The 72089-nt window shown below is 47.0% G+C and overlaps 4 protein-coding genes across 4 annotated transcripts; 3 read left to right on the plus strand and 1 right to left on the minus strand.

Moving 5' to 3' along the window:
• Window positions 1-22949: 22949 nt before the first annotated feature.
• On the plus strand, window positions 22950-34279 carry LOC133900441 (dual specificity protein phosphatase PHS1-like). Its single transcript, XM_062341592.1, is given in 12 exon segments — window positions 22950-23316; window positions 24433-24468; window positions 24600-24778; window positions 30579-30789; window positions 31049-31222; window positions 31312-31472; window positions 31569-32601; window positions 32866-33012; window positions 33086-33313; window positions 33412-33569; window positions 33675-34018; window positions 34021-34279. Coding segments are annotated over 12 exon segments (2769 nt in total). The 5' UTR covers window positions 22950-23241; the 3' UTR covers window positions 34044-34279.
• Window positions 34280-35037: 758 nt separating this feature from the next.
• Window positions 35038-35740, plus strand: LOC133909887 (cell wall / vacuolar inhibitor of fructosidase 2-like). The gene is made up of 2 exons (XM_062352429.1): window positions 35038-35378; window positions 35509-35740. Exons 1-2 carry the CDS (start codon window positions 35038-35040, stop codon window positions 35738-35740), a joined length of 573 nt encoding a protein of 190 aa, XP_062208413.1.
• A 1733-nt stretch (window positions 35741-37473) lies between these two features.
• Window positions 37474-39764, minus strand: LOC133909889 (pectinesterase-like). The gene is made up of 2 exons (XM_062352430.1): window positions 38744-39764; window positions 37474-38379 (listed from the first exon to the last, which is right to left on the minus strand). Exons 1-2 carry the CDS (start codon window positions 39717-39719, stop codon window positions 37682-37684), a joined length of 1674 nt encoding a protein of 557 aa, XP_062208414.1. The 5' UTR covers window positions 39720-39764; the 3' UTR covers window positions 37474-37681.
• A 22113-nt stretch (window positions 39765-61877) lies between these two features.
• Window positions 61878-69651, plus strand: LOC133900449 (pectinesterase-like). The gene is made up of 2 exons (XM_062341603.1): window positions 61878-63032; window positions 68725-69651. Exons 1-2 carry the CDS (start codon window positions 61979-61981, stop codon window positions 69414-69416), a joined length of 1746 nt encoding a protein of 581 aa, XP_062197587.1. The 5' UTR covers window positions 61878-61978; the 3' UTR covers window positions 69417-69651.
• Window positions 69652-72089: the final 2438 nt, after the last annotated feature.

Here is a 72089-nt window from a genome sequence, read left to right on the forward strand (position 1 = left end):
ATCAAGGAGGTTGAAGCAAAAGCTTGTTCTGCAAGCTCAAGATGATGCCCCTTTGCAACTAGCTGAGTCGGGTGGCAGTGGCAATGGTGGTGGACAGGAGCGAGTTCGCAAGGTTGTTAGGAAGGTGAAGGAAACCCATGCTGGTAGTATTCAGATTGATGAGGCGGTCCAAACCGTCAATGTACCTCGTGGTGGTGCTTTGGCACCTTAAGGAGGAAGAGGAAGAGGAAGGGGAGCAGCAAGAGATAGAAGCAAAGGAAAAGCCGTGGCCTCCAGTTCTAGTACTCAAAGGCAAGAAGAGATTGAAGAAGAGGAAAGTCCCATGTTGGGTCCTTTGAAGCTTCACAGGCCTCTCAGGACAAATACGACAATGGATACGCCCAAAAAAATTGTGAACTACATGAAAAAGGCAAGCAAAGTGAAAACAGAGAGACATGAGAACCGTTTGAATATGTGAAAAATGTGGCTGATCATCGCTTTTGGAGTGATTTCCAAGCGGACTTTTATGAAACTATGATTCTCACCAAGAAGCTGATAACTCCAATGCAATAGATTGATTGAGATTACATGGAAAGGAAGGATGGTCCAATTTTCAATGAAGTTATTGCAGCTTGTGAGGAGAAAAGGATCAAATACCTTGTGGATTTGAAATGTGATTGGAGTGAGGAGGTGATCGCTCAATTTTATGCAACACTTTGGTATGACCATGAGAACAATCAAACCATGTTCTGGATTGGATGATCGAGGGAGAGCAATACAAGATTACGTATCGGGCTTTTGCTCATGTATTTAGATTTGATGTCTGGGATACACAAAAGACCAAGATTAACAATGAGAACCAACTCTCCGCCGAAGACATAGACTTTATGTATGAGGATCATGGAAAGGTGACCCATGGCATGATTATGGGCATGAGGCCTTTTTATAAATATGTCAACTCCTTGTTTCGTATCACATTGGCTCCAAAAAGTGGAGACTCTACAACGGTACAAGGTATCTCAAGAAACCTTCTCACTAGGATGTTTAATGAGGCCGCTTCTTTTAGTGTGGTGGATTTTATATTGGAAGAGATTCATACCGCATCACACTCTCCTACCCAAAGTTGTGCTTATGCGCCATACATCATGTACATACTTGAGAAGGTCGCCAAGAAGAACTTTTTCAAAGAAGTGAAGCATGAGCCCTACAAGATGAGGTTGGTGAGCACAAAATCCTCTACACCTCCACCTTCTCCTCCACCCGAGGCTCCAAGTGCACAAAGGGCGGCTCCGAAGCGTTGATCTTCCTCACATGGCTCTCCTTCTTTTATCAAGAATGCTCTCAAGGATATATTTAGTGTTTGCACTCATAATGCCACGAAGATCAAGGAACACAAAGAGAAGTCTAATGTAACGTTGAGGAAGATAGAGGAGAGAAAAAAAGCCACTAATGCTCATTTGGGGATTTAACCCCCTTGCTCTCCACTTGCCTCCAAGGAAGAGATTAGCGAGCCCGAGGCCTTTGACAATCCATGGGCTTGGTATAACGAGGCTCAAGCTGCTGCTGAGACTTCATATGCTCAAGAGGTTGATGATGAGGAGACCGAGGAGGAGGACGTAGGAGGAGCTGAGGTTAGTTCTCTGGATGATAATGATGATGATGATGATGATGATGATGATGATGACAACGGAGACGATGATGACGAGGATGAGGACTTTGAGGTAGGCAGCAAGTAGTTCTTCATCTTTGCTTCTCTTTCCTTTTTGGTGCTTGGTGCCAAAGGGGGAGAGAATGCCTAATTTGTTCTGCTCTAACCAGGAGTATCCGGGTTGACCCGGAGTCTCTAGGTTTTGGTCAATGTGTTCTCTCTTTTATGTTTTTGAATCTTTATCATTTCGTTGGACATGTAAGCCTATTGTAATAATTTGTGATGACTATGTGTGATGTGCTTGAAGTCGTACTTTTAATTTGTAAGGACTTTAGTCGTTAGTGTGAGATCATTGCTATGTGATGTGATGCTTGATGTAATGTTTGTTTTTATCTTTTGTTATGTGATATACCATGTTATAGACATTACGTTTGTCATATTCACTCACACTTGTTGCATCCCACAAATGCTAAGACATAGGGGGAGCTCTCACAAAAATTCCTTTAAATATGTGCATTTGATCTCAAATTCAAATTTCAATCAATTCACACATTTAGGGGGAGCTCACCATATATCTTAGAATTCAAAAATCTTTAATTAAATTATCTTTTGTAAGCTTTAATCGTGTTGTCATTAATCACTAAAAAGGGGGAGATTGAAAATGCATCTAGGCCTCTAATGTGAATTTTGGCTAATTGATGACAAACGATTAAGGGACTAACATGTTTATTGAGGTTATGAACATGTTTTAGTCCTGATGGAGAAGTTAAACGACGATGACGTCCCTAAAAAAAAAAGAAGCGGCATGTAGTTACTCAATAGGTTTTAATTCGCTTTATTTTTAAATTTGAGTTTAGGAATGTCGTTCTATCAAGAGGGACGCGTATTGATAGTTTTGATGGTGTCTCAGTGCTCAAGTATCCTTTTAGAACCAAAAATTGAGACACACAATAATCCACGGACACTGGAAAAGTGTTGTTTTTGTCTAAACCCAGAGTCTCCGCATTGGACAGGATACTCCGAATTCTGGACAGTAGCCCGGAGTCTTTGGGTAGAGCTCCGAGTCAGGCTCTCGGGATGAGTTTAATGTTTTAACCTGGAGTCTTTGGACTATACTCTTGTCGGAGGATGAACTCCTGTCGCAGGGATCCCGAGAGACCCCTTTTCAGAGATTCGGCCGGGGGGATGATCCTGAACGAGCTTGTCTGGAAAATAAATGGGAACGGAAATAAATGCAGTGGCTGGTGGGAGATGATCGTCCTAGTGCGAGAAAGATGGATGCACTGGGGTTTAGACAGGTTCGGGCCGCACGGAGGCGTAACACCCTACTCCTGTGTGAGTGCTATATCTATCCTTGAAGGGAATTCTTCAAGGATGTATCTGGTTACAGAGGTGAGCTGTCTACAGAGAGCTTGAAGCTCTCGTGTTCTAGCTTGGTTTGAGCTTGTTTGTGATGTTCTTCGTCTTTTGATCTGGGCTTCAGGTGCTTCTTGGGGGCTTCCGGATCTGAGGCGGAATTCTTCAAGGATGAGTCGTGAGCGTGTGTGTTGTCTGCTGTGAGCTGTGAGCGTTTCTTTTTATGTATTCTCCATCCTTTCCTTTTATAGGCGCGCCGAACTCGACCTATCCTGAATGGGAAAGAGGGGGCGCACGTGCCAAGGTGCCACGGAGAAAGGCGTCATCATTCCACTTCGGCGAAGTGACAGGGGCGGTGGAAGATTGCGGCGTATATCCGACCACCCGCCACTGTGGAGGTCCTCCGGTGCCATTAAGGGGGCCCACCGGGCAGCCGCAGAGGTGCCCGGTGCGCCCACCCTGTCTTGTTCTTCTGCCAGGGCAGGGTGGCAAGTGGAGCGCTTCGATTCTGGCAACATTATCCCGAGGCACCCGGGTGAAACGGGACGGGACCCGTGCATTAAATGGACCCACGCCCCCCTGCCAGAGTATGGCAGGGTCTGACACTAGGGCGTGGGCAGCTAAGAATGTCAGGATGTCAGGCCGCGCGTGCCTATTAAATACGGCATTCGTGTCTTTGACTGGCTGACACCCCGGCGAGGGGACCCTTTGGGTCGTCGAACGATCTTGTGCGAACCTTCGGGGAACCGAGTCCTCGGGGGCTGCCACATGCAGCCCCGAGCACTCTCTCCCGAGCACTGGGGGAAACCTTCGGGGAACCGAGTCCTCGGGGGCTGCCACGTGCAGCCCCGAGCACTCTCTCCCGAGCACGGGGGGAAACCTTCGGGGAACCGAGTCCTTGGGGGCTGCCACGTGCAGCCCCGAGCACTCTCTCCCGAGCACTGGGGGAAACCTTCGGGGAACCGAGTCCTCGGGGGCTGCCACGTGTAGCCCCGAGCACTCTCTCCCGAGCACTGGGGGAAACCTTCGGGGAACCGAGTCCTCGGGGGCTGCCACGTGTAGCCCCGAGCACTCTCTCCCGAGCACTTCCTTCCCGGTACTTGGACTCCGCGGATCATCGGGGAACTGGGGTGCTCGGGAACCAGAGGCGGCGGCCCCGAGCTCCTTCTCCCGGGACTTAGATTCTTCTTCTCTCGCAGGGCGGACCTCGCGGGATGGTGACGCGTGGCGAATGGCCGGTTCGGTCTCGGGACTCAGGGACCCTTGGTTCCTGATACACCGACAGTAGCCCCCGGGCCCATTGGCAGGCGACGGGATGGAGACGGCGGATGGGCCCTTCGTCGCGGCCGAGGCCGAGGCTGGTGCAGACGCCACGTGGCAGGCTTTCGAGAGGTGGTTTTTACGGACCCAGACCTCAAGTACCTCCCAACGGGAAAATGAATGGATGCGTGTCCACACAACTTCCGAAGGGTATGATGACCGTACGGACGGCACGTGCGGTTGCCGCGCGGATCGAGGAAAATACGCCTGGCAGCCGCCGATGTCGCGCGATCGGCAGGAGATTCGCCTGGTGGTTGCGCCGATCGAGGCGACGCTTCGCCGAGCGAGCCGTTTGGGCGGCAGTTTTTGAACTTTCGAGATAAAAGGGGGATATGATCGGTCCGTCCCCCTCTTTACGCTTTCTTGCTCTTGTGCTCTTGCCTTCTATGTGCTCCGAAGCCCTTAGGAAATTCTCAGGCGACCGGAGCACTCTTTCTTCTCCCTCTTTCCACCGCCAAAACACCTTTCATTCTTGTCGAGATGACGAGGGTTGGAGGAGGACGCCGGGACAAGGCTTCGGATAGCATCTTGCCAGAGTCTCGTCTGAGGAACGAGGAGGCGGCGGACAAGATCAGGAAACTGCTGGTGCCGGAAGGGCAAGAAGGGGCTGTGGTGGTGACGCCGGCGAGCCTGACGCCGATGACGACCGTCCCAGGGCGGATCGTCCTCTTCACCTCCTTTGTGGCGGCGGGGTTGGTGCCGCCGTTCTCCACCTTCTTCCTACAAGTGCTGGAGACGTACGGTATTCAATTGGTGCACCTAAGCCCCAACTCTGTGGTGGTGTTGGCGACCTTCGCGCATTTCTGCAAAATGTTCATGGGGGTGGCGCCGTCGGCGACGCTACTTCGCCATTTCTTCGTCCTCCGGCCGGTGGGGAAGAAGAGGGGGCACTCCACGGCGGACGTCGCGGGGTGCTGCAACCTTCAGCTTCGGGATGGCCTGGGGGATCATTACATTCCCCAGGTGCTGCGCAGCAAGTGGGAGGAGTGGCGACGGGACTGGTTCTTCATCGACGTCGACCCCCATGAGCGCCTCAAGCTGCCAGAGGCGGCGGCGGCACCTCGGCGATCGACGTGGGAGGCGCCACCGCCAGAAGACGCGAGGCTGAAGCCGGTGTTGGAGCGCATCCTGGAGCTGCGCGAGTCCGGGCTGACCTCCGTCATGGTGGTCGTGGACTTCCTGCGCCGTCGGCTGGCGCCTTTGCGAGAGCGGGCTCGGCCGAGCTGGTTCTATACCGGGCCGGAAGACATCACTAGGACCCAGATAGGCGCGAGCTGGGATTTGGGACTGGCGGAACTGCGGGGGATGACAAGGGTGATCACCGGAACGGAGGACATGGGCCGGACGGAACTCCCTTGGCCGGAGATGGCGCTCTGCGCCAACCCCAACCGGGTGGCCATTATGGCGGGGCTGCCGGAGTTCGACGCCCAGGGGCCTGTGGACCAGCCAAGAAGCCGGAGTCCCGAGGCCTCCGAACTCCCCGGGCTGGAGGAGCTACTTGGCGAGGAGGTCGCTGGCAGCTCGGCGCGGGCTGGCGAAGGGGTCGCCGCAGGCAGCGACCGCCGTGCCAGGGAGGAGGGCGCCGCTGCAATCGTCGAGGAGGTAGCGCCGGGAGATCGGGGAAAGCGTCCCTGGGCCCTGATCCTAGTGCCAGACTCTCCGCCGTCGCCAACGGCAGCGGCGGCATTCCCAGTGCTGGAGCCGCGGCTGGTGCGGATGGGGCCTGCGCCGGCGCCCGCGACCTGCATGGCAGAACCCGAGACCCGCGCAGCGGCACCCGAGGCCCGCGCAGCGGTTCAGCCGAGCCCCCAGTGGAAGAGGCGGCGGGAGGAGTCCGGACCGACGGCGCCGGACCCGGACATCAGGCTCCCAGCGGCCAAATGGCAGTATCGGTGAGTCTCCTTTCTTGCTTTTTCCTGGGCATTTCTGGCCCGAACTAAGCTTTGGCATTTTTCATCTGTCTCCCGTAGGCCGGCCGCAGGCGCCACTGCAACGGAGAAGGCGCGGGCGTCGAGACCAGAGCTGAGCCCGCCGGCTGCTCCGACGGAGGCGGGCACAGGAACGGCGGAGGCGCCAATTGTCGTGGCGGCCACCGGGAGAGAGGCGGAGGTGGCGGCCGAGAGGAGGACAGAGCAACCGTCCGGATCCTTGGCGCCGGAGGAACCTACCCCGGGCGCGGAGAGCCCGGGGCGGATGACGGTGGAGGTGGATGCTTTGCCGGGGCCTGCGGACAGGGCGGCCGATAAGGGAATGCGGCCGCCGTCCGAGTCTTCGGCGCCGGCGGAGCCTTCCCCGGGCAGGCAGAGCCCGGGGCGGATGGTGGTGCAGGGCCCTGCAGAGAGCTCGGACCCCCTGGAGGCACTCTGTGGAGAGGCCTGGGCCCCACCGGCGCCCGGCCAGCCCGCCGACCCTTTCCTGGCCGCCATTGAAGGCGTCCAAGTAGCGGTCGGGTGGCTGGGTGCAGCGGTGAATGCCAAGGAGGGGGAGCTCAAGGCCGAGCGTGTCCGCCTGGCATTGGAGAAGGCGCAGCTGGCGGGCGTCCAGGAGGAGGCCCGTGCGGCGGCCGCGCGGGAGCAGAAGCTCCTAGAAGATATCTGCGTGGAAGCCACGCGGGAACAAGAAAGTTTGAAGACCGCGCGGGCAGAAACCGCGCGGGAACGAGAAGATGCTGCCCGCCTGGCTGAGGCGTCGAAGCAGGATGCCGAGGCCCTCGCCAGGATGGGGCAGGCACAGGAGAGGGAGGTAGAAGTCGCAGCTCGAGAGCAGGCGGCGGAGGAGCGGCAAGCCGAGCTGACCCGCCGGGAGGGCGCGGCCGAGAAGACGCGCGCCGACCTCCAGCGCAGGGAAGACGACCTCCGGAAGATCAGGGAAGAGATCCGCTGCTGGGAGGAGGACGTTTCCCTGCGGGATGTGGACAACGAATTATCGGCGTCGGAGCTCGGTGTATGGGAGGATTCGGTGACCCAGCAGGAGGATGTGCTGGCCCGGTGGGAGGGCGAGCTGAGTCGCCGAGAAGGTGAACTGAGTCATCGAGAGGGCGAGGCTGCCGCAGCGGTAGCGGCCACGGTGACCTGGCGGAGCAGAACGCGAAGCACGAGGCGGAACTGACTGCCCGTGAACGCACCTTATCCGAGATGGTGGCCAAGACGAAGCAGGATGCCGCCCCTGCAGCCGTTGGCGGTTCTTCCAGTCCGGTCGGGGACCAGGGACTTGAGGCGCAGCTGAGGGCCGCCAAGGAGAAGCTCGAGACAGCTTTTGTCTCGCGGGTCAACCTGCAGCATATGCTGGAAGATATACTCCGGCGGATGCGGCAGGCCGTAGAGAAGGGTGGTCTTGGGCGGCTCGTTGAAGATAAGAAGAGCGACAGCCCCGCACGACAAGTGTTGGGGCTTCAGCAGGTCTGTGAGCGCCTTGAGGCCCTGCCTTGGGCAGTTCAGGAACTTGCCGCCCGGGAGGGACGTGGCTTGGCACATGCAGTGGCCGAGCACGTCCTGGCCTGCTACCGAAGCAGGGACCCAAACTTCCCGCTGGAGCCGGCGCGGGAGGGAGTGGTCGAGGCTGAGGGAGAGGCCGCCCGGGTAGCGGTCCGGAGTACCGCCGCTGTGGTGGCGGCCGGCTTCAGGTGAGAGGTGCCGCCGCCGCCAGCCCCCGGGGACGACTCAGAGGATTCAGCCGACGCCTCCGCCGCCGACTAGATCTTTTGTAGCTTTTTTCTTTTGTCGTCTCGATGAATGTAGATATAGTAGTGAACCCTTAGAAAATGCCTTGTATATGTCTTGTAAATATAGTGGCAGCTTTTCCTTGGGCTCGCAACTCCAATTTCTCCGAGTGTTTGATGTTTCTTCTGATGCTCTGCCTGGAAGTCCCGGGGAGTACTCAGTCGAGCCGTTCCCGACCTTCCCGTCCCCGAGAATGGAGTTGTCCTGATCGCTATTGCTGGCATAGTCGGCCTTCGAGCTCTCGTGAGTCCGCATTGCCTAAGTTAAGAGACAAAGACACAGACTTCCTTGCCCGGGAGATAGATCGATTCCGCTCGGAACACGCCATGCCTAGTGAACACTTTTTCACTTTGCGACCACTCAGTTAGTAGAAGGGAGACGCGTGCGGGCGAGAATGTGACCAAGAGTCCTCGCGGTCCGGTGGTGCCCGGGCTTAAAACGGGCCGGACCGAGCACTGACAGCCCGCCCCCGAGGCCTGAGCTCCGGACTACTCGAGCGGCTCGAGCGATAGGATTACCCAGGGCACCCGAGGACTCGGTAGTGCTCGGGGTCCTTAAAAGCGGACCGAACACCATGACCACCACGAAGGGCTTCGGTCAGACATTACCGCATGCGCGGTACTCCTTTCTACAAACCGCTCTGTCGTTCTGGGAAAAAGTAGACACGCGGCAGGGTTTTTGCGTGCGAGGAGACCACCTCGCCGAACAGATTAAAGCGCGAGAGCCCCCGAGAATGACTCGGGAACATAAATTTACTGAAAGCAGACTTGTCTGAATATAACCACTCACCGGACAGCTGTCGGCCTTCCGGCCCATCGATCCAGGAGGGATGTGCTTCCGAGCTCGGGTGCCCGGGGACTTGATTCTTTCAACGGAGCGCCCGAGTGCCCAGAGGCATACGAGGCTCCTGGGGTTGGGTGATCTCGACCACCCATGCCTAAGTGGTAGGACCACCCGAGGACCCTTGGGGCCGACCAGAGACCGGGGCATTGAAGCCCTCGCGGCCGAACTGCTCGTGATTGCCAGCCTATAACTTTAAGAGAGAATATAGAATTTCTTTGTCTGGTGCGCTCTGTTAGTGCGGTACTTGCTATAGACTGCTCTCGCTTTCGACCCGAGACCTCTCGAATACCCAAACCGGCGGACAAAAGCGGACAGAGGCATAGCCCAGAGGTCCTATGGTTTGGTGGCGCCCGGGTATGACAGACCAGACCGAGCACCGACAGCCCGCTCCGGGGGCCCGAGCTCCGGACTACTCGAGCAGCTCAAGCGATGGGATTACCCAGAGCACTCCGAAACCGGGTAGTGCCCGGGAGCCTGTCACGACACCGAACACCACAGCCTACCATGCCGGACGTAAGTCAGCGGCGACTGCTCGCATGCATACCGATGGGGATACTTTTATCAGCGGGGAAAAAGAGAGAGCGACCTTTTTCTCGCACAAACGAGCACCTCACCAGATAGATTAAACATACGGAATCCAGAAAAAATACTTCGACACAGCGATTGCTTATTAACATACTGAATGTACAATATTTACAAGGTGGGGGCGACAGCGACTTACCCAAGGGGCGGAGCCCTCGGACTGCTTGGGCGGGGAGAAGCCCCCGGCCTTGCTGACCTGGGCCGCGAGCACGACCATCTACGGGTAGAAACGTCGGAGATGCTCGATGTTCCACGGATTCGGGAGTGGCTATCCTTCCTCCGTCGCCAACCTGAAAGAACCTGCCCGCGGGACGGTGATCACGGTGAAGGGACCTTCCCACACAGGGGACAGCTTATTCATTCCTTCGCGCGACTGGACGCGTCGGAGAACTAGGTCCCCCACCTCGAGAGACCGGGCCTGAACATGGCGCAGATGATAACACCGCAGACTCTGCTGGTATCGAGCCGCCCGGACGGCGGCACGTCGCCGGCGCTCTTCCAGGTAGTCCACGTCGTCGCGCCTTTGTTGCTCCTGCTCACCCTCAGAATACGCATGCACTCGAGGGGAGCCCATAGTGAGCTCGGAGGGGAGGACTGCCTCGGCGCCATAGACGAGGAAGAACGGAGTCTCCCCGGTGGCGCGGCTTGGCGTAGTCCGATTAGCCCACAGCACGGCTGGCAGCTCGTCCACCCATCCCTTTCCGTGCCTAGCGAGCACGTTATAGGTCCGGGTTTTGAGGCCCTTCAGTATCTCCGCGTTGGCGCGCTCGACCTGCCCGTTACTCCAAGGATGAGCGACGGAAGCGAAGCAGAGCTTGATGCCGAGGTCTTCGCAATAGTCCCCGAACAAGGCAGTTGTGAACTGGGTGCCGTTGTCGGTGATGATTCGGTTCGGGACGCCAAAGCGGCTGGTGATGCTGCGGATAAACTGGAGCGCCGTGTTTTTGGTCACCTTGATGACTGGGACCGCCTCCGGCCACTTGGTGAACTTGTCGATAGCGACATATAGGTATGCATAGCCCCTGACTGCTCGGGGGAATGGACCCAGAATGTCCAAACCCCAGACCGCGAAAGGCCATGACAGGGGAATGGTATGAAGAGCCTGAGCTGGCTGGTGAATCTGCTTTGCATGGAACTGGCACGCCCTGCAGCGCCGAACCAGCTCGGAAGCATCCTGGAGAGCTGTAGGCCAGTAGAAACCTTGCCGGAAGGCCTTCCCAACCAGCGTGCGGAACGATGAATGGCCACCGCACTCGCCCTCGTGGACCTCAGCGAGAAGATCGCCGCCTTCTGCCCGGGAGATGCATTTCAGGAGGACACCTCCTGCGCTACGCCAGTAGAGATCCCCATCTACTATGGCATAGCGTCTGGACTGCCGAGCAACTCTTTCGGCAGACGCCTCATCCCCGGGTAGGAACTTTTCTTTCAAGTACCCTCGGATGTCAAACATCCACGAGGCATCTTGAGAACATTCGGCGAGCACAGCGCACTCGCCGGACGGCGGCGCCCTGACGGGGCTTCCCACTGAGGGCACCGCCGGGGTCCCCTGAATTGAGTTTGAGGTTTCCCCTTCATCCTGTTCGGCAGGCAGGACGGAAGGCCGTGCGAGTCTTTCTTCAAAGACTCCGGCAGGGACGCGCGCACGTGAGGAGGCCAGGCGAGAGAGCTCGTCGGCCAGAGCGTTGTCGCGGCGAGGGATATGCCGCAACTCGAGGCCATCGAAGCGTCTCTCAAGCTTCCTGACCGTAGCCACGTACGCCGCCATTTGAGGATCCGTGCACTGGTACTCCTTGGATACCTGGTTGACGACCAGTTGGGAGTCCCCTTTGACCAGGAAGCGACGAATCCCGAGCCCCACCACAGCTCGGAGGCCGGCGATGAGACCTTCATACTCCGCCATGTTGTTGGATGCGCGGAACTGTAACTGCACGACGTACCGGAGCTCTTCACCTGTTGGGGAGGTGAGAACCACTCCGGCCCCTGCGCCTTTAACCGAGAGGGAGCCGTCGAAGTGCATGACCCAGTACCCGGGCGCGTCGCGCCCGGGATAGGCAGAGATCTATTCTGGGACGATGTAGGGGACGGGCGTCCACTCTGCCAAGAAGTCGGAGAGCGCCTGGCTTTTGATTGCCTGGCGACTGACGAAGTGTAGGTCGAACTCTGCCAGCTCTACTGCCCATTTGACAACGCGCCCGGTGCCCTCCCGGTTCCGGAGAATGGGCCCCAGTGGATACGTGGTAACCACCGAGATCTTGTGCGCCTGAAAGTAGCGGCGCAGCTTCCGGGAAGCGACGAGCACGGCATAGAGCAGCTTCTGCGCCTGGGGATATCTTGTCTTGGCTTCCCGGAGGACTTCACTGATAAAGTACACCGGTCGCTGCACCCGGCGGGCCCGGACGGCGGCTTCACCCGGGGTGCTGTCGCAGCCCCCAGGCTCGGCGGCATGGTCGGGGCTGGCCGGGCACGCGGGCTCGACTCCCTGGCTGGGAGGAGCAGCGTGCTCGGGCTCGACCCCTTGCCCAGGGGGAGCCGCGAGGGCGGGTGAGTGGTCAGGGGCCTCTGGGAGCTAGGACCCAGCACCCGGCCCTGAACACTCGTCGCGCTCCACCACCAGCACTATGCTCACGACCTGAGGAGTGGCCGAAACGTAGAGCAGTAGGGGCTCACCTTGAGAGGGAGCCACCAGCACAGGTGGCGAAGTAAGGTACTTCTTTAAGTCGCGGAAGGCCTGCTCAGCCTCCGGCGTCCAGTCAAAATGACCAGATTTCTTCAAAAGCTTGAAGAGGGGGAGCCCTCGCTCCCCGAGCTTGGAGATGAAGCGTCCGAGGGCTGAAATGCAGCCGGTGAGACGCTGGACCTCCTTGAGTCGAACTGGGGGTCGCATTTGCTCGATGGCCCGGATCTTCTCTGGGTTGACCTCGATTCCTCGGCCAAAGACCAAGAAACCAAGGAGCTTGCCCGCCGGTACCCCGAAGACACACTTCTCCGGGTTGAGCTTGAGGCGGGTGGAGTGGAGACTGTTGAAAGTCTCGGTAAGGTCCTCGAGCAGGGTGGCGCGGTCTCGGGTTTTGATCACGAGATCGTTGATGTAAGCTTCGACGTTGCGGCCAACCTGCGTGTTAAGGGTAATACGATAGCGCGCTGGAAGGAAGACCCAGCATTGCGCAGGCCAAAAGGCATTGATATATAGCAATAAGTCCCCACCGGAGTGGTAAAAGCAGTTTTTTCCTCGTCCCCTATGGCCATGCGAATCTGTTGGTACCCAGAGTTTGCATCTAAAAAGCACAAAAGATCACATCCCGCAGTTGCATCTATAATTTGATCAATGCGAGGTAAGGGGAAGGGATCTTTAGGGCAAGCCTTATTTAGGTCGGTGTAGTCCACGCACATGCGGAGCTTGCTGTTGGCCTTCGGGACGATGACGGGGTTTGCGAGCCAGTCAGGGTGAAGGACTTCTCGGATAAACCCGGCGTCGAGGAGCTTGCTAACCTGTTCGCGGATAAACTTCTGGCGCTCAGGCGCCTGCCGCCGGACCTCCTGCTTCACCGAGCGGGCGTCCGGACGCACCGCCAAGTGATGCTCGATCACCTCCCTAGGGATCCCGGGCATGTCGGACGGTTGCCAGGTAAACACGTCTGCGTTAGCCCGGAGGAAGGCGACGAGCGCGCTTTCCTATTTGCTGCCCAGGTCACCGCCGATACGGACGACCTGGGTAGCGTCTTCGCCCACCACGACCTCCTTCGTTGGAATAGAGGTGTCGGCGGTGAGTCGGGGTTTGGATGAAAAGGGTCCCGGGCCCCCTATAGAGCCATCGACCTTAGCCTGCGTCGAGACCAGAGCCATGTATGACTGCTCAGCGCAGGAGACGGCGCCGCCGGAGTCGGCGATCACGGAGATAGAGCCTGCGGGGCCGGGCATCTTAACCGTAAGGTATGCATAATGCAGGCCATCATAAACTTGGCTAGCGCCGGACGCCCGAGGATGGCGTTGTAGGGGAGAGGGAGCTCTGCGACGTCGAAGAGGACGCACTCCGTGCGGAAGTTGTCCCGGCTCCCGAACGTCACGGGCAACTCGACCTACCTGAGGGGCAGGGAGTGCCCGGGGGTCACTCCGCAGAAGGGGAGCGATGGCTTTAGGCGTCGGGAGGACACCTGCAGCTTCTCGAAAGCCTTCTTAGAGAGGAGGTTGAGGCCGACACCACCGTCGATCAGCACTCTGCCGACCTTAACATTGCAGATAGTGGGAGACACTACCAGAGGTAGCCGTCCCACGGCTGCAGTACTGGCGGGGTGATCAGCCATGCTGAACGTGATCGGAGTATCCGACCACCTCAGGGGCCTTGCGGCCTCCTCGCTCGGGGTTGCCGAGCACACCTCGCGTCGCATGACCTTGATGCCACGGCGTGAGTAAGGTGTGTAGGCGCCTCCGTCGATGAAGGCGACGGCGTGCTCGGGCTCCTGGAAGCCGAGCTCGGCGTTGTCGGGGGCGACCTCAGCATCGCCCCCTCCGCGGGACTCGTCGCGCTCCCTCTGGCGCTGCTCCACGAGTCCTTTGACCGTACGACACTCCGTGAGGTCGTGCCATCTGGTCTGGTGTATGGGACACCATTTACCTGGCTCGGGCCCTGCGGGAGCGGGGGCCCTCGCTGGAGCAGGAGCTCGGCCGGGGGCCGGGGCTCTCGCTAGAGCAGGAGCTCGGCCGGGGGCTGGGGCTCTTGCTGGAGCCGGTGCCCTAGCTGGAGCCGGGGCCCTCGTGGGCACGGAGGCCCAAGGAGGAGCCCAAGTAGGGGCTCTGACGGGACATCGGTCGACGCCAGGCCGGCGCTCTTGCCGGCGGTCGGGCTCTTGCGGCACCCTGTGAGTGGGGACCTGGGTCGGCTCAACGGGAGCGGCCTCGCGCTTCCTTCTCTTCTTCTTTTCCCGCTTGTCGGAGCGGGAAGAACTTGGCTGGTCGGAGGCGGGGCGAGGAGCATGCCACGCCCTGGCCTCCGCAGCCTTGGCGCACTTATTGGCCAGTGCGAAGAGTTCCGCAGTGGTCTCGATCTCGTGCGTACCTAGCTTTTCGAGCATCCGCTCGTCGCGGACGCCCTGCCGGAAAGCAACAATAACAGCATGGGGGGCCACTCGCGGAATAGTGTTGCGAACCTGGCTAAAGCGCTGTATAAAGTGCCGTAGCGTCTCCCCTTCCTGCTGCTGGACGGCGTGGAGGTCGCACTCCAAACCGGGGCGCGTAAACGTGCCCTGAAAGTTGGCCACAAACTGGTGGCACAGGTCATCCCAGGAGCTAATAGACCCTGGGGGTAAGTTCATAAGCCAAGAGCGGGCGGAGCCCCTCAAGGCAACATGAAAATAGTTTGCCATCACCTTTACGCTGCCTCCAGCCGCTTGGACGGCCGTTGTGTAGATCTGGAGGAACTCGACGGGGTCAATGGATCCGTCGTACTTCTCCTGCAGCTCGGGGCGGAACTTAGAAGGCCACCTGACCCGACGGAGCTCGGTGGTGAAGGCACGGCAGCCGGTGCCGTACCCCGCAGCACGAGTAGGGGTCCTTGGTGGCGAGTGGCGGCGAGCCGGGGATCCCCGGTGGCCTTGGGCTGGGAGAGAGGAAGCCTGGTCCTCTGCCCCGACCCCCTGCCGGGTCTCCCGCTGGCGCTCGAGAGTAACTCGGGCATCCTCGTGGCCCCTCCGCTCGTCAAGGCGCAAGCGAAGGTCCCGGGCTTCGGACACGGCCAGGGGGACGACACTCCGCCTGGAGGCCCCTCGGCCCGTGCGGGCGTTGCCCGTTGAGGAGCCGGCTCTGGCGGCGCCACGCTGAGAGGTGGTGCGAGGACTCCCGGCCTGCACCTGGCGACGGGCAGTGCCGACCAAAGCGATGACATCTTGGATCCACCAACCTTCCGGAGTGTTCGGCGTGGCCTGAACGGGTGGGTGCCTGAGGAGAGCATGTGCTGCAGCGCGCTCCCTGGGCTGGCTTCGCTGAATGCGAGCCTGCGCCGAGGTGGCACCCGATGTGGTCCAGAGGTGGACCTAGCGGCCGGGGTCTCGACCACCTGCTGGGGGCCGGAAAATGCGTCGGCAGCGGTGGCGGCGGCCCTGATGGGCCCAGCGCCTTGATCCCCTTGAGCGGGAAAAACCGCACACGTGGATGGCGGCTACTGCTGGTATGCAGCAGCGACTGGGCTCCCTCTGGCGTCGGACAGCGCTTCGTCACTGGAAGTGGAGCCGGAACGCTGGAGACGGTGCCCACCGGCCATCTTTTCCTGTGGGAAAAAAGCGAAACAAACAAATCCAGGGATATTCCCCCCTACCTGGCGTGCCAGCTGTCGGAGGATGAACTCCTGTCGCAGGGATCCTGAGAGACCCCTTTTCAGAGATTCGGCCGGGGGGATGATCCTGAACGAGCTTGTCTGGGAAATAAATGGGAACGGAAATAAATGCAGTGGCTGGTGGGAGATGATCGTCCTAGTGCGAGAAAGATGGATGCACTGGGGTTTAGACAGGTTCGGGCCGCACGGAGGCGTAACACCCTACTCCTGTGTGAGTGCTATATCTATCCTTGAAGGGAATTCTTCAAGGATGTATCTGCTTACAGAGGTGAGTTGTCTACAGAGAGCTTGAAGCTCTCGTGTTCTAGCTTGGTTTGAGCTTGTTTGTGATGTTCTTCGTCTTTTGATCTGGGCTTCGGGTGCTTCTTGGGGGCTTCCGGATCTGAGGCGGAATGCTTCAAGGATGAGTCGTGAGCGTGTGTGTTGTTTGCTGTGAGCTGTGAGCGTTGTTTTTTTATGTATTCTCCATCCTTTCCTTTTATAGGCGCGCCGACCTCGACCTATCCTGAATGGGAAAGAGGGGGCGCACGTGCCAAGGTGCCACGAAGAAAGGCGTCATCATTCCGCTTCGGCGAAGTGACAGGGGTGGTGGAAGATTGCGGCGTGTATCCGACCACCCGCCACTGTGGAGGTCCTCCGGTGCCATTAAGGGGGCCCACCGGGCAGCCGCAGAGGTGCCCGGTGCGCCCACCCTGTCTTGTTCTTCTGCCGGGGCAGGGTGGCAGGCGGAGCGCTTCGATTCTGGCAACGTTATCCCGAGGCACCCGGGTGAAACGGGACGGGACCCGTGCATTAAATGGACCCACGCCCCCCTGCCAGAGCATGGCAGGGTTTGACACTAGGGCGTGGGCAGCTAAGAATGTCAGGATGTCAGGCCGCGCGTGCCTATTAAATGCGGCATTCGTGTCTTTGACTGGCTGACACCCCGGCGAGGGGACCCTTTGGGTCGTCGAACGATCTTGCGCGAACCTTCGGGGAACCGAGTCCTCGGGGGCTACCACGTGCAGCCCCGAGCACTCTCTCTCGAGCACTGGGGGAAACCTTCGGGGAACCGAGTCCTCGGGGGCTACCACGTGCAGCCCCGAGCACTCTCTCCCGAGCACGGGGGGAAACCTTCGGGGAACCGAGTCCTTGGGGGCTGCCACGTGCAGCCCCGAGCACTCTCTCCCGAGCACTGGGGGAAACCTTCGGGGAACCGAGTCCTCGGGGGCTGCCACGTGCAGCCCCGAGCACTCTCTCCCGAGCACTTCCTTCCTGGTACTTGGACTCCGCGGATCATCGGGGAACTGGGGTGCTCGGGAACCAGAGGCGGCGGCCCCGAGCTCCTTCTCCCGGGACTTAGATTCTTCTTCTCTCGCAGGGCGGACCTCGCGGGATGGTGACGCGTGACGGATGGCCGGTTCGGTCTCGGGACTCAGGGACCCTTGGTTCCTGATACACCGACAACTCTGATAGAGAGTCTCGGTTAGAGCCTAAAAGTTTCACCTGGACCCTCCGGGTTGACCCGAACCCTCTGGGTTCTGTGTTCATCTGGACCCTCTGGGTTGGGTTTCGGACAGGCTCGTGGCTGTGTGATTTGTGCCAACCCAGAGTCTCTGGGTTGACCCGGATACTCCAGGTCAGTTCAAAAAGCATAGTAACGGCTAGTTTTTGAGGGGAGGGTATAAATACCCCCTCACCCCCTCCTTCATTTGCTGCTGAATAACTCGTGGACAAACTTATTCATAGCCATTCAATAGCCCTCCTAACTCCTCTAAAACCTTAAATCTTGGAAGATTTGGAGAGTAGGGTTGGGAGAGTGAGACTAAGAGCTATTGAGCTTAAATCCAATCTTGAGCACTTGAGTTCATTGCCAAGCCATCGATCTGTGTTCTTTATTATAAGGAACCATTCAAATAATATTCTAATTAATCACCAGGAGGATCATTATTCATAATCACAACCTCGATGATTAACCAGAATATCATTCCGGTAGTCCTGGCACGTGTTTTGTGCCCAAGATCGGAACACATGGCTTCCAACATTTAGCATCACAACATAGCTTAAGAAAGAGCAAGTAATTAACATTTATATTACAAGTCTTTAACATACAACCATTTTCAACAATTTACAACAAAAGGCAACAACATCTACGCAGCGGAAACATAAACCTATTAGACAAAAGAGAGTGGAGCCACATGCCCTTAGGCTCCACCCCAAAAGCACGACCTCCGAGAGTAGGATGCACTACTCTTGCCCGCCACCTTGATCGGCAAGCACGAAGTAGCCAAACACTGACTCTTCCTCACCACCAACACCTGAAAACACAGGCATGAGTACGAAGGTACTCGCAAGACTTAAACCATATAGAGCACATATACATAGCTCGACTCCAAGGATTATGCATTGAGACATTAGCAAGGAAAAATCACATGATTAAGTTAAACATAAGCAGTAAGCAACCTGGACACATATGTGTGAGCAACTAACTTAACCAACAATAACATAACTCTACCCTGCCATAACCAACTGAACATAAATAATTGAAACCATTATGAACATACATGTAACAAAGACCAACTCAACCATCTCCCACATATCCAACCATCAATCACAAGTGAAAACTCTACGACCGATGCAGATGGACAGAAGCATGCTCATGACCGAGAGCGTAGCATTTCGAAATATTTTTACACTCTGCAGGGGCATTCTCCTGGACCCACACGATTTGAGGACCATACGACTTGCATGACCACATAGATTCATACAAGGGGTACTCATGTCAACCTTAAGTCCCGATCATTTGAAACATGCATCGCTCGGTGCGGCGGTACTAGAACTACTCCCGGAGCAAACTAGTACCAATACAAGACCGCCCGCTCACACCGTCGATGTTCAGGCCCCAAATGACCACAGCTACAAAGGTATTCATCCCGCCTTACCATTAGATCGGCATGTGGTGAGTAAGGTAAGTGCTAAAGCCAACTACACAAGCGGTCTACGGTGTTTAGTTTCCTCTTCCGACCTACCCAGGGGAACTCCACATCCAGGCAGGATAAACACCTCCTAGCACCGCCCACGTCTCGTCTCATACTCACCACTCATACAACCATCATCAACCCATATCCAATATTGTGAACATTACGAAAGTAAATAACTTCTATGCTCGCGAATGATGAAACAATTCACTGCTCGACTTCTACCGAATGACCTATGCATTGCTAAGCATTTCGATTTCACTTGTAATCTAGACCAACAATATACTCAAAGCGACAAGGAAAGGATGAACAACAATTCAAGGTAGAAGTAATGCATACAACATAACCCACTTGTATCCGATCTCGACTCGATACATGCAAACATACATAAGCATAGTTTATCAATTTTAGACTTCATTCAATTGAACAAAGGTGCAATATGCTTAATTGCTTGCTTTGCTGCTCAGGTGGCTGCCTATAATTACCCATGCAACACTCACAGAAAACCGGGAGGTGGGCGTCGTCTTCAACTACAACCGCGTCACGCTCCGGCTCCTTGTTCACTAAACAGAAACGCGTGCAATGGTGAGCATGAATGAATGCAACAAGGTATGCCACAATGCTTAACAACATGCTAGAAGTACAAGACATGTGAATCAATGCAACACTAAACGATCTAAATGAAATCTGGAAAATAACAACCACCCGGAGTATTCGGATTGGTCCAGAGTATCTGGGTCTGGACCCTCCGGGTGATCCTCCGGAAGAGACGCTCGGTTACTGCCTTTTTATTTGACTGGCCTAGAGTATCCGGGTGAATTCGAAATATCCGGGTTCCAGAGCCTCTGGACCATCCTCCGGTGAAGGTGCTCGGTTAGCTACTATTCTGACTTAACCCGGAACCTCCGGGCTGGTCTAGACTATTTGGGATGTGCCGGACACTCCGGGTGAGGCTCTGGAGAGGCGCTCGGTTAATCGTAAACGCAATTACCCAGAGTCTCTGGGTTTATTCGGATTATCCGGGTGAGGCAGACTTAGGTTCTTCCACAACTTTTCTCTCGGTAGATTCGACTCACTTTACAAATTTGTGCTACACAAACATGTATATGCCCTATCAAAGTATTCTAAACCCATCGTACACCCTAAACCCTAACAAATTTTGAACACAATTCGACGGACGATTTCTGCTGAACCCGGAGTATCTGGGTGAGGCCGGAGTATCCGGGTAAGCCCAGAAAAGCTGTTCGTGAGTGGATTTTTGGTCGATTCGAGTTACGATCTTCTTCAAGCCTAAAGGGAACATGTTAGGGATAGTCCAAGGGTCCTGAAACTCACTCATCAATTAGCAATACGACTCTATAGCTCAAATTTGTCCAGAACTCCATTTTTGCTCCAAAAAGCTCAAGAACTTCAAGAACTACTCGATTCTTCCATGAAATCAAAAATGAATTGGATAGATGAGTAGCTCATGAGCTAGAGAATGCAATGGTACCACATGTATACCTTGACCTTGCTCTTAGAGAGAGAAATCCAAGGGAGAGTGAGAGAGCTTGAGAGGGGAGTGAGAGGGGCAGCAGCTGCAACTACTGTGTGCTACACAGGTGGGGGCGTGGGGAGTGAGGGAGGAGAGAGAGAGAGAGTAGGTGGGGCTGCCCATTTGAGTGGTTGGGATGGTGGGGCCACTTGTGGGGCTCACATGTTAGAGAAAGTAGGTATTTTCAATGCGATTTCTATTCTTTTCTCTCCCAATTTTCTTTCTCTTATCCAAATGATTTTAAACGAATTACTTTATGGTTACATAGCAAAATCACGCAAAATTAAACATAATACTTAAGGAGCATATTTATGCTTAATTATGCAATTACGGATTTTAGGATGTGACATTTACTCTTAGAGCCTTGAGCTCCTAGACGGTTAGGTGTCGCCCGGAGAGCACCCAAGCTCTGGAGTGTCCCGAGGAGTTTGTATTACCCCCAACAATTTGAGTAAGTAACTCTAGCTTGACCTTGGTGGTTGCTTGGGTGAGGAAAGGGTCGAAAGAGACGCGGCTCTTTGTGAGCTCCTCAATAGATACTTAGGCACTTCTTTGTGGAGTGAACGAACTTCGGGATACAAATTTTTTTCTCCTTTACTTTCTTGTTCTAGTTGATTTTGGGCTATTTGCCCCGATCTACTTGCTTATGAGTGTGTAGTTGCAGGTTGTTGGTCAATAGGTCTTTAGACATCTATTAGAACCTATGATAACTCATAGACTAAAGTAGATTTGCTTAAAAGTTCTTAGTTTTCAACTTCCTATTCAGGCTGGACTATCCGGGTTCACTCGGAGTATCTGGGTCTGTATAACTCAGAGTCTCCAGATTGACCCAGAGTATCCAGACGCTATAATCCGTTGTGGGTTTTAAATTTCAGATATCGCCTATTCACCCCCCTCTAAGCGACATCAAGTACTTTCAAGAACCGCGCACTCGCGATTCAAGATACGTCTGACCATTGGTGATGAGGGTTTCTGTAGTTTCATAAAACAGAGTGGGATGGCTAAGCTTCTACAAGCGATGTCACTGATTATGTGGGATGAAGCCTCTATGACTAAGAGGTAGGCAATGGAGGCCCTGGACAATAGCATGAGCGACATAATAGGTCGGTAAGATGTCATGTTTGGTGGGAAGACAATTATATTTGGTGGTGACTTTAGATAGGTCCTCCCTGTTGTCCGAAAGGGGTTAAGGTCTCGCTAGTAGATTCGATGCTATGCATGCCCTACTTGTGGGAGCGCATGCGACACCTAAGGCTCATGCGTAACATGAGGGCTCAGAGCGACCCATGGTTTGTGGAATACCTGTTGCACATTGGTAATGGCATCGAGGAGACTGATAGTGATGACAACATATGACTTCCTGATGATATATGCGTGCCGTATACAGAAAAGTACACATACCTTGATAAACTTATAGATAGCGTGTTTTCGATGCTCGATGCAAACCTGGCTGATCCAAACTACATTACATCGAGAGCCATCCTGTATGCACAAAACGAGTGTGTGGATACGATTGACATGAAGATGATTGGTTATTTTTGGAGGGACGAGATGGTGTACCATAGCTTTGATCGCGTTGAAGATGACCCCCATAGCTACTACCCTTCGGAATTTCTTAACTCTCTGACCTCAAACGGGCTGCCTCCGCATGTGCTGAAGCTCAAGATTAACTGTCCTATCATACTACTCAGAAACATTGACCTCGGCAATGGACTTTGCAATGGGACAAGGCTTGTGGTCCGGAGGTTCCAAAGAAATGCTATTGGTGTAGAGATCGTGCTCGGGTAGCATGCTGGAAAGAGGATTTTCCTACCTCGTATCCCCCTATGTTCATCTGATGATAAGGTGTTTCCTTTCCGGTTCAAGCGAAAGAAGTTTCCTATCAGGCTCAGCTTTGCCATGACAATCAAGAAGGCTCAAGGACAAACCATCCTGAATGTTAGCGTGTACCTTTCCCAGATAGTGTTCTCTCATGGCCAGCTATACGTCGCGTTATCTAGAGCCACTGCTAGAAGGAACATTAATATCCTCGTAGCCCTGGATGAAGATAAGAAAAAGGAGAAGCACTCAAACCAAAGTTGGACGCGCACGAAGAACATCGTCTACAAAGAGGTCCTCACACCATAATCGAGATATTGTATTCCATGAAATATGATACAAAGGATATTATTTTTGAAAAAAAATTCACAGAATTTCTTAGAATTGTCTCTAGTTTTTTTTATAATTTTTGTGGTTTTTTTAAATTTTTTTGAATTTTTGGAGGTATTTTGCAACAAAACCGAACCTTTAAGGTTTTTTTTTACAATAAAACAACTTTTGAGGAAAAAATAAAAAACCAAATGACTTTTGAGGGGTTTTTAAATTTTTCCCAACCTTAATGGAAAGTGCGGCTCGGTATGGGTTACTACCTTCAACTCTTCTTAATATGGCAGTGTGTAGTCCAGGTGCACATTGGAAGCTTTTCCAGCTAGTATCCACTAAATAGCTTTTCCGATATTCTATTTGGAGATTGGGAGACGAAATCAATTTTTGGATCGATCCGATTTGTACATACAAGCGACGGAAGGTAATTTGGCAAAAAAAAAAAAGAGTCCCAGATCGAACGGTTGCACTGCACGGGGCCTGCAAAGGCTCCTCTCCCGCTCTCCAGGGAATCCGTTCCAGAAAAAGCAGAAGCAGCATCACTGCATCAGTAACCACTCCACTCTCCCTCTCTACTTTCGTCTCCCTGCCTCCTACCCTCTGCCACACACTCCGTTTCTACGGTCTCCATTACGGAAAAAGCCGACACCCAGACGGAAAGGTTGGAGGGCGTGGGGAGGAAAACTCCGCAAGATCCCGCCTTTTCCGTCGGATTTAACGGGTCCGCTCCCCCACCGGAAGGCCAGGCGGCCGTGCACGCCGTAGCGGCGGTCGTTGGAGACCTTTATCACGCCACGCGCCTGCGTCATCAAAGGTTACCTGCGCCGTGCCCTCCCATGGAACAGCGGGGGCCGCAGCAAGAGGAGGCGGCGGCGGAGCGCGAACACGGGAACCCCTCCGTTCCTCCCAAGGTAAGCTCTCTTTCACTCTCCCACCGCACTCGTGCTGAGTGATCGGATCTGCCGTGGTCTGGGTTGAGGCTCCGAGTTGGTTGTTGTGGTGGTTTCGGGGAGCTTGTGTCGGGAAATCTTGATCCGCTTTGGGCCTGGGTTCTTGCTTCCGTGAGGTGACCTAGTTGCAAAATGCGGCTTCTTTGAGGTGTCACTTGGTAGATTTAAGTTTGCTCGTGGGTCTTGATCCGCCCTGGCTATGGAGTGGGGTATCTCCGTGAGTCTTTCGTTGCGATGTAGGCTGATCTTGGCTATCAAAGCGCTCGTTCTGGCCCCAAATGCACGTCCGGTGGTGGCACTTGATCCAGATCGATTCGGGGGATCATTTCATCATAAATGAGGAAACATCAGTTTGTTCTCATTTGGTTATTTCAATCCGTTGCTCAATGCATTGTGCCTGGCACCTCCTGATCCAAACTAGTTCTGCTTTACATGGAGTATGTAGCTACTAATTACTCGAGAAAAGGTGAGGTCTGGTTGGCAATGTGCCAAAAATGGAACTTTTCTCATTGTAAGACTGGAGAACTAACACATTGATTATTTCACCCCGTCTCCAGGTGAGCATATTAGGGAAGATATAAGTAGGTTGGCCTAATAGTAGACTGGCCCAATGACCCATTTGAGTTCATTTTGGTTACAAACTTATGTACAAAATGAGTTCTCAATTAAGTAAGTGAACTCCTAATTAAATGGAACCGGTTTTGAGTTGATCCACTTGCATCCCTAGAGCATATGCGGGTAAATGGAACAGTCACTTTTGTATTTTTTTTGAAGCCTCTTAACTGGGTACAATGGTAGTATTTGAACATGTATGCTGAGTTACTTTTGTGTTATTGTTAGGTCTTTGTGCATGTACTTTTCTCTTTGTTAGAAGTTAATAATCTAGGTAAGTTCAGCGCCAAAATTTAATCTAATTCATTTGTTTTTCAAAAAATTGATTTTGTTATGCTTTAGATCTATCTTTTCTTTTTATCTCAGTGGGGTCAGTCAAAATATTCTATCAAAGTACTTTAAATACTACTTTCATCTGCTCGAAACCAAAATACTTAAACGTAAGAAATTTTACTTTTCTTGCAGGAAAACGAGGATAAAGATCTGAAGCTATCCTCTCGTGTAAGTGTTGCTTTATCCATTGTTCATTTCTCATTTTAAATGTTTTACTTATCCTTACTGAGCAGAACCTCAAAACCCCTGAGAATACAAATCATTGATTTCTTTTTCTATAAATTTTGCTCATGTTCTAGGTGGTTTCTTTGTTATTTGGTGGTGATATCTCAACACCAGCGCAAACATTTGAGAAATGGTTGTCTCTGGTACGTAAGAGAAGTGGGTCATTCCGTCCATCAGGGTTCCCACATCAGAATTCAAGGATTGAAGTCATGCCAAGTGGGAGCTTCTCCCTATTTGGTAGCAGGGACTTGAGGTTACTTCGTGAAATCCATCTACATCCTAATATCCCTTAAAGAGCACTTGCAGCATTTGGGTGATTATCTTTAGTTAAAAAAATTAAACAATGTCTCATAATCTTGTCACTGAACAATTATTGGGCAAAACTTATACTTCAAACACCTTGCGGTGGAAACGTTGCATTATGCTCAATTTTCATTAATATGAAAAATTGAATGTCGTGTGTTCTCTGAAAAAAAATGGAATGTCGTGTGTTTGCAGAGAAAAGAAATGGAATGTCAAAGCTTATCTGAGCGGTACCCGGGAAACAAGATCAAGTCTTCGTTTTTAGATTTCTCTAGTTAACTGAATTACCTTGAAAACAAGTTATCTAAGTTGAAATCTTTACATCCACCAACACATAGATTCCCATATTTTTGCTTTTCTGATGGTGACATGTCATGTTGAGTTGGTATCCCTCCCTATTGTTGTGGACTCGTTTATTGGCCAGACCTACAGGCGCAAGAAGAAAGAGATCAAGTCCACAACCGAAAGTGGCTAAAGATAGATCATGGGGCAAATAAACAAGGGAGGAGATTTGTTAGTTTCTTTAGATAAGATTAGTTTCCTTTGTGATTCGATTTGTTGCTTGGATTGTAAATCAGCACCAACTCTATAAAGGTTGCTGTAGAGTTTAGGTTAAGATCATCGAAGAAGAAATAAACTCCCCATTTGGTGGCGAGGTTGCTCTTCGGTCCTGGCTGGGAAATCTACCCTGGCCGCTGACGAGAGCCATTACTCGCTCGTCCCAACTTGCTATCCTCTCCGTTCACATCAACAATCCCACCTTCTCCTGCACTGTCCCCTCTAAACACCATGCCGTCCACGCCATAACAATTTGGTATCAGAGACACGGAGCATCGCCGTTCATGGCCGGACCCGTCAACGACCCTAGGGACAACAATGGTGCCACTACAACTGACTCCGCGAAGCTGGATCAGATTCTAGCGCGATTGGACAGTTTGACCATTCGCATGGATCGCCCTGATGTGCGGATCACCTGCACAGAGAAGTTTCAATCCAGTAACGACGACATGAGCACTAAACCACCAGCAACCAATGGCCGTGGTGGTGGCTTTGGTCGCGGAAGCCATGGCAACCGCGACAATGGATGTCGTGGCAACCGTGACGTCGAGCGCCATGGTAGCGGTATCCCCAAGTACCACAAGCTCAACTTTCCCAACTACAATGGCGAGTCTAACCCGCTGCCATGGCTCAACAAGTGCGAGCATTTTTTCTGCAAATAACGGATCATCGAGGAAGTGAAGGTATGGCTCACTTCGTTTCGTCTCGATGTTGCTGCAGAGCAATGGTACTTTCAGTTGGAGCGCGAGTTCGGCGTCATCTCTTGGGCCTGATTCGTCGAATTCATCAACCTTCGATTCAGGCAACCCATTCGCACCAACTCTCTGGGAGAACTGAAGGATCTCCGCCGTTTCGGATCGGTGGAGGACTACCAACGCGAGTTCCTGGCGATCGTATGTCGCTGCGATGACTTGTCGCCGCAACATCAGATCAACTTGTTCACAGCTAGCCTTAGGCAGCTGTTGCGCATGGGGCGTATGAACATCGCCAATCCGCGATGGATGCTGACATGAGATCCCTACCGCCGCGCTCCCAATCAATGTCGCGTACTGGTGGCTCTACGACCAAAACGGCACACACCACCGGGGTTGTGGCAACGCCCACCACAGTTAAGGTCGGGCCCCCGGCCAAGCACGGCACGACGGTGCCACGCTTACGATATCGCTATTTGTCAGCGGAAGAGATGGCCGCCAAGCGTCTCAATGGAGAGTGTTACTACTACCTCGAAAAGTTTACAAAGGAGTACAAGTCCGCTTGGAAAGGCGTGTTCCTCCTGGAGATCAATGACGACGACGGCACCACCAATGACATCGACAAGTTGGGCATATCCCTGCATGGCATCAGCATGGCGCGCACCATGAAGCTGATGGTCCAGATTGGTGGAATCTCCCTCACAGCCCTCGTCGACTCTGGCTCCACGCACATGTTATCCACGACGATGTCGCGCGCCGTCTTGGGCTTCACGTCACACCACGCCCTAGTCTCTCAGTGAAGGTTGCGAACGGCGATCGTGTTCCAATCACAGGCGTATGACTGGCCATCGCTGTAAACATCCACACCGAGCAGTTCACCATCGACTGCTATGTCTTACCACTCGACGGCTTCGACGTCGTCCTCGGAGTTCATTGGCTATGCTCGCTAGGGCCAATTATTTAGTTGGGGCCAATTATGTGGGACTTTGACATTGTCTATGGCGTTCTAGCGTGACGACCACTTCGTCAAGTGGCACGGCATTGGTGACACTCAACCCATTGTTGTAAAGAACCGTCCAAACAGTATTCTAATTGATCATTAAATCGATTATTTACTTAATCATGACTTCAATGATTAATTAGAATACCGCTCCGGTAGTCCTGACATGTGTTTTGTACTCAAGATCGGAACACATATCTTTCCAACATATCACATCACCACAAAGCTTAACAAAGAGCGAGTAATTAAATTATATTACAAGTTCTTAAACATCCATAATTTCTTACAATTTACAGCAAAAGACAATTAGGAGGAGACTGAAACTAATCAACTTCTAGACAAAAGAGAACTATGTAGCGAACGCTAAAACTATAAACAACAAAAGGAGGATGGAGCCATATGCCCTTAGGCTCCATCACAAAAGGACGACCTCCGAGTAGTTGGCTACTCGTGCCCGCCACCACCCTTGGTGGGCGTGAAGTACCCAAAGACTAGCTCCTCCTGGCTGGTAGCACCTGAAGAGCAGCGTGAGTACGAAGGTACTCGCAAGATTTAATCCATATTAGGTACTTATAGCTTATAAATAACCTCACTCTAAGGATTATGAATTGGGATGTTAGCAAGAATTTATATACGAAAGCAAAATTTGACAGAAACATGTGTGATCATCTCGACTTGACCAACACAATTATCTAACCCATAACCATCAACTGAACATATATACAAAAAGAATCATAGTAATAATATCTGTAAAGAACCATCTCAACCCAATAACCACCTCAAACCAAACTTGTAACTCTACAACTGCTGCAAATAGACAAAAGCATGCTCATGACCGAAAACACGGTATTTCAAAATGTTTTTACACCCTGCATGGGGTACAACTTTACTCACAAGACTCGAGGACCATATGGCTTGAATAACCACACAGGCCCACCTAAAAAGGGTACCTGTGTCAATCTTTCCTAATAAACCCTAACCATTTAAATCAAGAATCTCTCGGTGCGGAGTTCACTTAAGTTATCTCCCGGAGCAACCTCAAGTGTCTCTTACAAACCCGCCTGCTCACACCGTCGATGTACAAGCTCATATGATCACAATTACTGAGGTATTCAGTTTATCTTACCATTAGATCGATATGTGGTAAGTACAATAATTGCTAGAGCTAACTGTAACAACGATCGGTGCTTAAGCGACGCAAGCGGTCTACGGTGTTCGGGTTTCTCTCTCGACCTACCCTGGGGAACTCCACATCGAGGCAGGAGAAACATCCCTAATATCGCCCACATCTCATCTCATCCTCACTACTCAATCAACCAACACCATCAACCCAACATTGTTATCAATGTGATTGTAATTAAAGTTTATAACTCGCGAACGGGGTTGAACCACCACTCGACTTCTACCGAAGAATCTGTGCATAACTAAGTATTTCGGTTAACTTTTAAATTAGACTATCATCAAGTTAAACCCTGATTACAAGAAGATGGATCACCAATAACTCAAGGTGGGGTGTAATGCATCAACATAGGTTCTACCCATACAAGACCCGACGTCGATCCAACAATATGCATAACGTATATAAAGCATATTTTATCACATTAGACACATATGATCTAAATTAATAGGAGAAACATGCTTAGATGCTTGCCTTACTGCTCAGGCAGCTGTCTGATGCTACCCACACAGAATTCACAAAACTCGTGTGGCTCAGTGTCACCTTCAACCACACCCGCGTCACGTTCCGGATCCTCGTTCACTAAAGAAGAACGTATACAATGATGAGCATGAATGAGGTGCAACAGTGTATGCTACAATATGCATAACAACAAGCTAAAAATGCAAGATATGCGAAATAATAGCAAACTTTGCGATCTAAACGACTTCGGAAATCTAACAGGAGACCGGAGACTCCGAGTTGAACTCGGAACCTCCGGGTTGTACTCCGGACGGGGGTTCTCTGCTAAATCTAAATCGAATTAACTCGGACCTTTCGGATTTAACTCGGACTATCCGAGTTGGGCGGATTATCCGGGTGACTTGGAGTTCTCGGTTGGGGATTGGACTTGGCTTTGTCTCCATCATCGAGCCGCGATGACCATCACCACGTCATCGTTGTCCAAGCTCGCACCACGCTACGGACCTTTCCAAGTCGTGGAACGTATTGGGGCCGTAGCCTACCACCTCAAGCTGCCAGACAACGCCTGTATCCATGACGTCTTCCACGTCACCTTGTTCAAAAAATTTCGACGGCACACCACCGGATGCTCTAGTGGCCTTGCCTGACTTGATCCATGCTTGTGTTGTGCCCACACCATCGAAGGTGGTGCGCGCCAGGCTCAATCGAGGCTATTGGGAGGTTTTGGTTTAATGGGTTGGGCGTGCACTGGCTGATGCTACCTAGGAGCTGCTCACTGATTTCACCGCGACATATCCAGCTGCATAGCTCGAGGACGAGTTGTTTGTTGGGGAGGAGGGAAATGTTGTGGACTCGTTTATTGCCGGACCTACATGCACAAGAAGAAAGAGATCAAGTCCACAACCGAAAGTGGCTAAAGATAGATCACGGGCAAATAAACAAGGGAGGAGATTAGTTAGTTTCTTTAGATAAGATTAGTTTCCTTTGTGATTCGATTTGTTGCTTGGATTGTAAGTCGGCGCCAACTCTATAAAGGCAGCTGTAGAGTTTAGGTTAAGATCATTGAAGAAGAAATAAACTCCCCCTTTGGTGGTGAGCTTGCTCTTCGGTCCTGGCTGGGAAATCTTCCGTGGCCGCCGACGAGAGCCATTACTCGCTCGTCCCAACTCGCTATCCTTTCCGTTCACATTGACAATCCCACCTCCTGCACTCTCCCCTCCAAACATCACGCCGTCCACGCCATAACACCTACTATTTCCCTCTCTATTAAGATGCTCTAACTTTCTTCTCTATTAAGATAGTAGATTACAGTTATACCCCTAGTTTTCATTTTCCTTACAAAGATGATAAATTGAATCTGTAATTCTGTATGTAGTAGTCTATTAAGAGCTAATTCTTCAGAGTCATCTCAGTTGGCCCAATTATTTCTTGTTCCATAATGAAATCAGCAGTTCTTTATGTCTAACTAAAATATTTTAACAGCAATTTTTTATTAGATGTAAATCTTGATATACGATGTGTTGATCTATATTATTGGAATTACCTCCAGCAAAGAAACCTATATGTATATAGTAGAACAATGTCACATAGACCACAATCCATTAATAGAATGATGTGCTTGCACTTTACAGATAATGAACTGCACATGATGGCATCTTGTACAGTTTATATGGTTGTTATGTTTTTGGAATTTGGAACATGAATATTTCCCTATTAAGACTTGTATGGGTTGTAAATTGTGATACATATTTGTTTGTTTTAACTCCACATTCCATACAATTAGGTGAATCATAAGCGTTATGCAGCAGATTTGAAAGCCTGTTGTTCTGATGTTATTGTTTTGCTGCTGTGCCCACTCTAGTGAACAGTTGGTTAGGGCAGAACCAGTAGGCAAAGATCCATTGACCTGCGATCAGCCTCCTGAAATAAGCCTGTGGGAGAGACTTGGGACTGCTTCTGCACTAGACATTGAGTCATCTGATTTTTCATGGAATTTGCTCTCATCTCTGCACCATACAGAACATAGTAGTGGTTCGGAACACTCTGAGGATGAAATGAGCAAATCTCTTGAGGTTTGTTCCTGCCTGTTTTGATGTCAATTTCAACATCATATGTAGTGTTTGTTGTAGCGTGAAAAATAATCATTTGCTTTATTTAACATATCTGAGACTTATTGACATGGTAGGGAACCGACATTGATTAACATTTTTATATAGATTAAACATGCAAGATCATATTCTTTTGGTAATCATTTTACTTGTGAGTATCATCTATGTTGACGCACGGAATGACGGAATTAATATGTTGCTTTCCACATCATGTTGTTTATAGGTTACTGTGAACTCTGGTGGTGTAGTGTTCTTTGCTCTTTTTTGTTGTTCGGGTAACAATGGATTATCAAAAAAAGCAGCAGCTGTTATAAAGTTCTCATCATCAAAGATGGCAACACAGGCAGAACGTTTGGGTTATGAATTTGCAAGATTGCTTGGAGTCCAGACACCACAAGTATTTATGAACCCCTAATGAATATTGTACAATTTGATATGTTATGTAGCAACATTTGATTTCTTATGCTGCTTTTCTAATGCTTGCAGGCTCGTGTAGTATATAATTCTAGCCTGGAGTGGCAGGGGATTAGACATTCTGCAGAAAATGCACGAGCAGTAGCAGTTTCAAATAATGATGAGGTTGGTGAGATGACTTGCTCGGAGTTATTGGAAGCTCTTGAGCTAAGCCGCTGCCTTCTTCTAATGAGGTAACATTGTCTACAAGTACGATTATGAGAAGTAGGTGCATTTTCCCTTTGTGAACTGCATACACGAGCTGAAATTATTGCCTACTGGCTTGACAGCTATATTCATGGCTCCCCACTGCTTGAGAGTTCAAAGGCATTCAATTCACGAGAAGCTGCTTGTGTGACTGCTTCATCCCTGGGAAGGGTTTTGATGCTTGATCTGATACTCCGGAATGAAGACAGACTCCCATGCCGTCAGCTAGGGTGGCGTGGTAATCCTGCAAACCTGATGATTTCAGATGGGTCGTCTTCACCTAGTGTGGACATATTGGATGATTCCAAGAGCACTACGGATAGTTCCAACCAACTGATTACTAGAATTTGCCTGAGAGAGAAGCGCTCTCACTCTGCAAATGGAAGATTTGATTCTCCGGTGTTGGATCCCATGTCACGAAAAGTAGAAACAATGAGAAATGAAAGTTATGCTGAAAGTACCAATGTCACTTTCCGCATTGTATCAATTGACACTGGGGTGCCCCGTCGCCCTCCTGCAGGGCGACGTGTCAAAGATCATGAGCGGTATCCCAAAGTTGTGGAGCTCATTTTGAATAGCTCAGACTACTCCTCAAATATCCTTTATGAAATTTCCGGTGGTAAGCTTGGGCATCCAGGACCAGTTGAGGGTACTTCCACTGATTCTTGTTTCTCTCTTTCTGATGAAGAAGACAATGCGGCTGTGATTCATGAATTCCGAGGATCATTTCGTGCAGCTCTTAGGGATCTGGAGGGTTTCCACCTATTTCTTCTCCAGCTTTACCAAAAACTGGATAGTGTTTTGCGAGTTTTCTTGTCCATAATTACCAAAAGCTCTGAAGAATCTGACAACAATGATGTAACAATTTCGGATTTTCATTCACCTGGAGTCAGCTTCAGTACCCCTTGCAAGCAACTGAACAATGAACTGCATAGTGATTCTGAAATGCTGAAATCTACAACGAAGACGTCTTCTGCTGGATCCCGTGGAAGCTCAGATTCCGTTTCTCCTATGTCAAGGGACAGTTGGAGCAACAAATACTTCAAGGGGAGTGCAGAGGCTCCGCGAAGTTTAAGAATGACAATGAAACTTCGTGATTTTTACAAGAACCCGAAGGTGAGAATCTCCTCATTGAGGATTTAGTAATTTTTTTACAAAACATCCTAAGTATTTCTCCTCTCATTTTTTATCTAATTTATATACTAGCCTCTCTTTTTATTGGATACAGGTAGTGTTAATGCAACAAACTTTACTAAAGCTTCTATTGAAAATTAAAGTTACCTTGCTCAACAAACTTCTTTGTTTGCTATGAGAATGGGTTGTTTTTGGCAACAATATTGATTCCGAACTTAAGTTACGAGTATTATTGTGATGGAACAGGTTGATCCTGAATTGCTCAAAGAGATTGAACAATGGAATGAGACACTGAAGACTGATGTGATCAAATTTTGTCAAGAGAACAATTTCCATTCTGGTTTCTTTGATGGAACTGATACCAACATGGTAGCTGATGCCTATGAATTGAAGGTGGGTCTCATATATATAAACTTATGAACTCCTTTTGAAGGAATTATTGAGCCTGATTATAAATCACTTGCAGGTGCGACTTGAACACATAATTGAAAGGATAGCCTTGATCTCTGATGCTGCAAATACGGAACGACCTTCTCTTGTTTTTGACAACTTATTCATAGGTGGGGCTCTGGCTGCAAGGTCTAAGTACACCCTTCAGCATTTGGGCATTACCCACATACTATGTTTGTGTTCGAATGAGATTGGTCAATCTGATTCCCAATTTCCTGATCTTTTCGAATACAAGAACTTTTCAGTAAGGGCATCAATCTCTGTGGTTTAGGATTCTCAAATGCTGCGCTCTTTACATAATCCAGAGTTTTGTATTTAAATCAAAATATGTTTCTTTTGCAGATTAGTGATGATGATGATGCAAACATTAGTGATCTTTTTGAGGAAGCATCAGATTTCATTGATAATGTAGATCGTGTCGGAGGTAAGGTTCTGGTTCATTGCTTTGAAGGGAAGAGTCGAAGTGCCACAGTTATCCTTGCCTACCTGATGCTTAGAAAGTAAGAATCTTAACTAGTCATCCTCTTTTGAATGTATTACACAATAATGCTCGCACAAGAACTTCTTTGAGGCCTGCCATTTACACGGTAGAGTTATCCTTTCAGGGGCTTCACTCTTGCGAAAGCCTGGAACTTGCTGAAGAAAGTCCACCGTCGAGCGCAACCAAATGATGGTTTCGCTAAAGCTCTCCTGGCCCTTGACAGGAAGCTGCACGGCAAGGTGTCTATGGACTGGCAGCACAAGCGGCCCGAGATGAAGGTGTGCCCGATCTGCAGCAAGAACGTCGGGCTGAGCACGAGCTCGCTCAAGCTGCACCTGCAGAAGGCTCACAAGCGACTCTCTGCAGGCAGTGTCGACAGCGCCATGACCATGGAGATCCAGAAGTCGATCGAGTCGCTCCGGATCAGCCGTGGCGGGAGCCTGAGCCCGTCTCAGAAGCGGACCAAGGCGTCGCTGACGAGCTAAGCTTCTGATCTGCGTTCTTGTACCATCTTGATCCCACACTGCTGTAACTTGTAATATCATCAAGCAGACTAAACTTTAGGGTGTTTAGAGCGAGTGTAGATCTAGTTAGAGGCAGGGCACACGCCATAAGATTAGCACACGTATGTTCAGGAATGATTGTGAAGGACGCAAATACCACTCCTGTATGTGCATTCTGAAATATACAGAGGCCGGAAATAACCAAAACGAACCTAGATTTTGGACATCTTCTCAGGGGACGGTTCAGTGAGTTACACATACGATAATTTAGAGATAAGAGTTCTGGCAAACCTCAAAGTTCAAACGATGTCACGAACGAATCTCTCACTTGACCTCACTTATAAAGGAATGGAAAGAGTATCACATGATTCAGTTGTACTGGAGTAGAATTCGGTGCCTCGTCAGATCGCAGACGTCGATTGCAGTAGTATAGATAAAAAATCCAAAATGCTCCAGCTAGTTGAAGACATCAATTGTAGTGGTATACATCAGAATGCTCCAATTACTTTCCATTCATGGTTACCAAGAGAACGTATCTCGTGTAGTGCTATAAATAACGAGAATGATGGTAGCACTTGGGCGCCCTGTTTAGACATGTTTGAGACATTACACTGCTACCGCCATAGTTTCCGCATGCATGCCATTTCAAACGATGCTTCGTGACCAATGGCGCTATGGCTATTGATTGTCCTGCAAGATCACGCAGGAATTGAAGCATCGCAACGGATTCAGATCAGTTGAACAGAAACAAGTTGCTTGTCCTCTCAATCTCAAAAATAGCACCCTTCTCTCAGTTATGTCGCCGTTTTCCTCGTCCACCCAACGATAGCCACATAAAACATGCACACTACTAGTAATTAGCACTCCTGAATTTAGCAAAACGTTAGCCTATAACTAGCTTAATTTAGCCAGCTCGACCGGCATATATGGAAATCACTCGGGATCAGACAAAACGAGAGACAGCAACAGACAAGAAACCGCATAATGGCGTCCTCCTACGCGGTCGTCGGCGTCATCTTCTCCTTTCTCCTCGTCGCCGCCGACGCGGCATCGCCCGGCCCCACGGCCGCGCCGTCGGGCAAGGCCTACTCCCTCCAGGAGGCGTGCAAGCAGACTGCGGGGCACTACGACCTCTGCGTGGCGACGCTGTCCGGCGACCCGTCGTCCAAGACGGCCGACACGGCGGGGCTGGCCCGGGTGGCCATCCTGGCGGCGCAGCGGAACGCGTCGGAGACGGCCACCTACCTCTCCAGCATCTACGACGACGACAGCCTCGAGAACAAGACGGCGCAGCTGCAGCAGTGCCTCGAGGACTGCGGCGAGAGGTCAGTACGTGCGCCGTGTGTCCGTCTCCGTTGCGCGCGCACATCGTGCACGATAGGTGATGCTCTCGACAACACGGCCATGACCGGGGCTGACACGTACGAGCGCACGCTGCGATTGATGCCCATGCAGGTACGAGGCAGCGGTGGAGCAGCTGACGGACGCTACAGTGGCGCTGGACTCTGGGGCGTACAGCGAGTCGGAGGCGCTGGTGGCGGCGAGCCAGGCGGAGGTGAAGCTGTGCCAAAGGGGCTGCCAGGCCGTGCCCGACCACCGAAACGTCCTCACGACCCGCAACCGCGAGGTCGACCGGCTCTGCAGCGTCGCGCTCACCATCACCAAGCTCATCCGAACACCATCGTGATCCGAGAAAACGTGTCCATCGTTATCGATCGCCTAGCTCTCGTGGATATTCATTTGTGCGATCGGTCATTTCGACCTCGAGCTTCTCGAATATTGATGTGCAAATCTTTGGACACATGACAGGGTAGTGTGTCGTTTCATAGGAACTTAACCATGATTATGACTGATTCATCCTCTCCCCTCCTCTGCTGCTTCGTCGAACTCAGCTATTGCGGACGATGCAGAAAATCTTCCAGTTTTCCATTCTCGTAGGACTATGTGAGGAAGGAAAGCTTATGGGCAACAGGTTGGCACGAAGTGATGCATCATGTTCAAACATGAACCTTTCGCTCGTTGAGGTCTCTATAGTTTACACCGGAACATCTTGCTATTTTATTTGTAATCAGATTGGGTAGTCGATGAATTAATCAGATTAAGTTAGCTGAAACTTTTTTGGGGAGGGTGGGGAGGACGGGGCTATTTGGATGCATGTATTTCTTACTAATCCATTCATAACCATCCATATCCCATTCAAAAAACAAAAAAAAAAAATCTAATCACACGGTCGCAGGATATCTGCATGATTTTCGGTTTTGTTTGCTTACGAGTGTTAAATTCATGAATTCGCATGTTCATAAATCAAAAATATCGAAGTTGGTTAGTTGGCTAGCAATTTGGTTTGACTGCTCCATTCTTCATGTAATTTTTTTCTTCGTTAGGCTTCATATAACAATTGTTGGAAGGGACGTCTCTCCGGTCTTCCTTCAAATCTCTCTCTCTCTTTTGAAGTTGGGACAGTGATGAACTAGATGCGCCGGGGTGGGCCTCATCAAATTGAGCCCAGATTAATATTCGGCGTCCGATGTCGTAGGACGATGCATTAGTTGTCCATCTTTACCTGAGTGTGGCTGACTCAGATGCAAAAAGAAGCAATTTCATCCATGGTCCAATTATAAAAGATTACTAGCAAGGTGAATCACGCTAATAGGGTGGTTAGTTTTGCTGTAATATTTAGTTACGGTAATTTTTAATTAAAAATTAGTCTCTTTAGCTTTTTTACGAGTTAATGTTATTTAGTTACAAAACACATAAAATTAGAAAAAGAGATAAAAAATTTATTACTGGAAGATAACATTATTTATGCTCCAAATTTGTACCTGAATCGTATATATGTATTGGTTTGATTTGTATATATTTTGATGAACTATCAAAATCGTGTATCAGGTGTAGGCTACCCAACCAAAATCAGAATAGGTTTAACTTGCCTGCTGGCTACTTGATGCGATGACCTTAAGCTACACGGTGTTTCTTAATCTATTATCTTAGTAATTTTTTTAAAATCATTTCATTATTTTTATTATGAATTTTAGCTATTGATTAATTGTAATTTTACATGGACTCTTTATTTAAATATTTAATTTTATAATAATTTGATTTTTTTTCTAAGACGATATTTGATACGGACCCTTCCTTTTTCTATTCTAAGCTAAATTTCAATCATTATTAATTTTATTTTACTTGGACTCTTTATTTAGATATTTTGCTTTTCAAACCATATGAAAATAAAACTATTAATTTTTCATATTTTTTAATACCGAAATTAACTATTTATTAATTACATTTGATATGGACTCTCTGGTTTAATCTAGATCGTTAGATGTTCATAACAATGAGTGGTCTAGATTCTTTTTCTTTTTTGATTAACTGGTAATTTCGTGGTCTTTAGAACGAATCTAGTGGCTCTTTTAACCCTCAAATAATAATATAACAATATATGATTAGGTTGTAAACTTTATCAAATCAGATACAACTTGCTAACCTAATTTGACTCCACGCCTCATGGTGTTCTTGCACCACTTATTATTCTGTTTGTATACCTATTCTGTACCTGTCTCTTGCAACAAACACAATAACATCCACTAAGACTTGGCACCAATCGACTAGCCCGATTAGCAATCAACAATCAGTTTAGTCCACTGTTGAAAGGCACGCCGGTTTCGGGCAGCCAAAAGTCCCCGAGCAGCATGTTGCCGACGGTGAAGTTGCCGGCGTCCGCAGCGCTGGTGAGCACGTGGTACCCCGGCCAGGTCACCCTCCTGCTCGTGTCCGCCCCGGGGCCGGAGTTGTTGTACTCGGCGTAGAACAGCGTGGTCAGCGCGAAGTCGCCGTCCCACGGCATCCACCCGGCGGGGTCGATCAGCGCGTCCTCCTCCGATTGCATGATCACCGTGCGGGAGTAGAGCTTCCAGGGGCGGCCTAGGTACGTGGCGACGGGGAACGCCGTGTTGGCGGCGAGGTCCGGCGCGGCCGCGATGGTGCAGCCCTGGATGGTGGTGCCCGTGTTCTGGTTCGGGTCGGTGCGGCCCTGCGCGGTGACGGTGTTGCTCTGCCCCTGCATGGGGAGCCGGGAGTAGAGGGCGCAGTCCTGGAACACGACGGCGGCGTTGCCGAAGACGTAGTCGACGGTGCCGTAGATGTCGCAGGCGCGGTAGAATTGGCGGAGGGAGTGGGCGTAGAGCGTGTCCTGGTACGCCTCGACGCTGCACAGGTAGAACGTCGACAGGTCCGCATTGCTACGGAGCGCCACCGCCTGGTGCTTCGCCGGTCCGGCCGTGTTCCGGAACGTCATGTTCACCGCCACGAACCCTTGACCGAGCACAGCTGCAGGTCGAAATGCATGTTAGGACGTCATGTTCCCTGGAATTCACCATGAAGCCTATGGAGAATATGACAGGACACATACAAAGCGACAATTACAGGTTCGGTATTGATTTTCAGTATAAGATTAAAAAAGAATACCTACTAAATATAATTTCAACTTATCATGCCAATGATTTTCCGATCTGTAAGGTAAATTTCAACTTATATAAAGAGTCAACTCACTTTGACCTCGAAAATGCTTAATTTTCTTCTAGTGGGTTAATTTTGTAACGTGACGGGGGAATGGGCACAACGACGCCAAACCAAACTTTGAAGCCAAATCAACAGCGTCAGACGACGGCCGTGTTTGAACTGAAGAACTCACCGAACGTGGCGGAGTTGAAGGTCGTCCAGCCGTCGACGACGCTCCGGTTGCCGGTGATCACCGACTGGCCGATGCCGTCGCCGATCATCATGACATACTTCTTGTGCTTCGGCACCACCACATTCTCTTCGTACACGCCCGCGGCCACATGTATCACGAAGTAGCCGAGGCTCCCGTCCAGGTTGCTCGGCGCCGCCGCCACCGCCGCGCCGACGGTCGTGTAGTTTCCGGCGCCGCTCTGGTCCACGGTCACCGCGCCGACCACCAGCACCGCGGCCGCGGCCCCCTCGAGCGCCATCCTGCGGACCATCTCGTCGTCAGTGGCGTCGAACAGCCCCCTCCCGTGGCCATGGTGAGGCGGCTTCGTCGTGCCCCTCGGCTTCTTGCCGTGCTTGGCCGGAGGCACCCACGCCCTGGTGAAGAGCGACAGCGAGACGCTGTACAGCTTGGTGCTGTTGGACATGGGCACGGCGAGCCCGTTGCGCACGGACCACGCGGAGGCGGCGGCCTGCAGACCGTCGGCGCACGTCTGCTGGTTGGTCAGGATCGCCGACAGCAGCGTCTGCACGTCCTCGGCCTGCGGGTCGAGGAGCGTGCTGTTGCTCGACGTGTTGAGCGTGGCGCCGGCGGAGGACAGGAAGTCGATGTTGAGCCCCGAGAGGAGCTGGCAGTCCTGCAGCGCGGCGACGGCCCCGGCGGAGAGGCCCCCGCGGGCGAGGTAGCGATTGACAAGGCCAAGGAACTTGTTGGCGTTGCCAAGGGACTTGGCGACGGAGAAGCGGCCATAGGTGTAAAGGTTGTTGGTGCCGTTCGCCGGGAGCACGGTCCGGCAGAACGTGGGGTCCGTCGTCCCATTGCACGCCGTGGACGGCGGCACTGGCGTGGCGGGCGCCGGGTCGGAGCGGGCCACGACGACGAACAGGGAAAGCACCAGGATGGTAGAGAGCGCGGTGGTGGTGCGAAAGGCAGCTGCCATCTTTGGTTAGTGTGAAGCTTGCTAAGTGAGTGTATTAATGTACTTCAGCTTGAGGTGGTGAGATGGAGCCATGGATCGAGGTGTCCTTTTATAAGGAGAGGATGAGAGGGCTTCATGGTAATTTAGACAAGTTGGCAGGTCAAACATGGGTTGACTCGCGATGTTCATTTGGCTGTTCATTGGGTCCCCAAGAAGCGCGTCTGGGCGACGACAGTAACGAGGAAAAACCGGCAGGCTCAAGTCAATTTCCTGTTCCGGAGATTCAAGGAATGAGCTGCATGGGGGAGGCTACATTTCTTTGGGTTGGGTTGGTCGCATCCAAATTGTTTCTCTCTTCTTTTTCCCTTTTACATTTGGTACCATATAATGGTATATATGATTCGCTTCATTGCTCAAGCAGTAGCGTGGTGGTTACTTCGGATGTAACTTCAGTTCCTCAAGTTCTGCTGGTTACTATGATCGCAAGTGAATATCCTGTGTCAAATTAAAGTAAGGGAGGTGCATGAAATTTCGGTTTTTTTTTATAGTCGATGACATGGACCATCCAATCTGCATCCATGCACCTCCCTCTTTCTTATTCATCCAGCCAAAGTCGCCTTCCATCTTCCAGTACTACTCCTCGCATCTTTGCCCCACCCTGCCCTCACCTATTGTCTTCGGTGGTGACTGTGCAATCGGATCCGTGCCCACCGTTGTGATTAAATAAATTGAAGAAGTTTGAAAATTATGGAGTTGAAGATAATACATATGCCTCACACTATTCAAATAGTTCTCGAGTAGTAAACAACTTACTTGGATATTGCTAAAACTAAGCTGTTTGAAGGCTAAACGAGCTTCTGCGAGGTTTAAGTGCCCACGCAAGCATTAAGCCATGCACAATCACTAAAAAGGATGCATCATAGAGTACGTGTTGTTGGTATGGACCCATGCATGCAACTTGAAACAGATTAAAAAAGAGTACAAATCCTGCGCCAAAAACCAGTCAAAACCCATTTGCTGGCTTCAAAGCCCTGCAACTAACAACCGAGCAACTTAATAACTCGCGAGGTGCGCCCCGGCGGCTCCACCGTTACCCGGGGCGCCACAAGATCTACCCGTGGCCGGTGGATGTGACAGCCACGATTTTAAGCGAGGTTTCTGTGTGGTGTTGCATACAGTTAGGCAACCACTAAGCAGTGGTTGACTCTCAAGTGGATTTAGTAGACTACATGCAGCTGGTGTTCGGTGGCTGGCTAGTTAACGGTCGATATATATAGTTGCCAGATATAGCACTACTAATAAGATAGGGTAAGTATCAGGTAAAAATGTCAATTTGGTGCTAATTATTCCATTTTCGCTGGGTCTAAAAGTTCATAAAAGTTATGAAAAGTTCACAAGACATAGATCATGTATACCACTATCTAGTGAAATTTACAGAATTTTCAGGAACTCTTAGACACTATGAAAATAGAATTTGCACCAAGTTGGCATTTTCACCTGATACATACCCACAATAAGATATCACGTTTTCTCTGAGGCTTCTATATGGTGCGACGATGGCTTTCCAAAACACTTGTTTCTAACTAGCTGATTTACCCTGGTAGTTAAAACACTACTACAGAACCGATCTTTTATACCGGTTTATCACTGTCGACTCCTAATGGATCGGTAATAATAGAGCATCACTGTCGGTTCATAAGTCGTGCGAAAAGAATTAGTCATCGTGACTTATGAACCGATAATGATAAATATTATCAGTACTGGTCGATGGCTTGAGACGGCAGTGATGCCCAGCTCCCTCATCACTGCCGGTTTAAGTCATCAACAGACAATGATAGTAGGGCATCACTGTCGGTTGATTATATAAATCGGCAGTTATGTCTCGCCTTTATAAAAGTCACCACCTCCTTCTCTAAGCTCGAGCACAACAGAGATGAGCTTCATTCTTACTTGGTGGTGGTCATTTTTGTCACCAAGTTCTTGGTGGTTTCAAAATTTTGAGAAATCCTCATGCCATATGTGTTCTAAGGTATATAACTTCATCACCAATGCATTTCTAGTTGAATTTTATTCGCTAAATTGCTCTAGATTTTGAAATGGTGGAGATGGACCTATAGCCATGATGTTTTAAGACAATAGACACAATTATATTTTATTTATGATATAGAAGCTTCAATTAGTAGCTTTATGGTGGAAAATGTCTTTATTATTGATTGACATTAGCTATAGGTATGAGCATATTTATTTTTTATTTTTAATGAATTAGAAAATTTAATCATAAAATTAAGGTATATAGCAAGCTCCAATTATATTTTTATATTTTAATTAATTAGCAAGCTCTAATATAGAAACTTTAGGTATGAGCATATTTATTTTTTATCTTTAATGAATTAGAAATATTAGCTATGATATTTAGGTATGTAGCAAGCTCTAATTATATTTTTTATATTTTAATTAATTAGCTCGCTCCAATATGAAAACTTTAGGTATTAGCGTATTTATTTTGATTTTTAATGAGTTAGAAAATTTCTCTATGATATTTAGGTATGTAGCAAAATCTTCTGTATATTTTGAATATGAATTTACAATAATGATATAATTATAGATGGATAGAAGATGGATGTACGATGCGAGCTGTGTGAGCTCAAAGTACAAGACCGGCGTGGAGTATTTCCTGTTAGTAGCCGCGGCGCATAAGTCAAATACACAATCTCAATACATGTGTTGTATATATGTCAATTGCGAGAACAAGAATAAGTTTTTCATCACCCAATAGATACATTCCCACTTGATGCCAAGGGGCTTTATGCATGGCTATACCTGTTGGACTGAGCACGGTGAAGCTTATATCGTACAGGAAGGGTAACATATTGGCAAAGAAGATGAAGACTTGTGCATTGATATATCGGTTGATGAATACACCAATATTCTACCTGTTGGAGATACGTTGGTTGATGATGATCTAGAGTAGATGTTGGCTAACGACGATGACGATGATTTGAAGTAGATGTTGTGCGATGGGGAGGGGAACTTCACCAATGAAAGAGAATTACAAAAGTTTCAGCATATGATAGAGCACTCTAAAACACCGTTGTTCGCGGACTGCGAGAAGGAGCACACAAAGTTGCATATTGTGCTTTCATTGCTACAATTGAAGGCAAGCCATGAGTGATCTGATACAAACCTCACAGAGTTATTACTATTTATGAAGAAATTGCTTCTAAAGGGAAATGTGCTTTTAGAAAACATGTACCAGGCCAAGAAAGTTGTGTTCCCATTGGGATTGGAAGTACAGAAAATACATGCACATTCAAATAATTGCATGTTGTATCACGAAGAGCATGCAGACTTAGAAGTGTGTCTCGTCTGTGGTGCAACATGATACTGTTGATAGCAAAAAATGGCACGACCCATGTTTTTTGTGAACGTCGGATAGTCCGGTGTGGAGAATTTATAGTCGTCGCACTATCCGGTGAGTTAAGTCAATTATTGCCGAAAAAACATACTCTTTGGAAAATAGTCCGGTGAGGCATGAAGGGTATGCCGGACTATCCGGTCAACGTAACTCAAGTTTGTACTGAAAATATACTCTCTGGACAAATTAGTCTGGCGCATGCTAGACTATTCAGTGCTCATAGCTTAATCCTCGCTGAAAACATTCTCTCTGCAAAAATTAGTCCGGTGAGGTATGTAGTGAACGCCGGATTACTCGGTGAGTGTATGGACGATTTCTCAGAGAGAATTACTCTCTGGAAAAATCAGTCCAGTGCATGTTCCCGTGAATACATCAGATTATCCGGTGAGTGTAAAGACAATTTTGTGCAGAGAAGTTTGCTCTATGGAAAACTTATTCCGGTGTGTTATCTAGGGTAGCGCCGGACCATCCGATGAGGCTAATAAATTTCTTGTAGAGAGTTTTCTCTCTAGAAAATATAGTCCAGTGAGAGACTCCGGTAAGTACACGTCGGAACATCCGATGCATTTTAGGAAAGAATCTACAGTTCCAGCTGAATTAAACTCGCCGGAAGGTCTGGTGTTCAGAAATTTATTCTCGTCGGAACATCCGATGTTCAGACCAAATTCGAGTCAGTTTGGATTCGAAGATTTGTTTGGATTTTTTTCATGATTTTACATGGCATGTTTAGGGTTAGAATAGAGTCCTACTTTGATTCCCTATGACCATGACCACATCCCCCTTATAAATAGTTGAGGGTGGTGGCCGATTGCAAGAAACAACTCAGTCAATCACAGCTATTGCATCTACTTTTTATTCTACTTTACTTTTTTTGCAATTTAGGGTGGTTTTAGAGTAGTTTTTTACTGTTACTTCAAACCCCCACGATTTGGGTGATAGTTCTTTGTCTATTTGCTTGAAAATCGTTCGGACGGCGATCTCTAAGGTTGCCAATTGAAATCATTTGCTTGTTTGCTTGTAAACAAGTCGTGTGTCATTGCGAAAAGCAATAGTTATCCAGGACAGATCTGTGTGTTGCGTGGGATTGCCAAATTCCTCGCTCAACAGGTACAAGCATGACGGTGATGATATCGATGGTGAAGGAAAGAAGAAAATGCATCCCGTCAAGGTGATGTGTTATTTTTCTATAGTCTCCCGTTTAAAGCGTTTATTCGTGAACAAAAGGCATACCAAATTGATGCAATGGCACACCGAGGAGTGGAAGGATGATGAAATGATGAGACACCCCGCTGATTCTACGTGGTGAAGGAACATCGATAGGAAATACAAGAAACCCTTTATAAAAGATGTGAAGAATATAAGATTTGGATTGAGTATATATGAGATGAATCCAATCGACAACATAAGCAATAGCCATAGCACTTGGCCTGTAACTCTATATATCTACAACCTTCCTTCTTGGTTGTGTATAAAGTGAAAGTACACTATGATGCTGGTATTGATACAAGGGCTGAGGCAACCTGACAACGATATCGATGTCTACCTGAAACTATTAATAGAAAATCTTGTAACATTGTGGAACGATAGTGTGCGGGTATGGGATGAATACAAACAAGATAACTTCACCCTACGTGCAATGCTATTTGTAACAATACAAGATTGGCCAGCCCTTGGTAACCTACCGGGCAGACTGTTAAAAGTTACTTTGCATGTGTGCATTGCTTGGATGAAATAGAGAGCTTGTGGCTGAAGAACTACCAAAAAATAGTGTACATTGGTTTAGATAGATCACTAGGAGATAAACCATCATCTAGCTGTTGCAAGATAATGGTCTATCTCCTAGTGATCTATCTAAACTAATGAATGACTATGCTACTATCATCAATAAGCAAAAGGCTAAGATTAACTCTCTTGAGAATGCCAATGCCAAGCTTAGATCTAATCATGATGAATTGCTTACTAAGTACAATGATTTGCATAAGAAACATGATGAAATAGTTACTTCTAGCAAATCACTTGAGGCTAGTAACAAGAAGCTAAAACTTGAGCATATGCACTTAAAATGCAAATATCAAAAACATGAACTTGCTTATGATGATATGAACCCTAGATTGAATGAATTGCCTATTATTAAAGTAGTTAAGGTCAATGCATCTGCTTCTTGTGACGATCTCCTTGAAATATCATGCTCGTCTTCATGTGGCAATCAATCATCTCTTAAGACTAACCATGCAAGAGAGAAAGAACTTAGGGATGAGATTATGAGTCTCGACTCATGTGTGGCCCGATTGAATAAGGAGGAGTACAAGCACAAGAAAATTCTCATGAAAAATTATATGTACTACAACAAGAGATGCTTTGGTTGCTTCCCAAACCCAATGGAAAATATCATCAAGTCACCGGAGATCAACACGTGATTTATTAAGGAAGTTGGCTCCTATTGTCAACATTATGAAATCATCGATCACCACACAAGAGAGTATCTAATTCCTTCCAAACCTCTCCATACTTTGCCTTCTAAATATAAATCCACTTTCAACAATAGTCATTTCTTACTGTATAAACTTAAAAGTAGAAAAGTAATAGAAAAATCCATTGGAATTCAAGCTAAGGGAAGGCTTCATAGGCAACTATAGGTGTCAAAAGCTTTTGTGACTCACGTCAAAGGTACCAAACTTGTTTAGGTACCTAAACAAAAAAAACTTGATCTCATGTGTGTAGGTGAACTACAAAGTCGGTGACAAACATTGAATGCTTGATAGTGGATGTACACAATATATGACTGGCAATATAAAGGTTTTCACCTCAATATAAGATGAAGTGGGCAGACATGACAAGATCACCTTTGGTGATAATTCAAACGCAAATGTGGTAGGTTTGGGTAAGGTGATAATCTTTAATGATATCTCTATCTCCAATATATTTTTAGTTGAGTCTATTAGTTTCAATTTACTTTCTGTAGCTCAACTATGTGATTTAGGCATCACATGTCTTTTTAGTGATGTTGGTATTATCATTACTAACAAGAAGCATAATTATCTAATCTTTAAAGTTTTTAGACATAGACATATATATCTTGTGAATTTTTCATCTAATGAAGCTAGCTTGACAACGTGCCTTTTCACCAAGACATCTTTGTGTTGGCTTTGGCATCGTCGACTTGCACATATTGGAATGAGCCAACTCAAGAAGGCATTCGAGAACGGATTGGTGGTTGGTTTGAAGGACATGAACTTCGAAAAGGATAAGTTGTGTAGCGCATGTCAAGCGGGAAAGCAAGTTGCATGCTCATATCCTTACAAGGCAATGATGTCTACATCAAGACCTTTGGAGCTAGTACACATGGACCTCTTTGGACCAACCACCTACAAAAGTCTTGATGGTAATCTCTATTGCTTTGTCATTATTTATGATTATATAAGATACACTTGGACTTTCTTTCTAGATGATAAGAGCAAGACAGTTGAATCTTCAAGAAATTTGCAAAGAGGGCTCAAAATGAGTTTGAAGCTACATTAGTGAAGATCCGAAGCGACAACGAGACGGAGTTCAAAAATACTCAAGTTGAAGAGTATTGTGAAGAAAGAGACATCAAGCATGAGTTTTCATCAACCTACACTCCTCAACAAAATAGCATGATGGAGAGGAAGAACAAGACATTGATCATACTTGAAAGAGCTATGTTGGATGAGTATGGTACGCTAGAGAAGTTTTGGGCAGAAGCAATCAGCACGGCGTGCTATGCTTCAGATAGAGTGTACCTCCATCGACTATTGAAGAAGACGCCATATGAGCTTCTCATTAGGAGGAAACTCAATATCTCATACTTTCGGATGTTTGGTTGTAAGTGCTTTATCTTCAAAAAAAAGAGAACGCATAGGGAAGTTTGAGCGTCATTGCGGTATTGGAATTCTTATTGGTTATGCATCTAACTCCAAAGCATGTAGAGTATTCAATAATGTCACCAGTTTTGTTGAAGAAACATGTGATGTGGAGTTTGATGAATGCAAGAAGAACTCAATAACTTCACCCGCAATGAAGTTTGGATTCTTGAAGAGAGGCATCAAGACAATAATGTCACTAGAACCAAGTGGGTCTTCCGCAACAAACAAGATGAAAATGGTGTGGTGGTTCGTAACAAGGCAAGATTAGTCGCTCAAAGTTTCACACAAGTGGAAAGCTTGTATTTCGGTGAAACGTTCGCTCCCGTGGCAAGACTTGAAGCCATACATGTCCTTCTTGGATTCGCTTCGCATAATAGTATAAATCTTTATTAAACGGATGTGAACAATGCTTTTTAAAATGGTTTTATAAATAAACTTGTATATGTTGAGCAACCACCCGATTTTGAAGACCATAGATAACCTAATCATATCTATAAGTTGCACAAGTCACTCTACGGACTCAAACAAGCCCCAAGAGCTTGGTACGAGCGCCTACGCGACTTCCTCGTCAATCAAGGATTCAAGATCAGTAGGGTGGACACCACATTATTTGCAAAGATCATCGACAATGAGCTTGTCCTTTGTCAAATTTATGTTGATGATATAATCTTTGGTTCAACTAATAAGGAATTTTGCAAGGAATTCAGGGAATTGATATCAAGAGAGTTCGAGATGTTGATAATTGGCGAGCTCAACTACTTTTTTGGATTTTAAATAAAGCAATTTAAGGAAGGAACTTTCATCCATCAAGAGAAGTACACAAAGGATACTCTCAAGAAATTCAAGATAGATGATTGCAAACCAATCAAGACTCTAATTCCTACCAATGGACATCTCGACTTAGATGAATTGGGTAAATCAATTGACAAAAAGCTTTACCATTCTATTATTGGGTCTCTCATTTACCTTACCACATTTAGACCCGATATAATGTTTAGTGCATGCATGTGCGCTCGCTTTCAAGCTAATCCCAAAGAATCTCATCTTAGCGTCGTAAAAAAAAATCTTAAGATATCTTAAGCATACACCTAGCATAGGCTTGTGGTATCCCAAATGTGTTAGTTTCCTACTCTTGGGTTACTCGAATTCGGACTTTACCGGATGCCGTGTGAATCATAAGAGTACTTTTGGTGGGTGCCACTTGCTAGGGCGGTCCCTTATTTCTTTGTCTTCTAAGAAGCAAAATTTCGTAGCCTTGTCAACCACGGAAGTCGAATATATAGCTGCCGGAGCATGTTGTGCTCAAATCTATTATATGAAACAAATCTTGTTAGACTTTGGTGTAAATCTAGAGAAGGTTCCACTTCTTTGTGACAACAAGAGTGCCGTAAAACTTGCTAATAATATGATTCAACACTCTTGCACAAAGCACATAGATATCCATCATCACTTCCTTAGAGACCATGTGGCTAAAAATGATATCTCTCTTAGTGGTGTAACGTCGGAAGATTAATTGGCGGATATGTTCATTAAACCTCTAGATGAAGCCACATTTAGTAGGTTGCGAAGTGAGCTAAATGTGATAGATACTTCTAACGTCATGTGATATCCTTGTCATATAGATGCACATCATGATAGGTGCTTGTTTAACTTTCTCAAGATAGTGGTGAATGTGAGTTTTGCTTGAGTTGGTGGCCCCTTTGTTTTTCTCAAGACATGTAGTTGGGTTCACCATGAAGAAGCTCAAGAAGGTAAGTAATATGGCAAGATAGTTTATTTTATTGCTATGCATCCACATGCCATATAATTTGCACTCAAGTTTAAATTCATGCACTTGTTATGCATTTCATGTGCATTGGCGGTAAAGATCACAAAGGGGAATATCACTCTTTGAGATTGTTGTTCGCTTTCCATGTGAACATAAACCTCTATAAATGTGATTAAAAAAAAGTACTTAATGCCTATTGAGTCATGTCCTAGCGAATTTGAAGCCTTAATCTTTGAATTCATAGGCAATATGGCTCAAATATTTCCTTGGATATTTCTTCCTTCTTTCTTTGGTTTTTATTGCCTATTTCAAAATTATTATAAGATAGCCATTTGATAAATATTCGTAAATAAGTGTTTGAGAGGGTGAGACTTCACTTAAACTGGTTCAAACATGTATTTTTGTTGTGTGGTTATTTGAAGTTTGGACTCAGCGTGAGACCTTAGTTCAGCAGAAATCATTTATTATCATCGGATGGTCTGGTGCTCTCTGCTTTCTTCCCAACGGACCATCCGGCGCCCAGTTTCTCGGCATTAATAAGGTTTTTGGAAAAAGGACCGGCGTTACCTCGGATTGCCTCACCGGATCTTCCGGTGCTTGTATCACCTGTAGCAAATTCAGAAGGAAAAGAAATAGTCCAGTGCATGCAAAATTTTCCTCACCGAATCATCCGATGTTCATATTGGATATTTGAGGAAGAAATGGTCTGGTGCTTAGGGTGGTTACTCACTGGACTATTTGGTGTTCAATTTTCAGTTTGGAGCAAATTTGCAAAGGTTCTGTTAAATTGTCTGGTGAACTATCCTGTGCTCACAACTTTCATCATCGGATTATCCGGTGTCTGCTCTTTGCTCATTACACTAATGCAGAAATACATGTGACCAAACTTAAGCGAACATTGACCCAGTATAACTAAGAGGATCTGCAAGGTTATGATTTACTGTAATGAAAATAATAATACAGACCACTAATCATAGATATACTTTTACTAAAATAGCACATCTCTGAATTGCGTTATCATTCCATTCAAACCAAACAAGTATGTTAGGTTTGGAGCTACCATTATATGATTCATCAGCATACCATTTCTCAAACCAAACATTTAGTCTCTGATGGGTTGGGGTCGGCGTACCTCAACAGAGATGGGGGTAGGTGAGAGGATCTAATGGCCCTAGAGGGGGGGGGGTGAATAGGGCTCTAATCAAACCTTAAAACAACTATCGATTTTTAGAACAAGGAGCAACCTTAGCCTAGAAGAAGGAAATACAACTACTCAAGCAAGCTAGAACATGTAGAACAAACATGCAAGCATATAACTTAAGAGTAAATTGAGGAATTAAAACTTGCATGAAAGTAGATGCTAGAAGTAAATTGTGGAATAGAAAGAGATAAGGGAAAGAGGACACCAATTTTTTTTTCTGAGGTATCGAAGAGATGGCACTCTCTCCTAATCCTCGTTGGAGCATCCACACAAGGATATCGCTCCCCCTTGAGTCACCAAGACTCAAGTGCTCACTAGTTAGCCAATCACCACGATTAGCTAGGTGTTGCCAATCACCAAGAGTAACAAGCTAACTAGTTCACTTGATCCCTATAAATCCTAAACAACATCTAGATGCACACTTGCTACTCTTGAAGTACTAATGAAGTCCTTAACCTTCAATTAGGGACTTGGAAATCAACTCAAGTGCTCTCGCTTACTTTTAGATGACACACACAGTAAATGAACTCCTCTGGGTTACAAGAGAGATGAATGAAACCGAGTGAGGGGGTACATATAGGCTAGAGGTTCAAATCTAGCTGTTGCCCAACCACCCACACTTTATGTGAACACCGGATGGTCCGGTGCACACACCATTATACATACCGGACAATTCGGTGAGTAACCTTTTCCAAAAGCTAGTCTGCTAGCTGTCAGTAGTCGTTGCCTGAAAAGCTCCGTGTTCTTCATACCACATCACTTGACAATCCGATGAGTTCATTTCCCATGCACCGAGACACTAGGTCTGAAAATGCTCTGGTGTGTTACATATCTCAACACCAGACCACCCGATGCCTTGAATTCCAATTCCTCTAAAAATTCCAACTTTCTATTAAATGCTCTGGTGTTCATCTTCTCTGAACATCGGACAATCCGGTGTACTTGACTTCAATTTTCCTCAGAAAATATCCCTTATGTTAAATACTCTGGTGCACATATTTACCATCACCAGACAAACTTGTGAGGTCATTCAACTTCTGCTCAGAACAACAATAAGGTCTGGTGAGTAGAAGTCCTTCAGCATTGGACAATCCGGTGAGAACAAAAACTCTGAGGTCCATCCAATTCAATTGACTTTGAGCATTAACTTCTTGACTTCTCACCCATAGGCTTCTTTGAGATGCCTAGTGCTAGATTTTCGTAAGTGTGCATTGAACTAAGTCTAGACTCAACTAGATCAAGCTACAACACTTAGCCCCCCTTTATAATATGGTCAAAAGACGAGAAAGGAACCTATATCTACTCTAAGTGTACTTCATCACTTTGTGACACTTAGAACTAGAAGATCCTTAATTTTGATGCAAATGTCCTTTGATCATCCAATAGAATCTCATGAGGGACCAAGAAAACCCGTACAATCATTATGAACTAATTTTTTGATTCCCTTCAAAACATACGCGTTAGTCACAACGATGCGGTTGTCATTAATCACCGAAACACTTACCTAGGGGTCTAGATGCTACAATCTCCTTTTTTGTGATTAATGACAACACAAATAGGAATATAAAGATATGAATTAAAAAACACTCTATCATATTAGACAATTAACGGCATATAAAAATTAAGTAAGAGAAAGCCTAGCACTAGAACAACCTATCATGCTAGTAGAATAAGAATAAAAAAATGAGCACGAAAGGAAACACAGTGTGATGACAAGCGAAACACATCAATTAAGAGCCAAATAGCTTGTCATTACGTCAACAAACATGAAGAACCAACATTCCGACCCTAGACCACCTAAGCTCCCTAAGACTAAGAACTAGAAAGCTCACTAGCCAATCTACTATCTCTCTCCAACACAAAAGATTCCCCTATCACCTAAACTCTCTACCTCTTTGGCATCTAAGAACCAAAAAGAGTGCACTCCTAAACACCTAAAGCCATAGGAGAGGAGGAAGTCGGTGCTGTTGCTGATGGTCGCACCTCGAACTATGAGTCTAAATCTATATCTGAATCTAACAGCTCAATGGTAGCAGAGTCAAGAACGGGTTGAGGAGGCTGTACTGTCTCTGTAGGGGTCTCTGAAGGTGGAGCTAGGGTGGAGGTGGTAGTCCTGGTCCCCTGAGTAGTCATCTCCTGTAATGCTACATTGAGCTCCTCGAAAGCAGACTGAATGATAGGTGGAGACTGAATGGATGACTGCTGAGATGGTACGACCGGCTGTGGTGAGTCCTCAAAATAAAGAGTGCTAGAAGTCAACGGTGCATTAAGAGAAGGCAAGACTAGCGTCTACATCGTCCCGGGAGGCTGAGAAAAGATACCAGTGCTGAAGATTGTTGACAGGTGAAAAGATGACATGGTGTACCCAAAAGACCAGTGAAACTGCTCGGGAGAGGACTAGGTGCTGGGGCTGGTGCCCGAGGAGCTACTAGTAGCTGAAGGTCTGATGCCTGAAAGAGATAACCAAGACATCCTAATATGAATGTGAACATGCGGTCGTTGTTCTCTTTGTCAGCCTGAAGTGCTGCTAACGTGGCCTATTGCTGCTCCCGCTGGCGTAGCATGTCTGCCTATAACTTGGCCTACTGTTATTGCGTCTGCTGAAGGATAAGAACGAACTTTGACGGAGGTGCAGCAGGGAGCACGGAGGGCGCCATCTCAGGTGCTGAAGTAACTGTAGTCGTAGGAACATCCTAAGAGGATCCTCCATCCTCAGCGTCGTGTGACCTAGCGACCGGTGGGAAATACTCAAGATTCGAAGAATCCAAGTCACTATCACTCAGGTGAAAAGCATGCGGGAACTCTGCCTCAGCCTTTGCAAGGGACTGGTCCTCATCTGCTACTCTCTCTCTCTCTCTCTCTCTCTCTCTCTCTCTCTCTCTCTCTCTCTGTTAGCATCTGGCACCTGCTCCTGAGTGTGGAACATCGCACGCTGACCTCGGCATCTGTCTGAAGGTGCTGTGGGAGCATATACACTAAAGTGCGTGGGAGACTGCTCATAGGCCTAAATAAACTCTGGGAACCTGACTGAATGTGCAAGCAAATGAGATATGAAATGAGTGTACGACTACTGTCTGGCCATGGTCATCTCCTCCGCAATCACATCGTTAATCTCACACATGATCAGGTCAACTACGTCAAAGCGCTGGTGAGTGAGTATAGATAGAATCAACCACTTCTACCAGCTGATGATCACCTCACCATATCCAATCCTCTGGAGTAGGCTATGTCTCAAAGCCATGTATAACTCCTTCGCCTCTGGAATCAGCATGTCTTACACTCGAGGTGATCTTGGAACGAAAGGCTGGTTGAAGATCGTTCAGATCTCATCGTCTATCGAGAACACTCTACCAACAAGAGGATGGTGAGGTGCTTGAGCGTGAGGGTGAACAATCTCATGCAAAGACCGAGAGCTCGCATGAAGACCCAACACCTCTAGAATGTTATTCCTGTAAAGTCTCCAACTCTCTCCTTGGAACATGAACTGTATGAAGTTCCTCTCAGAAGCTATCCAGACCATGGCATAAAAGGCTCTCACCCAATCCTCCATGAATATGCTGACTCTTGATAACAGATCTGCAAGTCCTGGAATGGACTCAAAGTGGGCTCTCATATCAACTCTACCAGCTGCTAGCTCCAAGTAATGCCAGTTGAGCTTCTTATGAATGCTCAAGCTGACTCTCCTCCTGAGATAAGAAGTGTGAAAGCTCACCTAGAGGATCCTCTAGAACCTGGGGTTAACCCCCTCATTACTCTGCAGGGTGAACTACTCTCCGATAGGCACAAAACAGAGCTTCTTGATCCTTGGGGACTTGTTAGTGGTCAAGTCCAATAGACGGATCTCCCCTTGAGGCTGTGACTGCTCTATCTGCTCCTCCTCTTACTCTGGCTGAGGCTCCTATCGAGCCCTCTTCTGACTCTTCTGATCAGACGAAGTCGAACCAAACCCAGCTGCCTGATAGGGTGGATCGACGCAGCGGAGACACCTCTCCTCCTCTAATCTGCAGTGCTCGTTGAGAGATAAGGGCATCGGCAGCTATAATCGCCTGATCCCACTCCTTCTGTTCCTTAGTTTTCTTATTCTTGGGCTGCTCGACATGCTTGCCCTTGTTGTGGCACTCATGACCCATCTAAGATCAATGAAGAAAATATGGATGAGTGAGAGATTTGAATTTTGAAATTTGAATTAAATGTGCCCAAATTTGAACCCTAAACACGATTTTGTGGAGAATTTAGATGAACATGCTAGGGATTCATGCTTGCGACTCTAATTAGGGAACAATTGCATGGAATTTGACTTTTAATTCAGCAATTTGACTCAATTTTGAATGAATTTTAGTGAATTTTGAGCAAAATTGAGTCGAATGGGAGCTAGGGCTACCCAGATTTGAGCAATCTCTGGAGAGGAAGCTCACCACGAAGAAGATGACGATTTGGAGACGGGTGGTGAGCTCCTAGAGGATGCACGTAATGGTCTTGATGTAATTTTAATACTTATAGTTTGAATTAATGTATTAGTGTTTATCGTGACTGAAATATCTGTTTATGGGTGAAATATACGTATATGTGCTTGTTATTTGTGATTGAATTATGAGTGGAATATATGTATATGTGCTTGTTATTTATGTTATTTCTTGGATGAATGGGAACTGAAATAAGCACTAATAATCAGTATTAGTATTGGTTCATAACAAAGAACCGGCACTGATACTGATTATTAGTACCGGTTATATAACAAAGAACCGGCACTAATACTGATTATCAGTGGTTGTTTATAACAAAGAGTCGGCACTGAAACTCATTACCAGTGTCGGTTCAAAAACCGACACTAATAGTCACGGACTATTAGTGCCGAGTAATCAGTGCCGGTTCAAAACTCGCTACTGATAGTATTTTTGAGCCTGCACTGATGACCATTTCTATAGTAGTGAGTCTACTAGGGGCTAGACAGCGTATATATCGTTAAGCTAGATTAAGTAGCTTTATTTGTATATTAATGAAGGATATGAATTACTATGTATTAATGAAAGACATGAATTAATATGTATTTATGAAGGTGTCTTTATTATTGATTTATATTAAATATGTGCTTATTATATGCATGTATTGAGAGAGAGACGGAGAGAGGAGATAGAGGAATGAGAAGGAGAACACTACCGGCTCAAGCCTTGCTGGCAGTGTTAAACACTTTCATTGTCGGTCCCAGGACCAGCAGTGATAGTCCTAGATTATCAGTGTCCATTGCCTATTATCGACTTCAAAATTAGAAATTAGTTTTGGAGCCAACAATGATAACACTTTATGTAGTAGTGTAAGTGGGTTAATTCTAAAATACTCCTCAACACAATAGATCTAACAATGGATGATTTTGTGGTATGTCTTCCTAATTCCATATGTCGTCAGTTCTCACTGAAGATGCCGTTTGCTTATGACGTTTCCTTTTTCTGCGTGGTATGCAGAGACAACCAATATTGTTACTTCTATCCGGACATGTTTAGCTCCCTCGGCTCTTCTTCTTTTTTATGGAGTGAAACTACACGCACAAAAATACTACTATGAATTTCTCTTATATTTTTAGTTCAAATCTGTATTATATATTTTCCTCTAAAAATTAGAAAACTATGTTATCCTTTGGGTTTTAGATGCATTGTAATTATATAGACTCCACGGGCGGCTGTGGCCTATCTTTTTTTTATGGTCAACGGGAGGGAGAGATATCCCCCACCTGATTTTCATTAAAAGTGGACTAGAAATGGATCGAGTAAATTTCACTTTTTACAATGTATTATTGTAGTTGGTATATTTTGAAGTACTTTTAATAAAAACTTCCACTTTAAACCATATATTTTATACTAACCTTTCAATTTGCACTAGGTTTAAGGATTCGACATTTGAGCTCACGTGACGAGCAGTTTCATCCATCTCAGCTCTATGTATTCATCTGGGAGGGTGGAATGCTATTTTCAGACCAAGTTTTTTCCCTCTTGTTTCATTATTTGTTGCATGCTTCCCCTTTGGCATCAAGTTACTAGATCCGCCTTTCCATATGGCGTAGGATGATATCGAGTTATGGTGTTGCCGACCATTAAAATAGTTAACATTCTACATGTAATTTGACCCTTTGATTATTTGTTCGCTATAGCATTGTGGACATAAGCGTCGGTTTGATGGTGAAGTAGATATGGTCGGGGTGGTGCGGCGGTGCAGGTGGTGAATTGAGGAAAGGTGGCGACAAGGTAGATATGGCTAGAGAGGAGCGGCCGTGTTGGTGGCAACTTGAGGTGGCGGTATCCACGAGGAATATAACCAGATGACGAAGTCTATGAGTGGCGGTACTTGAACTCTGAAAGCCAGATATGGAGAGACAGCTCTAACAACTTGAGGCCGAATGGAAAGAAAGCAACGAAGAATGAATCAATAGGAAGAAACTTGGATTGGAAATAATAGTCTACTCTCTCAGTTGAATCCGTGGAGCTTAGTTGGAAGGAACTGCTCGCTATGTGAGTACGGTCAAAGGCCCAATCATTAGATATGGTGCAAACTGAAAGATTATTGTTAAATATGGTTTAAACTGTACTAAGTGCAATAATATATGGTACAAAATGAAATTTGCTCAAATTAGTCTAGCTAGGCAGAGTAGATAGTTTGTTTGGCTTAGCCAAGAGGGGGGAATCACGGGTTGTGATTTAAGGATGGACATTGCTAGCGTCATGACGTCCGATCTGGGCACAGTATCGGACGGTTCCTAACCGTTAGATCAAAGGAGCAAGGTATCCGATCAAAATAATTTTTGTGGACGCCCGCAAGACTAATTAGTGGGATGCGCTTCCAATCTATGCCTCCCCATCTACATTTCTTCATGTTCCCTCCCTCCTCCCTCACGCTCCCAGTCACTCGTCGCTGCCAGATCCAGCGGTCCTAAGCCACGTTTCCTCCGGATACGGTGGTCCTGAGCCACGTAGCCTCCAGATCCGGTGATGCTAGTGCTCCTCTCAAACCACACCGTTATGGAGGACATCATCGTGCCGAACTAGCTCGATGTTGCCATCTGTCATCGTCCTCTTCATTGACCAGGAGCCGGCACTTCTTCTGAAGACACTGCCACTGGATCTCCATGCAACACCACGTTACCATCCACCTTGTAGATTTGGCCACGTACACGTAGCAGAAAACCTGGAGTCAAAAGCCATTCTCATTAGCCGAATCTGAGCTAGGCAATGCAACATCGAAAGTTAATTAATACAACATCAAAAAAGAAACAATGCAACATCGAATAATAATTAGTGCAACATAAAAAAAGAATCATTGCAACATCAAAAGGTATTTACTGCAACATCAAAAAAGAATCGATGCAACATTCTAAATGAAGGATTGCAACATCGTGCAACATTAAAAAAGACAGCTGTAACATCGAAAAGTATTCACAACAACATCAAAAATGAATCAATACAACATTATAAACTAAGGACTTCAACATCATGTACAAAATGAATCGCTGTAACAAATTAAATCGAAGGAATGCAACATTCTTATCACAAAGGGGTATGAGAAGACGACTGCCACAGAAAGGTATTTTGCCATAGAAAGGAGAGGTTGTCGCTGCCACACTCGCTCAAGTGCTCAGAGCAGGAGGAGTCACAGCTGTCGCTGGAGGGGTCACCATTGCCACACTCGTTGAATGGCGCGGACGATGTTGGGGCCATCGAGCTCCCAACCTCACTCCCCCCGCCTCGTCACCCCTAACCCTATGGCTCACCTCGCATTGGGCCACTAGATCCACTACCACAAGCTTGATCCACAAAGCTTGAGCTGGTCCGCCGAACGAGTTAGCCGATAGACATAGTGCTGCTGTCAAATATGAGCCAATCTGAAGAGGGAGAGGGATGAGACGAAAGGAGGGGAGCTGGATCTGGAAGTGGAGCAGTGGCTGAAGGGCGGTGCGGCAGGAGGTCGGATCGAGTGAGGGGAGTGATGGAGGAGGCGAGGCGAAGGCGACCAGAGCAAAGTGACGAGGTGGGATCGTGGGGGGTGACACAATCGGTGTTAGGTGGGCTGAGCTAATTATCGATGATAGATTGCAGGCTAAGCGGGCCGTTTGTTGCGTTGAACAACCCAAACATTATCATTTCCGTTTAAGGATTAGACTAATATGCATGGCCGTGCATGCTATAGTCGGTGTTGACGCACACCCGGATTCGGGAAAAAAGTAACCTTCCTTTCTTTGGCGGTTTCCTAATCCAGAAGCACACCCCGTTAGTAATTAATTAGCTAGGACCACCTAATCAGTCCGCCCCAGCGCGCAAGAGCACGTTCACTTGCGGCCACTCCCAGGCCCACCCCCATATTCACTTGCTGCCACGCTGTTCTCTCCAGTAGTGGATTGAAGCATAATATATTCAATATTGGATCAAGCTACAGATCCAATGATAAACAAATCAAAATGAAATTTTGTCAAATTTCTAATTTTCACCTATAAATGATAGGCAAATCTTCGTAATATCATGAGCAATTTTGAATAAAATCCAAAGGCAAGTTAAAACACATATCGATAAAATGGTTTGAACTATTTACTAGGGCACCCTGTCCTTTTTTTCAATGCTGAATCGACGACCTATGTATAAAAAAAGATTTTTTATTTGAAGAAAAAAATGAATTCTATTCATTTTTATTTTCCAATTATTTAATTAGTTTTCCTTAATGAAATTGAATTATTATAAAAACAAATCATCAATGAACACTTTCTTAGACCAGTCTGTTCCATATTTTCTAGTAAAACTAATACATTTGGGAGGAGCAATTAAATTGTTCAAAAACATATTGTCTATCTGCAAGCAAATCAATACAATTTGGAAAAGCAAGTTGTTGTATACACTTTTATATAATTTGTGAGCAAGTTTTCCAAATTCAAAACCAGTGAGCAAATTCGCTAAAAAAATAGAAGCAATTTATTGTATTTCTAGAAGTAGTTTATTGTATTTTTCTGGGCACATCTACACAATCCGGTAGGCAATTTAAAAACTCACGCCTTCACGCTCCGTTGATGGAGACCCGCTGACCAACAACAATAAGGAGCTCAGATCTGATGAGAAGAAGAAAGGGCACTCATAGAGGTCAAGCGAGACGAGGCGAAGGTCGACTAGCAGCATGAGGTCATCGATGTCCTAGATGTGGTTTTTGTTGAGGTTGAGGTCCTGCAGTGAGGATAGCCCCGCGGCGACACCACCTACGTCATTCCCCACCCCTCCGTCTTCAGCATCATCATCACCTCTGTCACTTCGGTCCACAGTGCCCCAAGACCACGTTGGAGAAGCATGCATGTCCTAAATCATCTAGTTTGGTCCATATGATTAGGGTATTCGAACAGAACATAATAGTATATTTTCGGAATTTTATCTTTTATCTTTTATTTTTTTTAATGATTGAATGACGGAGCTTTTATCCTTCTGTTAAAAAAATTAGAGCGGCTAGTACTTTTCATTTTGTTGCCTGTTTGGCTAGGCTGTATCCAAGCTTCTCAAACAGTAGGCTCTAACAGTTTTGAGGGCAGAAGTCAGACGGAGCTGGAGCCAATCTAGGACAGTAACGAGCCAAGCTCAAGTCACCTGTGTCTACCATCGGCTCAAGGTAACTTAAGTGGAGAGATTTTAAAATATAACACTAAATTCATGTTCTTTTAGGATTTGCCACTCATATCACAATGATTTATGGGGTCACTTTGAGTCATTTTTTTTATTGGCACTTTGAGTCATTGATAAGTGGGATAGAGTGGCAAATACTAAAAGGTACCTGAATTTACTGTTATATTTTGAAATCTAGAAAGTTGGTTTTTGAGCTTAGAGCTAGTATCGAGCTCAACTCAACCAAAGGTCAAACGGGCTCGAGGAAGCTTGACAACATACTTTATTGTAAAAAACTTTCTATAAAAGATCGATCAATGTTAGATATTAGTACTAAAAAGTTAAGGAACTGCGATAAAAGGAGAAAAAATGTAATTCAGAAAGATGTAAATCAAACCTTAACTACTCTATTCGAGCTCGAGCTTTTTAGACTAGCGAGCTTAGATCCAAGCTCAAGCTCTCTTGTTTGAAGCCCGAGCCTGCCGAGCATGAGTAGCTCAGAAGCTTCAAACTCTTTTTACTGCCCTGCGTACAGCTCACATGCAATAAATTGCCGAATGGTCCTTCCTTTCTTTTTTTTGCGGAAACAATGGTCCTCCCATTTTATCGAGTGAGAATTCGATGGGTGTAAAACACCGGCATATAGGCATGGAGCTCTTATTTTTGTTATTTAAGGAATCTTCTTCGCCTAGTGCTAACATCACGTTTGTTCGGCCAAGGAGGACTTAGTTCTTATGGCATGTCTCACGCGGAGGATGTCATGGAACAGCGCATGCAAGGGAAGCCATGCACCTACCTGTCACTCAACTTGCAGGTCCATGAAATATCTATTATTCCTAGGTAAGAAAGAGCTCAAGGACTGCAGTGTCTTAAAAGAAAATGCCTAATCCGCCGCACATTTTTCGGGGTCAGAAACAAGTGGAGATCGAAACGAACCAACGTTTGAGCCGATATGGGGTTTCATAAAGCTGGTGGCCGAGCTTGTTGACGGCTGACCAGACCTGAGCGGTGTGATGCGTGCATACTGCCAGACGACAGCGAAGCGGTTGGACTAGCTGGAGGACGAGAGGACGAGATCGACGCGCCGAGTTTGGCAGATCTGAGAAATTCCATCTCTGCTAATCTGGGATGCAGGCAGGCACGGTAGGGCTGGACCGATCGATCAGCTGGATGAGCGAGCGCGGGAAGCTGCAGAAATTTGACCGGCTGGACCTCTATTTTGGTACGGACGCACACACCTCGTGTGTGTGATCCTCCTTGTTGCTTTCGAGCTAACCGTCTACGAGCCTATACTACTTTGCGCGGACCTTTGTACATTCGTCTCAGAATGGGCACTTTCGACATGAGCAGACCACGTAGTGACGTAGAGGTCCCCTTCATTGATCTCAAAATGGGCCGAAGGCATGGGTATCGACCTTGCAGCAAGGCCTCCATGGTTGATATCCGAGACGACGGAAGCCCATGCGATCCATCTCGCCCTCGGCCAGCAGTGGTGGCCCAGCACGCGCACCGACGAGGCAACGACACCGGCCCTCGCGAACTCGTACAAGTTTCAGGCTGCGCGCCCGGTGCGCCACCTGCTGTGTGGCGTCTCGCAGGAGCAGGCGCAGCCGTCCCCGCGGGTACATTCTGAGAGCCGATTCCTAGAACTAGCATACGTTTATTTGGATTTTTATAAGCTATTATTTTTTAAAAAATCTGCTGCTAATAGAAGCAAGTAAAAAACTGCTTCCGATTTTTTATAATAAATATTGATTTTGTTTCTCAGGAACCAAACTAGCAAAAACAAGCTATTTATTTGAACTCCTTCTGCCTTTTAAAAAGCAGAAACTCAAATAAATAGACCTATAGATTAGTTTGTTTTAGCTTTGGTTTCTAAGGTCATAATACAAAATTAACAGTTAAAACAAGCAAAATCTATTTGTAACTCATCATCAGCAATAAAATAGCTACGATTCAAGAGTACGATTCAATAATATGATAACCTGTATCTCTCGATCATTCCACCAAAATATAAAGCCCATGACTTAAAGCAGACGATTGGCTCGTATTTCACATTTGAAATCTTATACTCATTAAATAGAAAATCTTACAACACTCATGCCCCATCTAAAAACCGCACAAATTTCATAGAATTTTAGAGGATATTTCACTTCGAAATTGCTGTGAAATTCTCGCTTTCAAACAAGGCACTAATTATTTAACGGTAGCTATTGGGCGGATCCCAGTTCCAATGTGAAAGGTTCACTTTGTACCGCACGTCCTCTATATAGCAACGGCGCATAAACCCCTCATGAAGACCCCAACCATCACTCACTCTCCGGCTCTTGCTCCAGTTACTCTCTCCACAGCTATCTCCACTACACGCAAGAGCTAGCTGCCACACAAGGACACGATGCCACCCTTACCCAGGAGACCCAAGCATCTCCTTGTCCTCCTCATTGTCACATTCTCTAGCGCCGCCGCCGCCGCCTCCGACGAGGCTAACACGGTCCCCTTCTACCCCACGGCGGAGGCCGCCGCTGCCGCGCACTGCGAAGGCACGCTGTACCGGGAGCTCTGCCTGTCCACGCTCGCCGACATCCCGGACCTGCACAAGAAGCCCCTCCCGGACGTCATCTGCGCCTCGGTCAACCGCACAGAGGACGTCGTCACGGCCATTGCCTCCAACTGCTCCTCTTACCTCAATGACAGGTCCCTCACCCTCACCGCGCGGGACCGCCTGGCCATCACCGACTGCATAGAGCTCTTCTCCACCACCATGGACGAGCTCCGGGCCACCACCGCCGACCTCGAATCCCCTGCCGCCACCTCCAACGGCTCGGCCCCTCTGGGCACCAGGCGCGCCACCATGGACCACGTCATGACGGTGCTCTCGGCGGGCATCACGAACCAGTACACCTGCCTCGACGGCTTCAAGTACCAGAACGGCAGCAGTGTGCGGCGCTACATTGAGCCCACCGTCCACCACGTCTCCCACATGGTCAGCAACTCGCTCGCCATGGCCAAGAAGCTGCCCGGCGCCAGACCCAGCGCGTCCACGCCGTCGCCGTCCTCGTCGTCGACGGCGGAGCAGGCGGAGACGGAGACTGTGGCGCGTCAACCGTTCATGGGGTACGGGCAGATGGTGAAGGGGTTCCCGAGGTGGGTGCGGCCCGGGGACCGGCGGCTGCTGCAGGCCCCGGCGGCGAGCGTGACCCCCGACGCGGTGGTGGCGAAGGACGGGAGCGGGAACTACACGACGGTGTCGGCGGCCGTGGCGGCGGCGCCGACCAACTCGGCGAAGCGGTACGTGATCTACATCAAGGCCGGGGCGTACCTGGAGAACGTGGAGGTGGGGAAGAAACAGAAGAACCTGATGTTCGTCGGCGACGGCATCGGCAAGACCGTCATCAAGGCCAGCCGCAACGTCGCCGACGGCTCCACCACCTTCCGCTCCGCCACAGTCGGTAAGTACGCTTGGGACACCCCTGCTTAATGTGCATTCTGATTGCTCGCATTGCCACTTCACATCAAATCAATCGCTCGAAGCAGTACAAATCATTGCGGACAACGAGAACATCTCCTGTCCCTTTTGTTAGTTAAAATCAGAGTCACATTGTCCGAGGGGAAAAGCAGTTCTCAACCTGTGATCCTAGTCGATCGCTAGCTGAGTTGGCGGAATCGATTAGCCTCGCCTTTGTCGGATGATCACATATCACATAGCTAGTCGGCGTGTCCTGCATTAATCAATCTGGTTGACGGTGAAACTCTAGTGTTTCGAGAATAGTAAGTAGAGTTGGGAGAAGAAGTGCACAGGACCAACCAGGCACAATTAAGCGCGCGCACTGTGGTAGCAGATGGGATGCAGATTGCCATGGTTATCCATTCCTATCCACCAGATCAGCTGTTGCTCAATATGCTTTCTTCCTGTAGGAATTTACTCACACCAACTAGCTAGCTCGCTAGGACATGCATGTGGTCCTCTGCGCACATCCGCGAACCACCTCCCAAGACCTAAAGGCTCAGATTAATCTCGATCAACGCCTGCTTTTACCTTACGTTTTGGATTTTAAAACTTTAACTATCTTCTTTTAAAATAATTACTTTGGAAACATGCCGATCACACGTGTACATTTTGCCCTGAAAGATACTTTCGTAATCTCGTAAATTCATCAAATTCTACAAATATATTATACTTCATCCCATCATGAATATAAGTCGTTTATGACACGATGCAGTCTACAAAGTGAAACTTTGACCATCAATTTTTATAAAATTATATTATATTAAATAGAAAGAGTTATATATTACAAAATTATTTTTCATGATGAATTTAATAATATCGTACTTATGTTGTAAATCTATGTAGATTTTTAATTATTGATGATCAAAGCTAAAACTGTTTGACTTAAAAAGAAACCTAACTTGTATTTGTGGTCGGAGGAAGTAATAGAAAATAGCGGTCAAAACTTTGAGTGTTTTTGACCGGAGAGAGTACTACATAGGAAAGAATACGTCAGAAATGTGTGTCCGTGCTCCATAAGACAATACATTTACGGAAAGTACAAATAATCACAATGCAGGCCTCTGAGCATTAACTCATACCCATATAAATACTGGACCATTTGAATTTGAAATAAATTCATTTTACTCCCTCGAACTATCATGTTTGTCCGAATAACCTCTGAAAAAGTCTAGCTAAGTGTATACTCCAGGTTGTCTATATGTATTATTTTCTTCGGTTATAAATACTTGTTCTTTTGATTAAAATTCGATTAAATTTTTAAAACCTTGACCGTAAATAACTTCTAAAATATTTAGTTTAAAATATAAAAATAACACATGTAGATTTTTATTGAAAAATACTCTCATAATATTATATTTTTATTAGATATTATAACTATATTTTAATAGAAAATAATGGTCACAGTTATACATAGAATATCGTAAAAAATCAAAAGTGATAAATACTTATAATCGGATAGAATAGTTCTTTAAATTATTTATTTATAATATCTAGAGTACCAAGTGAAAGGACGCGTTTTGTCCATGTATGCATGTAGCACGTAAGTATGTCCATGTTGGCACGGCATTTCCCGGGTTGTCTTTAAGCTAAACTGTGCCCGGCGCCACACATGATCTATTCTAGCCGTTGTGCTGCTGTGCCCTCCTCTCTAAGTAAAACACTCGGTCGATCTGGCAGCTTCCTTCACGATTTGTTCAACACGCTTCTGACCAGTACTGTCAGTTGGCACCATACTGTGTACAAGATTTGCTTGCCCGTTGGTGCTGCGCGGGCGCCGTGCGATCCAGATCACTCGGCATATATGTCGCGGCCGGACCATGGACGTATGCACTCGGCTGGTGGTGGTCGGTAGGGGTCGATGGATCACAGGTCGCCGGCCGCGCGCTACAGCCCAAATCGTCCGAGGCGTCCGTGATCCGAGGGCCTCTGCCTCCTTCTCAGTGTCGGTGTCACAACGCAGTCGTCTGAATGCATGCCTGCCTGGCTATCCGATCCAAACTTAAAGATCACCAGTGCATGCACTACCTGATCAAGAGCAACATAAAGAGCTCGACATGCCATGTGTCGTGTTAGATGGATCTATCGGTGGATAGGATAGTCGAGCTGGTCCGGATGAGTGCCGGCGCCACCAGCGGGGGCAGTGAGCTAGCTCTTTCCGGTAAAGGCATGCCAGGCCGGTAACCATCCACGCACGGGCACGCACGCAGGTTGATGGATCTTGATCGATTTGACCTAGCTGACTTATCAAACAGAGTTTACGGGAGAACAAAAATGGCGAATGCATGCATCAGTGTGTTTAGTTAGAGCCTAACCTGCTGGACACTCTAGCTCCTGTGTGCTTGGCTCCAAATCGAGAGACCGTGTTGTGCATGCATGGCGAGCAGCTAGCGGATGGAAAACACATGTCGACCCCTTATTCCCAGCTGGGGACAGAGAAATCTAGCTGGCCAATTATGCCTTCCTTCCGGCCGGCCCGGTACCAGCACCTCTATCACTATAGCTTGTACAAATGGGGGTGACCCTGGTACAATCTAATGCGCCCTGCTGCCATCACTCACCAACCACCGCTAGTCCTACAATAGGTTACAAGATCTATCTTGCTCGATCATATACCTGTGCAGTGCTTGAATAACAGAGTTTATTAGTCTATATATACTACTACTACATGTTACTGCATGCAGCAGGTAAATAATACTTATCAAAGACTTAATTAGATGTACAAATTGGGATTTAACTATGCTAGTTTGGAGTGCATGCCGCCGAAAGGACAGGCGCCCGTGACTTGTTATTCCTTGCAACGTCAGCATGTGCGCTTGCACCGACAGTTACAGTTCGGAACGTGCGTAAGCATGTGTTCACTTTTTATTTTAGAGCCACGAATCCATGACCATAGACACTATAACCGCTAATAGTGTGGCATCCAACTAGGACGGGCCCTTAGTTTGGCCGTGGCAGCGCCGTGGACGTACTTGGCCGCCAATGCGGTCTGCTTTTTTTAATAAAGTAAGTTTTATTTCAATATCTAATAACTTTCAGCATCTACACAAATAGGTACGTGTGGCTTTTGTTAGATACACGACCTTAGCTCAATATATTTAAAAACGAATTCTAAATAAATCATAAAGGCCTAACTATATAGAGATGAAGATGTATCATTTAGTCATATCTTACTAGTGGAAGTCAAGGAAGACCAACTTATAAGGAATTATATTCTTCACTTACTTAGCATGTGTGGATGAGAAGACTAAGAAAACATATATTTTCTTTATGTCATCTTCGTTGTCGTATGTTGCATCATCATCACAGGATCTCTATATCTCATATTGTTATTGAGTACGCTATGATCCATAATATATTAGAGAGCTTATCAGAAAGCTTATTGGACCTTGTCGAAAAAATTATCAGAGCTTATTAGAAAGATTATCAGACCTTGTCGGAAAGCTCGGCAAAACTCGTTAACTGCATATGTTTCTGTTCATATTATATTTAAAAATTAAATTGAATCAAATTAAATCCAAAATTACATATTTTTTTCTAACAGCTTTTACAAAAAGAAAAAACAAGTAGAAAAAGCAGAAACTCAAGCAGTGCCGAACCTCAAACAAAACCTCCAGCTCGATACCATCCTATGTTAAAGACAATGAAATGGATACTTGCTGCAATGTCCATATATCTTCCATTGCAGGTTGAGAGAATGTCCTCTTTTATATACATATATATATACATACATATATATATATATATATCAACTCACACGTATCATGGCCAAAAATCTTAGCCATCCTCGCGTCTCACTACTACAAAACACCACATATGTAGTACCTTATCAATACCGGTTCGATAATAATCGGCACTGAAGACATATCAGTGCCAGTTCTTAAACTATCGTGCATGAACAACAGCTGAGAAGATAAGAATCGGTACTGATAGTGACTGTATTAGTGCCGGTTTTAGACATAAACTGGCACTAATACATCAGTGCTGGTTCTAGCCACGATGAGATGTACAACTTTATAGTTGAAAACTTTTTAATTTGAGGTCATTTAAATGCCCAAATAATTATAATAAAGTTGTAAAAGTGGTCGATGACAGCTCACATTAAAAAATTTCATAACTTTTTCACACGAAGTCGGATGGAGAAAACTTTATATGAAAATTGTAGCTCTTGACGAGATCTACAACTTTGTGGTTGATCATTTTTTTTTACTTGAGATCATTTAGATATCCAAATAGCTATTCAAACTTTCGGTCAGAAGATGTCAAATGGATTTATTTTGTTACTACTATACTCACGAACGGATGATAGCTGAGATGGTTAGAGGGGTCATACGTACGCACAGGCTGTGAGGTTTTAAGTTTGAGTCTTTGGGGCTGCATACGAGCGAATATCACGTGACTTTGCAAATATTGGGTGTGGTCGGATGGCAACCTTTGATTGGGTGCATCTGATCGTGAAAAAAATTTGAACGATTATCAACAGACACTGATAGTCACTGACTATTAATACTAAATAATTAATGTCGGTTTAAAACTCATCACTGATGATGATTTTAAACCGATACTGATTTGGTAATTTAGTGTAGTGTCTGCTGCCTTGCGCGTCCGCATCCTTACGTCCTGCCTGCATGTGAACGCAGCTTCCCATGCTGCGTGCCCGTCCATCGATCTGTCCTCTTCGCCATTCTGGCTGCTAATTGCTGAAAATTTTAGATGGAGGATTATATATGCTTTTGGATCCTCTCGCGTTCCTAAGATGTGTCGCCGATTTTTTTTAAATTTTTGTGAGATAGTGTCACCGCAACTAATAAAGTTAAAATGGAATGCATGTACTAGATCAAGAACTAAGGTCCAACAAACACGGCATACGTGCGGCCAAAGGCCACTGATTGATTCCCATTGACAAACTAACCTTGCGCCATGCATCTATGCACCATATATATTTTGGTTTTAAGCAGCAGCGAGCACAGTTTAATTCTGACTGAAATATATGGTGCAGTAGGCCCTGAAAATTTCGCATTTTTATGGTCAAATCAAATTCATAGTTCTTTTGGAGGAAAATCAAATTTCAGATACGTAACACAAAGCAAAAACGGGCCAGGGTCCAGTGTTAGATAAACTGGGTTAGATTTATCTACTGGATCAAGACAAAGCAAAACTAAAGAAATCCGATCAATTCGGCCAGTGCTCGTCATTGCCTAACCCTGCGGCCGAACGAATAAACCTGTCAGGCTGCAGCCCATTACGATCTCACAATTCAGTCCATAAACCTGTTTGCTTGATCGAAAGAATTTTGTTTCTTTTTTTCTTATTTGCTTTCTATACTTGTATAAAATGCACAAATTATAGTAGGACTAAACGATCTATCTGTTATTCACTAAATTGATTAAACGATCATCGTATAATCTATTTATCTTTCTTAAATTATCTTTCATATCTACACATCTAATATTTATCTTTCGTACATTTTAAAAATATATTCAATATCTTATTATTTATTTTTATATCTAGATATCCAATATTTACCTTACATACATTATTACACATGTGCAATTACTAACTCTTATAAACAAGAGACGACAAATGCGAGAACACCTGACGAATTCTTCTTCTATATCTGCGTGGTGATGCCGCAGCTGTTGTGGGCAACAACTTCTTGGCGCGCGACCTGACGATCGAGAACTCGGCGGGCCCGTCGAAGCACCAGGCGGTGGCGCTCCGCGTGGGCGCGGACCTGTCGGCGTTCTACCGGTGCAGCTTTGTGGGCTACCAGGACACGCTCTACGTGCACTCCCTCCGCCAGTTCTTCCGCGACTGCGACGTTTACGGCACCATCGACTTCATCTTCGGCAACGCCGCCGTCGTGCTCCAGGGCTGCAACCTCTACGCTCGCAAGCCGCTGCCGAATCAGAGCAACGTCTTCACGGCGCAGGGGCGGGAGGACCCCAACCAGAACACGGGCATCTCCATCCAGAAATGCAAGGTGGCCGCGGCGTCCGACCTCGTCGGCTCCGAGTCCTCGACCAAGACGTACCTGGGCCGGCCGTGGAAGCTGTACTCGCGCACGGTGTTCATGCAGTCGCAGCTGGACTCGCTGATCGACCCGGCCGGGTGGCTGGAGTGGAACGGCAACTTCGCGCTCGACACGCTCTACTACGGCGAGTACATGAACAGGGGCCCCGGCGCCGGCACCTCGGGGCGGGTCAAGTGGAAGGGGTACCACGTCATCACCAGCTCCGCCGAGGCCAGCGCGTTCACCGTCGGCTCGTTCATCGACGGCGACGTGTGGCTCGCCGGCACGTCCATCCCCTACACCACCGGATTGTGAGCGATCGATTCACGACGAGTTCCATAGCGAGATGCATGTCAATAAAATGGGGTGGAATTCATAAGCCGAAGCTAGCATCGATTGGATTACTGTGTTACTGTTGATTCTTTCGTTTTGGGGCTCAGATTGTACCATCTGTATACGCGTGTGCATGATCCGGTATATTAATGCTTGTCCAATGAACGTACGTACTCCGTATCAGTATTTACATGTAAAATCAGGTGTACCTTTTTCTCCTCTTTTTTAAGAGTTGTGATGATTCCGTGATTGGTGAATGACGTAAGGCTGGCGAGATCTCATGTGCGAAGCCATTGAGATTGAGCCAACAATGAAATGAATCGGGTGCATGCTGCTGCGGCTGCGGCGAAGGCCAAGTGTGCAGCCACGGGCGTTGCCGCGTGCCTCTATCGGTGTATCATTCGCTGTAGCGGCGGCGTCCACATGGCACGTGCCTGTAGTGGCTTCTCTCGACGCGCAGCTGTGCGATGATCAGTCTAACCAACGCGACATGCATGAACACGAAGGCTGGAGCTAGATAACGGCCCGAGGTAAATAAATTCGGACGGTGATTGTGTTTTTCTTCAATTTATGAACAACACTAGGATCGCATACATTGGCAGGTAAACAAAAGGGAGAGTCTATTTGTTGACGTTCGAAATTGGTATATTATGATAAATTTTGGTTATAAAAAATTTAGCAGGTCGGAATATTCGGTCATAGGTTAGAACTTTTGGATTTTTTTACACCGGATACATCGGTGTTTAGGAATTTGTTTTCATTAAAGTTTTGTCGGAACATCTAGATCTGAGTCGAACTTTCGGTTAAATGTTTTTGTCCAACCCAAGAGCCCCATTCCGAAATGAATCGGATATTCTGCCCATATTAGAACTTTCGATGTTAAAACTGGAACATCCGATTAATAATTTTTGGCCGAACCTGAAAACCTTGTTCCAGAATGAAACCGGACATTCCGGCCATATCGGTACTCCGGTCTAAAGCAAATTCGAGTTTTAGAAAAGAGACCGAGTCAGATTTGAATAAGAGTTTTGATAGATTCTGACTTAAAACGGGTAAAGACTATCCCTCCCTATAAATATATAGGGGCATGGCCGATTGATGGCGACAAACATCCAATTGAATCAAATCAATTTTATTATATTTTCATTTTTACTTTCTTCTTTGTTCTAGCTCTTTTTGCCAACCTTAATTGCTTCTCATTCTTGATCTCGACGACTAAGAACAAACCGCGAGCTATCTATGCTCTGACGGAGTCCCTCTCGAGCGTGGTTGACGATGAAGGCTCAACAGCGCAGTGCCACGATGACGGTGCTGCCCACTGAGTACCCAAATTGGAACTTCCAGTCGGCTGACCAGAACTTCCAATCCTTTCAGGAAAGTTTCGGTTCAACTTGCACATAAGGTGCTCAGTGTTTGGCATGACATCTTTTTACATCAACACTATTATCTTAATATTTGAGGGGAAAAAAGAACCACCACATTCATTTTCAAGACCACAAAATTATCACATTAATAAAGAAAAGATCTAGACCACTCATTGTTATGAACATCTAAAAGTCTAGATTAAACCAAAGAATCCATATCAAATACGATTAATAAATAGGAAAATTAAGAATTAAAATATATGAAAAATTAACAGTTCGATTTCATACGGTTTGAGAAGCCAAACATCTTGAAAAAAACTTAAAACTTGAATTATTATAAAATCAAATTAAATTATTAAATAGAATCCATGAAAAATACAATTAATCAATGGCTAAAATTCATAATAAAAATAAAAAAATTAAAAATTTTACTAAGATAATAGATTAAGAAGCATCATGCAGTTCAAATTCGTCGCATCAAGTAGGCAGTAGGCAAGGGACAACATAGAGGCAAGACAAATATATTCTGATTTTTATGGGATATTACACCAGATGCATAATTATGACGGTTGATCAAAATGTATATAAATTGAACCAATACATGTATATAATTCATGTAAAATTTTAGAGCATAAATAATTTTCTCTTCCAATAATATAATTTTTTATCTCTTCTTCTAATTTTATATGATTTGTAACTAAATATACTAACCTCATAAAAAAACTAAAAAGACTAATTTTTAATCAAAAGTTATCATAACAAATATTGCAGCAAGGCCAATCATGCTATCTGCATGAGCCACCTTACTAGTTAAAAAAATAGATGAAGTGGCTGACGATGAGTATACAGACTATATAGGATTATCATGCATAAAATAAAGTTATGCCCTGTGCGCTACAAAAGGATTTAGACCATGTGGGAAGATGTATGTTCCTCAGCTTACCCCAAAGGTAGATGAGGATCCTCGAAACTCGGACGGCTAGGTGAGACCTTGAGGATCCTCTATGCCCAATGCTCTGAACCACTTATTGGTGATCTACTGTCATTTGCCGTGCTGCGCTGAACAACAAATGTGAAAGGATGAAGAATGCGTATCTTCAGTTGCGCTTATGATTATTTCGTTTGCTTCTCGCCTATTCCACTACTAATGAAACACACTTTCTTATCTCTCTATCACTGCTGATTCAAAGCTTCAACAGTTAGATCAATTATTGATCCCTTTGAATAGGCAATGATAAGTTTACGGTATAAAAAGAAATGATCTCCCATGTTTAAGATCGAGCAAAATACA

Source organism: Phragmites australis, chromosome 2 (assembly GCF_958298935.1).
Source record: "Phragmites australis chromosome 2, lpPhrAust1.1, whole genome shotgun sequence".
Classification (NCBI taxonomy): domain Eukaryota; kingdom Viridiplantae; phylum Streptophyta; class Magnoliopsida; order Poales; family Poaceae; genus Phragmites; species Phragmites australis.

What these genes read in the sequence shown, in the direction of transcription:
- LOC133909887 (XM_062352429.1), top strand. Translation starts at nt 35,038, where the DNA reads ATGGCGTCCTCCTACGCGGTCGTCGGCGTCATCTTCTCCTTTCTCCTC. An exon ending in CTCGAGGACTGCGGCGAGAG is followed by an intron (nt 35,379 to 35,508) that starts GTCAGTACGTGC and finishes ATGCCCATGCAG; the next exon opens with GTACGAGGCAGCGGTGGAGC.
- LOC133909889 (XM_062352430.1), bottom strand. Translation starts at nt 39,719, where the DNA reads ATGGCAGCTGCCTTTCGCACCACCACCGCGCTCTCTACCATCCTGGTG. An exon ending in CTTCAACTCCGCCACGTTCG is followed by an intron (nt 38,380 to 38,743) that starts GTGAGTTCTTCA and finishes TTCGACCTGCAG; the next exon opens with CTGTGCTCGGTCAAGGGTTC.
- LOC133900449 (XM_062341603.1), top strand. Translation starts at nt 61,979, where the DNA reads ATGCCACCCTTACCCAGGAGACCCAAGCATCTCCTTGTCCTCCTCATT. An exon ending in CTTCCGCTCCGCCACAGTCG is followed by an intron (nt 63,033 to 68,724) that starts GTAAGTACGCTT and finishes GTGATGCCGCAG; the next exon opens with CTGTTGTGGGCAACAACTTC.